The 72,089-nt window shown below is 37.9% G+C and overlaps 2 protein-coding genes across 6 annotated transcripts; both read right to left on the bottom strand.

Moving 5' to 3' along the window:
* Positions 1 to 20,792: 20,792 nt before the first annotated feature.
* On the bottom strand, positions 20,793 to 26,460 carry LOC127091764 (pentatricopeptide repeat-containing protein At5g39710). Of its 5 annotated transcripts, none has more exons than XM_051030467.1 (3): positions 23,784 to 26,460; positions 22,919 to 22,979; positions 20,793 to 21,257 (listed from the first exon to the last, which is right to left on the bottom strand). In XM_051030467.1, the coding sequence occupies exon 1, from the start codon at positions 26,203 to 26,205 to the stop codon at positions 23,950 to 23,952; it is 2,256 nt and encodes a 751-aa protein (XP_050886424.1). In that variant the 5' UTR covers positions 26,206 to 26,460; the 3' UTR covers positions 20,793 to 21,257; positions 22,919 to 22,979; positions 23,784 to 23,949. The 5 variants fall into 5 exon arrangements, with proteins under 5 accessions (XP_050886424.1, XP_050886418.1, XP_050886420.1 ...); XM_051030461.1 differs by having other exon boundaries at positions 22,942 to 22,979; XM_051030463.1 differs by having other exon boundaries at positions 22,919 to 26,460.
* Positions 26,461 to 46,505: 20,045 nt separating this feature from the next.
* LOC127092861 (uncharacterized) lies at positions 46,506 to 60,275 on the bottom strand. Its single transcript, XM_051031751.1, has 2 exons — positions 59,858 to 60,275; positions 46,506 to 48,545 (listed from the first exon to the last, which is right to left on the bottom strand). The coding sequence occupies exon 2, from the start codon at positions 48,521 to 48,523 to the stop codon at positions 46,667 to 46,669; it is 1,857 nt and encodes a 618-aa protein (XP_050887708.1). The 5' UTR covers positions 48,524 to 48,545; positions 59,858 to 60,275; the 3' UTR covers positions 46,506 to 46,666.
* Between the last annotated feature and the right edge of the window lie 11,814 nt (positions 60,276 to 72,089).

Here is a 72,089-nt window from a genome sequence, read left to right as displayed (position 1 = left end):
TTACAAGAAACACATTTGATTTTAATTATAGTATGCTCAATCAGTGTAGAAAGTAAGTAGCACATGGTTATGCCCTGACACAAAACACTCATAAGTAGAATTTCAATCACAAAGTTGACACAAACAGTTTATAATCACGGGTATATATTAGAGAGAACTATATATGTGTCTAATTTCACTTTTTATTCTTAATTTTATTTTTTATTCTTTATATCTTTTAGTTTGAAGTACAAACATGGTGGTTTTTAAAAATAAAGAATAAAATGAAAGTCAATGGAGTAGCAAAAATAACGAAAAGTCGTAATCAGGATGATCACTGGAAGGCATTAGAAGGACCTGTCTGACCTTGATGCATCATAGAAAACATATCTCGCCGAAAATCTTCAAATTGCTTTTCCAAGTATGATGTCTTCGCATTAGCTTCTTCTGCACGCGTATTAGCTCGTGCAACATTTTCACGTGCAACTGCAGCTTCAGCTCAACATCTTGATGGTTAGATTACGCTCAAAGATTTCTATTTTGTGGCATGATCTATGGAAATGGAGGTGGTTTCTCTAGGTAAGGGATTCTTTGAATTTGCCTTCACCTCCCTTGAAGATGTCAAAAAGGGTGTGCGCCTTAGTGGCTTGGAACCTCTCACCAGGCTTGTTAAAGCTATTCTCGTGGTTCAAATACTTTATTTCTAGCATTTAACAAAATAACTGTAGATGTTTTTGATTGGTTGCATTTTGTGTTAAAACACTAACTGTACTCTGATGTCTTGACTGATGTCATGACATGCTTGAGTAGTACGCTGCAGGATTAGCTAATACAGGATTTACTGAATGTCAAACTGAATGTTATGACATTCATCCCTGACAGCAGATACTGAATTATAGGCCAGTTAGTTTTTCTGGTATAGTTCAGTATTTATTACAGGCTGCTGTTTTAGGAAACCAACAACTGAGCTAGAATTAAAGATGTTTAGCATATGGCCTATGTTCTGGACGTCAAACTGAATGTTATGACATTCATTCCTGACAACATATGCTAAAGTGTAGGCTAGTTAGTTTTTCTGTTTTAGTATTTATCTCAGGCTGTTTTTCAGGAATCTAACAGTTGTGCTAAAATCCAGGAAACTAACAGAAGAGCTAAATCTAAGAGCCCTAACAAATAGCCTATTTGTTAGCACCCTAATATGTGGAATTTAGGTTAACTTGCTTAACCTTAATTTTAGGAAATTCAAGTACAAGGCCAAAGTGTTGCATTATAAAAGGATGGCAATCCTATTTTCAGCAACTCAGGGGTTTTGAAGCGTGAAGCATTTATTATATCATCATATTTCACTGTTGTATTTTATTTGTGTCTTGTATTAGATTTTACTTGTGAGCCAAGCAATTATCACCTAGATGATTGCATTGGACTAGGGTGTTCATTGAGTTGTAATTGTTGTGTCACTCTAAGCTTTTAAGCGTGAGTGCTGTGTTTCTTGATTAAAGTTGTTAAGCACAATCAAGAGTTGTTTGAAGTATAACTTCGCCATTGACTTTAAACTTATTAAAGGTTGTAATCACTGCTGTGATTGAGGGGGAGTGAGTAGGAACTCAGGTCTTAGTTTAGATTGAAATTGCATTGGGTAGGTCTTAAGTGATAGGATTAAACAGTTGGTTTAAGTCCTGAATTAATACTGCTTATAGTGGATTTCCTCCCTGGCTTGGTAGCCCCCAGACGTAGGTGTGTTTGTCACCGAACTGGGTAAACAATTGTCTGTGTCTTTTTCTGCATTGTTCATTTACCTTCTGCATACATTTCCTGTCTGCGCAAAATTGGATGTCATAACAACCAGTGTGACATCGATAGTCTGTTACTAGAATTTCAATTGGCATCAGAGCAGGCACCCTGCCTTTTAATTTCTGGGTGAGATCTAGGGACGTTACTTTCTAGTACCATGGACAAGGATGTAGGATTCTCAAATAGACCACCCATGCTGGATGGTTCTAACTATGATGACTGGAAACCTCGTATGATAGCCTTCTTGAGGTCTCTGGATAGCAAGGTCTGGAGAGCTGTCAACAAAGGATGGGAACATCCAACGAAGATAGGTAAAGATGGAATCATTATGCAAATTCCTGAAGAAGAGTGGGACAAGGAGCAAGAGGCATTAGCCCTTGGAAACTCTAAGGCCTTGAATGCATTGTTCAATGGGATAAATAAGAACATCTTCAGACTGGTGCATCACTGTGAGCTGGCTAAAGAAGTTTGGGATACTCTCAAAACAACTCATGAAGGTACCTCCAAGGTAAGGATGTCTAAACTTCAGATGCTGACTACTAAGTTTGAAAATCTGAGGATGAAAGAGGATGAGACTATTCATGACTTCCACATGAATGTTCTTGAAATTGCCAACACTTCTGGAGGCTTAGGAGAGAAAATGTCTGAAGAAAAACTTGTAATAAAGATTCTCAGATCATTGCCCAAGAGATTTGCCATGAAGGTTACTGCTATAGAAGAGGCTCAAGATATCTGCAATATGAAGGTTGATGAGCTTATTGGCTCTCTCCAAACTTTTGAAATGGGCTTGTGTGAGAATGTTGAAAAGAAAAACAAAAGCATAGCTTTCGTATCAAATACTGAAGAGGATTCGGAAGAAGGAAATATTGGAGGTGATGAAAGCATATCAGAAGCTATAGCCATGCTTGGAAGACAATTCAACAAGTTCATAAAGAAGATTGATCAAAAAGGTAGACCAAATGTCAAGAACATTTCGTCTGACATCAGTAAAAGATCAACATCTGAAGAAAAGTTCAACCAAGGCAAGGGAATCCAGTGTCATGGATGTGAAGGTTTTGGACACATTAGAGCTGAATGTCCTACGTACCTCAAGATGCAAAAGAAGGGAATATCTGTCACCTGGTCTGAAGGAGACTCTGAGAGTGAATCTGAAGGAGAATCTGCTAAACATGTCACTGCACTAACAAGTGTTTGTGCCTTTGATGATGACTCAAGTGGAGATGAACTCACATTTGATGAACTTGCTGCTTCATATAAAGAGTTATGTGTCAAAACTGCAGAAGTGTGTATACAAGGAGAAAAGCAGAAGAAACTCATCAAGGAGCTGGAAGCTGAGAAAAAGAAGCATCTGACTGTCATAGATGGTCTAAGTGGTGAGATAACCTTGCTGGCCTCTAAGCTAGATCAAATGACAAAATCCATCAAAATGCTGAATAAAGGAACTGACACTTTGGAAGAGATTCTAAAGGTGGGACAGAAATCAGGAACCATGTCTGGTTTAGGCTTGGTTAAGGAATCCTCAACTGAACTCAAAAGCTCAAAGGCTGAAGTTCAGAAAATCAAGCAGAAGTCACAACCAATGTCACAACATCGGAGAAACAGGAGGATTAACCATCAGAAGAATAAATTTCAAAGATGTAGATGTCACTACTGTGGTAGATTTGGTCACATGAAACCCTTTTGTTACGGGTTGCATGGTTATCCTAACCAGACCCCTCAAGTCAGACCTAAGCAGAAGGCATCTAAGCATAATGCCCCCATCAAGAAACAACAATGGGTTGCTAGATTAGCTCACACAACTCTAAGGGCATCTACCAGAGAAGACTGGTATTTTGATAGTGGTTGCTCAAGACATATGACTGGTATGGAGAACTTATTGGTGGATATACAACCTCATACTACCAGTTATGTGACCTTTGGTGATGGAGCTAAAGGAAAAATCAAAGGTGTTGGTAAGCTGGACAGTCCTGGAGTTCCAAAACTAAATAATGTGTTGTTAGTAAAAGGACTAACTGCTAATCTCATCAGCATAAGCCAGCTATGTGATCAAGGTTTCTATGCTCAGTTCACTAAGGAAGTATGTGTTGTGATGAATGGAGATAATCAGGAAGTTATGAGAGGATCCAGATCCAAAGATAACTGCTATCTATGGGAACCTAAAGTCTCAAACTACTCCTCAATGTGCTCCTCAGCCAAGGAAGAACAGGAGGTGAAGCTGTGGCATAGACGACTTGGACATCTTCATTTAAGAGGAATGAAAAAGATCATATCCAAGGAAGCAGTTAGAGGAATCCCAAAGCTGCTTATTGATGAAGGAAGAGTCTGTGGAGAATGCCAGGTTGGCAAGCAAACCAAGATTTCACATCCTAAGCTGGGACATCCTACAACATCCAAAACTCTGGAACTTTTGCACATGGACTTAATGGGACCTATGCAGGTTGAAAGTCTTGGTGGGAAGATATATGCTTATGTGGTTGTTGATGACCATTCCAGATACACATGGATAAGCTTCATCAGAGAAAAATCAGATGCATTTGATGTCTTCAAAGATCTGTGCATCAGACTCCAAAGGGAAAAGGATAGTTGTGTTATCAGATTAAGGAGTGACCATGGGAAGGAGTTTAAAAATTCCAAGTTTGACGATTTCTGCTCATCTGAAGGGATAAGTCATGAGTTTTCCTCACCTATTACTCCTCAGCAAAATGGAATAGTTGAAAGGAAAAACAGAACTATTCAAGAATCTGCTAGAGCTATGATTCATGTAAAGAAGCTTCCTATGCACTTTTGGGCTGAAGCTATGAATACAGCTTGCTATGTTCACAATAGAGTTACCTTGAGAAAGGGAACCTCTTCCACTCTGTATGAAATATGGAAAGGTAGAAAACCTACTTTGAAGTACTTTCATATCTTTGGAAGCAAATGTTACATTCTCACAAATCGTGAACGGAGAAGGAAAATGGACCCCAAAAGTGATGAGGGTATATTCCTGGGATAATCTACTAACAGCAGAGCTTACAGAGTTTTCAACTCCAGAACCAATGTCCTGATGGAATCCATAAATGTGATTGTGGATGATAAAGATGAAGGATTCAATGTCATATAAGATGTTGGAACATTCCTTGAGACTTCAACAGACATTCCAGTCAACACTGAAGAGGTACAGGATACTCCTCCTGAACTTGAGGTAGATGCATCCAACAAGGTGCCTTCTATCAGGATTCAGAAAGACCACCCTAAGGATCTTATCATAGGAGATCTCAATAGTGGTGTGACTACCAGATCAAGGGAGAATAGCTCAAATTCCTGTTTTGTATCCAAGGTTGAACCAAAAAATGTGAAAGAAGCCCTGACTGATGAATATTGGATCAATGCTATACAAGATGAACTGGAGCAATTTAAAAGGAATGAAGTATGGGAGTTAGTTCCACGACCTGAAGGGACTAACATCATTGGTACCAAGTGGATTTATAAGAACAAGTCTGATGAGAAAGGAGTAATCACTAGGAATAAAGCAAGACTAGTGGCACAAGGGTATACTCAAGTTGAAGGGGTTGATTTTGATGAGACTTTTGCACCTGTTGCAAGGCTTGAGTCAATAAGATTGTTGTTAGGTGTTGCTTGCATTCTGAAGTTCAAATTGTTCCAAATGGATGTGAAGAGTGCCTTTTTAAATGGCTACTTGAATGAAGAAGTCTATGTGGAACAACCTAAAGGGTTCTGTGATCCTAACCTACCAAAACATGTGTACAAGTTGAGGAAAGCTTTGTATGGGTTGAAGCATGCTCCTAGAGCTTGGTATGAGAGGTTGACTAAATTTCTGACTTCTAATGGGTACAGAAAAGGAGGGATAGATAAGACTTTGTTTGTGAAGGATGAAGATGGAAAAATCATGATTGCCCAAATATATGTGGATGATATTGTCTTTGGTGGAATGTCAGATAAAATGGTGAAATATTTTGTTAACCAAATGCAATCTGAATTTGAAATGAGTTTGGTTGGGGAATTGACTTATTTTCTTGGACTGCAAGTTAACCAAATGGAGGATTCTATGTTTCTCTCCCAAAGCAAATATGCCAAGAACATAGTTAAGAAGTTTGGTATGGATAATGCTAGTCACAAAAGAACTCTGCACCTACTCATTTAAAATTAACTAAAGATGAAGGAGGTTCTAGTGTTGATCAATGCTTGTATAGAAGCATGATAGGTAGCCTACTATATCTAACTGCCAGTAGACCTGATATTGTCTATGCAGTTGGCGTGTGTGCTAGATACCAAGCAGAACCCAAAGTGAGTCACTTAAATCAAGTCAAGAGAATTCTCAAGTATATCAATGGGACTTGTGATTATGGTATGCTATACTCCCATGGCTCTGAGCCTATCTTATTTAGGTATTGTGATGCTGATTGGGCTGGGAGTGCTGATGATAGAAAAAGCACATCAGGAGGATGTTTCTTCTTGGGAAACAATCTCATATCGTGGTTCAGCAAGAAACAGAACTGTGTATCATTGTCCACCACACAGAAGTTGAGTACATAGCAGTTGGAAGCAGTTGTTCCCAACTGGTATGGATGAAACAGATGCTGACTGAATACAATGTCTCTCAGAATGTCATGACATTGTTCTGTGACAATCTCAGTGCCATCAATATTTCAAAGAATCCTATCCAACACAGCAGGACCAAACATATTGACATTAGACATCACTTCATCAGAGATCTGGTGGAAGACAAAGTGATTACCTTGGAACATGTAGCTACTGAACTACAACTTGATGACATATTTACAAAGGCTTTGGATGCTACTCAGTTTGAAAATTTAAGGGGCAAATTAGGAATATGCCTTTCTGAGGAATTATAGCAACTAAGGATGTTAGGAATGTATTGTTTAATATTTCAAACTATTAAACAATTGAAAGTGTGCTCTGATTGGTCAACAGATCATAGCTATTTCACTTGAAACAAGTGTGTTAACAAGATGTTAGGGGGGTATCTTAACATGAGACATCCTATGTACCTGCTGGAGTTCAAGAACATGTTCATGCAGAAGTGTTTCAAGATGTCATACACAAAGTCATGGCATCTGATGTGGGTGTACCTGCTGTGAAGCAAGAATGTGTGTCTACTTGATCAAAGCTGTGAAGCAAGATCAAGAGTGTGCCTTCTTGATTGAAACTGTGAAGTAAAATCAAGATTGTGTTTTTTTTGTTGATTGGTTGTTTTGGTCTGTAATATTAAGTGTTGCTTTGGCAACATTTTTGACAAAAAGGGGGAGTAACACCTGTACCCCAGGACAACAGATTTGTTTGAAGTTGAAGGTCCTCTAAACAACAGGTTATATTGATGCTTGTTGTCTGTTTGTGCTGCTGCTATTTGAAGTCTAACTTCTATGTGTGCTGAATGTATTAGCTAATTTAATACTCTGCTTGGATGTGTGTTCTCCGCTTCTGTGAACTATGTTGTGATGCCAAGTTGTTTTAGCCAAAAATTTGCCAAATGGGGAGTTTGTAGATGTTTTTGATTGGCTGCATTTTGTGTTAAAACACTAACTGTACTTTGATGTCTTGACTGATGTCATGACATGCTTGAGTAGTATGCTGCAGGATTAGCTAATACAGGATTTACTGAATGTCAAACTGAATGTTATGACATTCATCCCTGACAGCAGATACTGAATTATAGGCCAGTTAGTTTTTCTGGTATAGTTCAGTATTTATTACAGGCTGCTGTTTTAGGAAACCAACAACTGAGCTAGAATTAAAGATGTTTAGCATATGGCCTATGTTCTGGACGTCAAACTGAATGTTATGACATTCATTCCTGACAACATATGCTAAAGTGTAGGCTAGTTAGTTTTTCTGTTTTAGTATTTATCTCAGGCTGTTTTTCAGGAATCTAACAGTTGTGCTAAAATCCAGGAAACTAACAGAAGAGCTAAATCTAAGAGCCCTAACAAATAGCCTATTTGTTAGCACCCTAATATGTGGAATTTAGGTTAACTTGCTTAACCTTAATTTTAGGAAATTCAAGTACAAGGCCAAAGTGTTGCATTATAAAAGGATGGCAATCCTATTTTCAGCAACTCAGGGGTTTTGAAGCGTGAAGCATTTATTATATCATCATATTTCACTGTTGTATTTTATTTGTGTCTTGTATTAGATTTTACTTGTGAGCCAAGCAATTATCACCTAGATGATTGCATTGGACTAGGGTGTTCATTGAGTTGTAATTGTTGTGTCACTCTAAGCTTTTAAGCGTGAGTGCTGTGTTTCTTGATTAAAGTTGTTAAGCACAATCAAGAGTTGTTTGAAGTATAACTTCGCCATTGACTTTAAACTTATTAAAGGTTGTAATCACTGCTGTGATTGAGGGGGAGTGAGTAGGAACTCAGGTCTTAGTTTAGATTGAAATTGCATTGGGTAGGTCTTAAGTGATAGGATTAAACAGTTGGTTTAAGTCCTGAATTAATACTGCTTATAGTGGATTTCCTCCCTGGCTTGGTAGCCCCCAGACGTAGGTGTGTTTGTCACCGAACTGGGTAAACAATTGTCTGTGTCTTTTTCTGCATTGTTCATTTACCTTCTGCATACATTTCCTGTCTGCGCAAAATTGGATGTCATAACAACCAGTGTGACATCGATAGTCTGTTACTAGAATTTCAATTGGCATCAGAGCAGGCACCCTGCCTTTTAATTTCTGGGTGAGATCTAGGGACGTTACTTTCTAGTACCATGGACAAGGATGTAGGATTCTCAAATAGACCACCCATGCTGGATGGTTCTAACTATGATGACTGGAAACCTCGTATGATAGCCTTCTTGAGGTCTCTGGATAGCAAGGTCTGGAGAGCTGTCAACAAAGGATGGGAACATCCAACGAAGATAGGTAAAGATGGAATCATTATGCAAATTCCTGAAGAAGAGTGGGACAAGGAGCAAGAGGCATTAGCCCTTGGAAACTCTAAGGCCTTGAATGCATTGTTCAATGGGATAAATAAGAACATCTTCAGACTGGTGCATCACTGTGAGCTGGCTAAAGAAGTTTGGGATACTCTCAAAACAACTCATGAAGGTACCTCCAAGGTAAGGATGTCTAAACTTCAGATGCTGACTACTAAGTTTGAAAATCTGAGGATGAAAGAGGATGAGACTATTCATGACTTCCACATGAATGTTCTTGAAATTGCCAACACTTCTGGAGGCTTAGGAGAGAAAATGTCTGAAGAAAAACTTGTAATAAAGATTCTCAGATCATTGCCCAAGAGATTTGCCATGAAGGTTACTGCTATAGAAGAGGCTCAAGATATCTGCAATATGAAGGTTGATGAGCTTATTGGCTCTCTCCAAACTTTTGAAATGGGCTTGTGTGAGAATGTTGAAAAGAAAAACAAAAGCATAGCTTTCGTATCAAATACTGAAGAGGATTCGGAAGAAGGAAATATTGGAGGTGATGAAAGCATATCAGAAGCTATAGCCATGCTTGGAAGACAATTCAACAAGTTCATAAAGAAGATTGATCAAAAAGGTAGACCAAATGTCAAGAACATTTCGTCTGACATCAGTAAAAGATCAACATCTGAAGAAAAGTTCAACCAAGGCAAGGGAATCCAGTGTCATGGATGTGAAGGTTTTGGACACATTAGAGCTGAATGTCCTACGTACCTCAAGATGCAAAAGAAGGGAATATCTGTCACCTGGTCTGAAGGAGACTCTGAGAGTGAATCTGAAGGAGAATCTGCTAAACATGTCACTGCACTAACAAGTGTTTGTGCCTTTGATGATGACTCAAGTGGAGATGAACTCACATTTGATGAACTTGCTGCTTCATATAAAGAGTTATGTGTCAAAACTGCAGAAGTGTGTATACAAGGAGAAAAGCAGAAGAAACTCATCAAGGAGCTGGAAGCTGAGAAAAAGAAGCATCTGACTGTCATAGATGGTCTAAGTGGTGAGATAACCTTGCTGGCCTCTAAGCTAGATCAAATGACAAAATCCATCAAAATGCTGAATAAAGGAACTGACACTTTGGAAGAGATTCTAAAGGTGGGACAGAAATCAGGAACCATGTCTGGTTTAGGCTTGGTTAAGGAATCCTCAACTGAACTCAAAAGCTCAAAGGCTGAAGTTCAGAAAATCAAGCAGAAGTCACAACCAATGTCACAACATCGGAGAAACAGGAGGATTAACCATCAGAAGAATAAATTTCAAAGATGTAGATGTCACTACTGTGGTAGATTTGGTCACATGAAACCCTTTTGTTACGGGTTGCATGGTTATCCTAACCAGACCCCTCAAGTCAGACCTAAGCAGAAGGCATCTAAGCATAATGCCCCCATCAAGAAACAACAATGGGTTGCTAGATTAGCTCACACAACTCTAAGGGCATCTACCAGAGAAGACTGGTATTTTGATAGTGGTTGCTCAAGACATATGACTGGTATGGAGAACTTATTGGTGGATATACAACCTCATACTACCAGTTATGTGACCTTTGGTGATGGAGCTAAAGGAAAAATCAAAGGTGTTGGTAAGCTGGACAGTCCTGGAGTTCCAAAACTAAATAATGTGTTGTTAGTAAAAGGACTAACTGCTAATCTCATCAGCATAAGCCAGCTATGTGATCAAGGTTTCTATGCTCAGTTCACTAAGGAAGTATGTGTTGTGATGAATGGAGATAATCAGGAAGTTATGAGAGGATCCAGATCCAAAGATAACTGCTATCTATGGGAACCTAAAGTCTCAAACTACTCCTCAATGTGCTCCTCAGCCAAGGAAGAACAGGAGGTGAAGCTGTGGCATAGACGACTTGGACATCTTCATTTAAGAGGAATGAAAAAGATCATATCCAAGGAAGCAGTTAGAGGAATCCCAAAGCTGCTTATTGATGAAGGAAGAGTCTGTGGAGAATGCCAGGTTGGCAAGCAAACCAAGATTTCACATCCTAAGCTGGGACATCCTACAACATCCAAAACTCTGGAACTTTTGCACATGGACTTAATGGGACCTATGCAGGTTGAAAGTCTTGGTGGGAAGATATATGCTTATGTGGTTGTTGATGACCATTCCAGATACACATGGATAAGCTTCATCAGAGAAAAATCAGATGCATTTGATGTCTTCAAAGATCTGTGCATCAGACTCCAAAGGGAAAAGGATAGTTGTGTTATCAGATTAAGGAGTGACCATGGGAAGGAGTTTAAAAATTCCAAGTTTGACGATTTCTGCTCATCTGAAGGGATAAGTCATGAGTTTTCCTCACCTATTACTCCTCAGCAAAATGGAATAGTTGAAAGGAAAAACAGAACTATTCAAGAATCTGCTAGAGCTATGATTCATGTAAAGAAGCTTCCTATGCACTTTTGGGCTGAAGCTATGAATACAGCTTGCTATGTTCACAATAGAGTTACCTTGAGAAAGGGAACCTCTTCCACTCTGTATGAAATATGGAAAGGTAGAAAACCTACTTTGAAGTACTTTCATATCTTTGGAAGCAAATGTTACATTCTCACAAATCGTGAACGGAGAAGGAAAATGGACCCCAAAAGTGATGAGGGTATATTCCTGGGATAATCTACTAACAGCAGAGCTTACAGAGTTTTCAACTCCAGAACCAATGTCCTGATGGAATCCATAAATGTGATTGTGGATGATAAAGATGAAGGATTCAATGTCATATAAGATGTTGGAACATTCCTTGAGACTTCAACAGACATTCCAGTCAACACTGAAGAGGTACAGGATACTCCTCCTGAACTTGAGGTAGATGCATCCAACAAGGTGCCTTCTATCAGGATTCAGAAAGACCACCCTAAGGATCTTATCATAGGAGATCTCAATAGTGGTGTGACTACCAGATCAAGGGAGAATAGCTCAAATTCCTGTTTTGTATCCAAGGTTGAACCAAAAAATGTGAAAGAAGCCCTGACTGATGAATATTGGATCAATGCTATACAAGATGAACTGGAGCAATTTAAAAGGAATGAAGTATGGGAGTTAGTTCCACGACCTGAAGGGACTAACATCATTGGTACCAAGTGGATTTATAAGAACAAGTCTGATGAGAAAGGAGTAATCACTAGGAATAAAGCAAGACTAGTGGCACAAGGGTATACTCAAGTTGAAGGGGTTGATTTTGATGAGACTTTTGCACCTGTTGCAAGGCTTGAGTCAATAAGATTGTTGTTAGGTGTTGCTTGCATTCTGAAGTTCAAATTGTTCCAAATGGATGTGAAGAGTGCCTTTTTAAATGGCTACTTGAATGAAGAAGTCTATGTGGAACAACCTAAAGGGTTCTGTGATCCTAACCTACCAAAACATGTGTACAAGTTGAGGAAAGCTTTGTATGGGTTGAAGCATGCTCCTAGAGCTTGGTATGAGAGGTTGACTAAATTTCTGACTTCTAATGGGTACAGAAAAGGAGGGATAGATAAGACTTTGTTTGTGAAGGATGAAGATGGAAAAATCATGATTGCCCAAATATATGTGGATGATATTGTCTTTGGTGGAATGTCAGATAAAATGGTGAAATATTTTGTTAACCAAATGCAATCTGAATTTGAAATGAGTTTGGTTGGGGAATTGACTTATTTTCTTGGACTGCAAGTTAACCAAATGGAGGATTCTATGTTTCTCTCCCAAAGCAAATATGCCAAGAACATAGTTAAGAAGTTTGGTATGGATAATGCTAGTCACAAAAGAACTCTGCACCTACTCATTTAAAATTAACTAAAGATGAAGGAGGTTCTAGTGTTGATCAATGCTTGTATAGAAGCATGATAGGTAGCCTACTATATCTAACTGCCAGTAGACCTGATATTGTCTATGCAGTTGGCGTGTGTGCTAGATACCAAGCAGAACCCAAAGTGAGTCACTTAAATCAAGTCAAGAGAATTCTCAAGTATATCAATGGGACTTGTGATTATGGTATGCTATACTCCCATGGCTCTGAGCCTATCTTATTTAGGTATTGTGATGCTGATTGGGCTGGGAGTGCTGATGATAGAAAAAGCACATCAGGAGGATGTTTCTTCTTGGGAAACAATCTCATATCGTGGTTCAGCAAGAAACAGAACTGTGTATCATTGTCCACCACACAGAAGTTGAGTACATAGCAGTTGGAAGCAGTTGTTCCCAACTGGTATGGATGAAACAGATGCTGACTGAATACAATGTCTCTCAGAATGTCATGACATTGTTCTGTGACAATCTCAGTGCCATCAATATTTCAAAGAATCCTATCCAACACAGCAGGACCAAACATATTGACATTAGACATCACTTCATCAGAGATCTGGTGGAAGACAAAGTGATTACCTTGGAACATGTAGCTACTGAACTACAACTTGATGACATATTTACAAAGGCTTTGGATGCTACTCAGTTTGAAAATTTAAGGGGCAAATTAGGAATATGCCTTTCTGAGGAATTATAGCAACTAAGGATGTTAGGAATGTATTGTTTAATATTTCAAACTATTAAACAATTGAAAGTGTGCTCTGATTGGTCAACAGATCATAGCTATTTCACTTGAAACAAGTGTGTTAACAAGATGTTAGGGGGGTATCTTAACATGAGACATCCTATGTACCTGCTGGAGTTCAAGAACATGTTCATGCAGAAGTGTTTCAAGATGTCATACACAAAGTCATGGCATCTGATGTGGGTGTACCTGCTGTGAAGCAAGAATGTGTGTCTACTTGATCAAAGCTGTGAAGCAAGATCAAGAGTGTGCCTTCTTGATTGAAACTGTGAAGTAAAATCAAGATTGTGTTTTTTTTGTTGATTGGTTGTTTTGGTCTGTAATATTAAGTGTTGCTTTGGCAACATTTTTGACAAAAGGGGGAGTAACACCTGTACCCCAGGACAACAGATTTGTTTGAAGTTGAAGGTCCTCTAAACAACAGGTTATATTGATGCTTGTTGTCTGTTTGTGCTGCTGCTATTTGAAGTCTAACTTCTATGTGTGCTGAATGTATTAGCTAATTTAATACTCTGCTTGGATGTGTGTTCTCCGCTTCTGTGAACTATGTTGTGATGCCAAGTTGTTTTAGCCAAAAATTTGCCAAATGGGGAGTTTGTAGATGTTTTTGATTGGCTGCATTTTGTGTTAAAACACTAACTGTACTTTGATGTCTTGACTGATGTCATGACATGCTTGAGTAGTATGCTGCAGGATTAGCTAATACAGGATTTACTGAATGTCAAACTGAATGTTATGACATTCATCCCTGACAGCAGATACTGAATTATAGGCCAGTTAGTTTTTCTGGTATAGTTCAGTATTTATTACAGGCTGCTGTTTCAAGAAACCAACAGCTGAGCTAGAATTAAAGATGTTTAGCATATGGCCTATATTCTGGACGTCAAACTAAACGTTATGACATTCTTTCCTAACAACATATGCTAAAGTGTAGGCTAGTTAGTTTTTCTGTTTCAGTATTTATCTCAGGCTACTTTTCAGGAATCTAACAGCTGTGCTAAAATCCAGGAAACTAACAGAAGAGTTAAATCTAAGAGCCCTAACAAATAGCCTATTTGTTAGCACCCTAATATGTGGAATTTAGGTTAACTTGCTTAACCTTAATTTTAGGAAATTCAAGTACAAGGCCCAAGTGCTGCATTATAAAAGGATGGCAATCCTATTTTCAGCAACTCAGGGGTTTTGAAGCGTGAAGCATTTATTATATCATCATATTTCACTGTTGTATTTTATTTGTGTCTTGTATTAGATTTTACTTGTGAGCCAAGCAATTATCACCTAGATGATTGCATTGGACTAGGGTGTTCATTGAGTTGTAATTGTTGTGTCACTCTAAGCTTTTAAGCGTGAGTGTTGTGTTTCTTGATTAAAGTTGTTAAGCACAATCAAGAGTTGTTTGAAGTATAACTTCGCCATTGACTTTAAACTTGTTAAAGGTTGTAATCACTGCTGTGATTGAGGGGGAGTGAGTAGGAACTCGGGTCTTAGTTTAGATTGAAATTGCATTGGGTAGGTCTTAAGTGATATGATTAAACAGTTGGTTTAAGTCCTGAATTAATACTGCTTATAGTGGATTTCCTCCCTGGCTTGGTAGCCCCCAGACGTAGGTGTGTTTGTCACCGAACTGGGTAAACAATTGTCTGTGTCTTTTTCTGCATTGTTCATTTACCTTCTGCATACATTTCCTGTCTGCGCAAAATTGGATGTCATAACATCCAGTGTGACATCGATAGTCTATTACTAGAATTTCAATAACACAACGCAAGTTTGGGTAAAGTTTAATGGTCTAGGGCAAGAATAATGGAATCCAAAAAAGGATTTAACCTGTCACCCCTCTTTTGTACCTGGCACCCCCACTTTATTTGGTAACTCCAAAAGTGTCACTGCTTAAAATTGGATTCAAATGTGCGTACAAAATTTCTGGTACAAACAAAATTTTTGGTAGTATATTCATAATTTCCGGTATGAACTAATACCGGAATTTTCAAATATTTTGGTACGTTCAAAATTTTACCAGTATTTTAAAAAAATACCATGTTATACTAGAAATTTTTAAAAAATGTGAAATTTTGGGTAGTTCAATATTATAAGATTTCCAACTGTTAGGATTTTGCCGACAATTTTGTACAACAATGATTGCACCGACCGTTTTGTAAGGTCCATAATAAATTCAAATTTGTAAAGATAGGGGTCATCTGTTGTTGAGAAAAACATCTCAAAATGTCTCTTCCTCAATTTTTGATTGAGGCAGAAGTGTACTTCAAAGGAGTTGCACCTCTTGTAGAGTTTCGGCTTCCGGATGGCACCACATCTCTCGCCGTCTTGACATCTAAGTTGAATGAATTGTTGCATGATACCAATAACTGAAAGGTGACAAAGATCGAGTTTCGTGAAGATTGAATTGATATTGATGGAAGAGTGAAATACAACCTTATTGAGTTGAAGATTGATGAAGATTTGTCAGTTATGTGGAGATCATTTTGTCGTGGGTAGGGATGGTGATAGGTAGGGTTTGGGCAGGGTACTATAGTAATTGTTCCCAAACCCACAGTTTAAATAAATCCACATACCCGAGCCCATACCTGTGTAGGAATTGACGTTTGTACTCGTTCATGTATCCTATAGGTACCTAAGTACCCATACTCATACCTATTTACCCGCATTTTTAATAAGAAATGATCGATCAATTATAATTTATCATCTCATTTTAATTTTTTAAAACATTTAAATTTTTTTGAGGATGTTAGTGTTGAGTTAAGAAATAAACAAATATTTATATTAAAATACGTAGAGATTTAATAGTGATGTATTTAATAAAATTGTTAAATTAACACATGTACATAATAATGAAAATAAAAATATAAAAATATATATATATCGTGCGGGTATGGGGCGGGCTGGGTACTAAGATACTCGTACCCACACTCATACCCATTTATTTTAATGGGTAATTGCTTGTGCCTATATCTGTATCCATTTTGCAGGTTTTTACCTACCTATTATGGATCAATTTTGAGGATACCCGTCGGGGATGGGTAGAATTACCATCCCTAGTTGTAGGCTAACTAAGGGGCCGATCGAGTTAGATGTGAAGATTTCAAGATCTGTCAACGACATAATTAAGATGTTGAAACGTCCAGAATCATCTGACAGTGTCTAGGTTTTCATGTTTCCTTGTTGTTTATTTATGTTAGTAGTAATGTCTTAAGTTATGTTCATCTTTGAAACATGTAATCAACATAATAGTATGTAATAAAAGGTACAATGCTAAGTAGTATGAGTCATAAAATATACAAATAATACAACTGAAAATAAAATAACTAAATAGGCCCCCCACAGACTATGTGTGTTGCCCGCGATAATCTAGTAAAAACCTCACCATCTGGGTTTACCAAACCCATGAGGTTATCTATAATAACACCAATCATCTACAGGCGTTGTTGGTCATCAACATCAAGTGGAGGTGGCGGCGGGGCACGTCATCGGCAGGTACCCCAACATTTGAAGGAATATCATCATCTGTATGTTCAACATATGGGATGATGTGAGGGTAATATACACTGAGGTACCACTCCAGGTAACCATCCTCACACTGGGAGCCATGTTGAACCCTCCCTGAGTTATCTATAATGGCACAGGCAGAGCTTATGATGTTACTTGAAACCACCTATCAATGCCCAAAGCTGAAACATACGGAACTGGTCGTGGGATTCCCTGGACATAATCATACTGTTGCAAGCACCTCTGAGGCAGGTTTCTAATGTCTAAGGTCTCCGACCGCATATAACCATAAAATAAAGAAGACTCGTCAAACTCACAGTGGACTCTGTGAGCTGTGTATGGTGTCCATATGATATCATATCAGCGCATCAAGCCTTCTCCTGTACTCCACAACACCATATAGATGTGCTTGCTTGGCCTTCCATCTCCTCGCCTGTGGGGCGCCCGCAGGGGTATGTTACACCCTCCGGTCACATATGATAGGGAAATGCTTGTATATCCATCACATATAAAAGAACACAGACACAACAAATAATAATTAAGAAATGTTATCCGTAAAAATTAAATAAAAACTAAACTACAATGATAATTTCAAGTATATTTGTAATAGACTCAAATAACCAGCAAGTTGTTTTATCTCAAAGGCAATCACAACTCCAAGTGTTGCATATAGGATGGTCAGTGCAGCACACCTCAAAGCCAATTGGTATCGTTAAGGTTATTGAACAACCGCATGTACCGAGCGTCAATATAAACATGTGACGTATCCATAAAGAGAGTACATGCTACTAGATGTAGCATGTTCACCCTAGCGGCAACCTCATACATTTGTACCTCCACAAGCTCGTGGTACCTATCCCGAAGTCAAGACATCTGAAGGTGAGCTCCCCTGTTAAAATCAAACTCCTCTAGCGCGACCTTTTAAGTGACTCCCAAATCTCGTACAACCACTATACAGACAAGCTTCTGGATAAAAACAGAAGCGACGAAGAATCTATCGGCGACAGGGAGATGGAACAATGAGGAGACATCATCAAAAGTGATAGTCATCTCCCCAAATGGAAGATGAAAAGAAGATGTCTCCTTGTGCCATCGCTCAACAAAAGCATTCAGAAGTGAAGCGTCAAGCATGGCGAGTGAGCAAAGAGAAAATGATGGGAGACCAAAATCATGTACAATTCGCCTGACCTACTCAGGCATCAGACTCCTAGGGAAGTTCTTCATCTTTGATCCGTGGGATGTCACCTTCAGCGGGAGATGGTCATGTAACAAACAAAGTTAAAAAAAAATATTAGTTAACTTTCAACACATCGTGGAACAATAATAAATAAATTAAGTTAAACATAATATATATATATATATATATATATATATTATATATATATCTATATATATATATATATATATATATATATATATATATTATATATATATATATATATATCCCTGCCATAATCGGTATGCCACATGGTCAACATACTCGGTAAGCATTGATCGATCATTAGGTTATCTCGTTAAGTCTCAATCAGTGTGCATAAATGGCTTTGTCGAAGCAGGAGTTGTAACATATGTATCACCAGTAGCAGTAGCCGCATTAGAAATGGTGATTGGATTCATGGCAGCCACCTCACCAGCAATAGGAGCATTTGCCACCTCATCAGAAATAGGGGTCGCATTTGTCTCGGCCACCTCATCAGCAACAAGTATCGCATTTGTCTCGACTTTCTCAATTGGGTCAATAACAACCTGACCTTATACCTCTTGAGCATGAACAACCTCAACATCATCTTTCGGCTACTCGTTTAATCTCACTGCTTGACGTCGAATGCTATAGGGTGGACGGAACTGCACCCGCTCAACCAACTGTTTCTGGTGTGAACCGGTTGGAACTACTCGTCCAACCCATAGTTGGGAAAACTTTGCATTAGCAGTCATAGCCCGACCATCCGCTCTATCAGTGGCCCTACATGCAATGGTGTCGTCTTTCCCCTAGTCTTCATTGCAAAATGAAAAAACACAAAAAATCAGTGAACCACCAATTTTTTTGAAATTTCCTACATATCATTGGAAATTCTGAAATTTCCGATATTATTTTGTAAATTTAACTATCGAAAATTTAAAATTCCTGGTACAATTCCAATTTTTTGAACTCTTGGAAATTCTGTAATTCTCGGTAAACATGCATGCAGAAATACCAGGATATCTGAAATTTCTGATAAAAATCTAAAGGATTGTACCAGATTTTTTAAAATTTCCAATAAAAATCTTACTTTTCATAAGATTTTTGATAGAATTGTGAAATTTCTGATATCACTTTGTAGTTTTTGAAATTTGCGCAAATTCTAAGTGAATTTTAATAAATCTTTAAACTTTTTGTAAGATTAATACACTCAATTCACTCTGTTTGTAGGGATGTCACATTAAATGGGAATGATAAATTAAATGTTCGTAAAATAAATTCAAAAAGACAATTCTCTTCAGAATTCATATACACTTGTTGCAATGCGAGGTAGTAGGAGATACAAGTTTGTCTTTTAATAAAGGAAATTAATTTACGTTCTAAATATTTATTTTTTATTGCAAAAAAAAATAGAAGAATATTAATTAATAAATAACAAATGTAATAGAAAATTCAGACAACTTGTAATTCACCTCATGTCACTCAATCTTCTTCTTCCCGTAGGAGACGTGATTCACCATCTGACGCATCACTCCCTCATCCTCCCACAGGCGGCAGGTTTCACCAGTACCACCTCATATTGTAGATGTTGTTGATCCACTCTCACCTCCTATTGTTACGCATGTTGATCCAATGTCGTCTCTGGAGGGTGGGGCTGCTGCGGATGCTAAGGCTTTTTGAGGTGGTCCAGTTGATTTGTCATTACTGCCTCTGTATCTAGACCATATTGTTAGACATATCTAGGACAAAGAGGTAGCATTAGTTGGATTCTTTATTCGACATGTGGATTGCGTCTCATTGCTCCTCATCTGCCAGAGTGTGTCATGCGGCAATTCGGGTACACTCATACCATTCCCAAACACCCTTTTGTTCCTGCTCCTCCTGCCTTGACACATATACATATATATGACATGTTTGATGATTATGAGAGTCATCTGATATCGAAGGAGGCACATGCTACCATAGCTGAGAGCCACTAGAGCTACGTCGAATGGTACATCAGATGGTTCTTCAGGGTGTTGCGTCGTACATGGTGCAGGCTGCTCTAGGAGGCCCGTCAAGACCAACTCATCAGGAGATACTAGAGGAGGAGCAGACACAACTAGATCATGTTGAGGATGACTTGCCTAGGTGTCGTCGCATAGTGGAGATTGCGTAAGAAATGCTCTAAAAAAAACTAAACTTTTTCTATTTAAAAATAAGTCTGGTATGGCATGTGCAAGCTAGGTCATAGGCCCCTATTAGTTGGTCTGACATATTCAAGGATTTAACCTGTCACCCCCTCTTTTATACCTGACACCCCCCTTTTATTTGATAATTCCAAAAATACCCTATCAAAATTAGATTCAAATGTGCAGACAAAATTTTCAATAGGTAATTCAAAATTTCCAATACAATCAAAATTTGCCACAATGTATTCATTATTTTCAACATGAATTAATATCAAAATTTCTAATAGTGACATGCATGCAAAAATATCAGAATTTCTGAAATTTCTATTAAAAATGTATAGAATTGTACCAGACTTTCTGAAATTTTCAATAAAAATCTTAACTTTTTCATAAGATTTCCCGTAGAATTATGAAATTTCCGGTATCGGTTGGCATTTTTGAAATTTGAGTAAATTCTGGATCAATTTTGATAAATGTTTGACAGGTACTAATCGCAAGTTGAGTCTCTGGAAAAACTATACACGAGATAAGTTTTTAAAATATAGTCAGGGGGTGTCGGTAAATGGGAGATGGCAGGTAAATCCCACCCCTACTACTCCTAAGATAGGTACTAATTTGCATAAAACTTACACTCATATCTATCATCAAAATACGACAAACCAAATTGTGTACCACTCACTAAATTACATGAAACAAGTGATGTGAAACAAAATAGTAGACATTGAAATCGAGTGAGTGGCATAACATACTAACACCTAACATTTATCCATAATAACTAAAAGTTGGCTACTACCACCATTGTTCTCCTTTGTTTTGATCTGTTATAAGATTCTAACTTTATAATATTCTAACATGATCCACCGTTATCCCTCATCCTCAGAACATAATACTCATCATCTTTGAGTTTCTTATGTATTTAGAGATACTCAACGGTTCACATTCGAACATCGAAACGAAAATCATCATTCTCAATGTTGATTTCATAATCTTGAGGGAACTCAAATGTTACCGAAAAGCTAAGAACGGGTTCAGCTTCTTTTTCACTATGGCAGAAGTTCATTGACGGTCAAGAAACTTCTGTTTCTCTATAAGATTCTCCTCTGCATCCAAATCCTTTTCAAGGCCTTCGGCATCCCATTTTCTGTCGGATATGTTGTGTCATCTGTAATCAAAAAGAGTAGAAATGAAAGCAAAATTTCATGTTTCTTTTCATCCTGTCTCTGATTTGAATAGTGTTTTAAAATGTAAATAATGCAAGCAAAATAAAACAGCACATCTGAATGTAAAGGAGGTCCAAGTTAATAACAATTTTGTAGCTGAAAACTATGCTTGGCAGTTCTGAGCTTTTAAATGCTATTGATGTTTTCGTTATTCAGATTATCATTTTCAGCTAGTCTAACTTTTCCTTTCAGCTTTGTTTTCACCATTAACATTACTAAAATGCTTGGTAGCTGGTACGTGCATTTCAATCTGTGGGAAATAAATTTTAATATGTCCAAGAAATAAAGAAGCAATGACGGTTTCAATAAAACAATATTCTCCCACAATAAAAAATCAATTGAGGCAATAAAGCCATTGTATCACATCCATCCATGTTTTGAAATTCAAGCATATTGATAAAACAATTGACTTGAATCCATATTGATAAAACAATTGACTTGAATCCACCTTGTTCTCTAATAAAGTTGTCTTTAGTAGTAATCTATGAAGCACAGACTCCTTGGTAGTAATCTATGAAGCGCAGACACCTTAGTAGTAATCTATGTATGAAGCACAAACCCCGACATAGACACCGAGACACGACACACTGACACTGGTAATGTCAAAAACATAGGATACTAATACCGCTACATATATGATAGTCTTTGACCTTCATTTATCCACCTACTAATTTAAAGAGTTTAAAATCTCCTATTCAAATTTAATGTCTTTAACCTTCTATTCAAATTTAATGTCTTTAACCTTTCACATATCAACATTGCTTCGATACTCTTTAATCCTTTTAAATTAAATGTGTTTTTGAGATTTTTCCAAAAAATGTATAAGGTTATGCTGTCAATAGCACCTCTATAGCTGAAATAGCATAACGGTGATAGGATTCAGAACACCTTTGGTCCGCGAGCCGTCGTGAATAATAGCGGAAGTGGCCCAAACCGCTATCGCAACTGCTATTGCATCCTCTAGGAGAATTTTCAAGATAAATTCCTCAAATTATTTTTTAAAATTGATGTCTATTTTTTAAGGGTATAAATTTCAATCTTAATCCATTGAAAGTAATGTTATGTTCAAATAATCGTTCTCTTCTTCCTACATTTAGTTTAGATTTGTTTTATTCTTCTTATTTGCTCAAGTTTTATTACTCTATACTTTAGATTCTTTAACTATTACTCTATACTTAAGTATGATGATCTCTTTAATTTTCGTGCCTAATGTGCCATATAAGTGTCGAAGACTGATTCAAAGAGATGCGAAGCAAAGAAAAAAAAACATTTTTTAGGACATTTGTTTGAGTTTTCTGACATGTGTCAGTCATACATATGTCGAACACTGACACATGTCAGGCACTGTGACACACTTATTCTTAAAGTTGTTTGTGCTTCATAGGTAGTAATATCCTTAAATCATAAGTACTTTATTTCCAGAATAATTTGCTCAGTAGAAACAGAACAAAAAAAGAGTCGAAAGCATCAGACAAAATGCTATGATAGGGAAAAAAACAGTTAAACTTGTTGCAACAGAATCTGCATTGAGAATACTAACTCCAAAGGATAACAGATAATATATCACAAATAAACCATTTGTCCACATAGTCAGTCACCAAACCTGAGTCTTCATCCAGAAATTACCTCAGAGTTGCAAGCAAAACGCCCCATTTCCGTGTGCACTTCATATTGTAAAATAACAAAGAAACATTAGAGGGGAAAAAAGTGAGATCAACCTAAATTTTTAATATGACCTTTACCACGACTTGTTGACAACAATAATAACATTCCCCTGTCTGTCTGAAGCTCCCTCTAGTAGGTTATGAACCACACAAAAAATGATAAGACACAATAGGAAGCATTAAATTTTTGTAGCTTTGAGAGCATTTTTTGATCAAACTAGCAAACTATAGAAGTCATGTGCCATAAATGGTGGATTAAGCCCAGATACTTTCTCAAGTTCAGCATTTAAAAAATTATCAAAATTCATACATAATTCAATACAACCTGAAAGTAGATTAGAAACTACAGAAGAACATTGATTTTCTGTTTTGGTCAATAAGATCAAATTATATCAAACATTTTGATCCAATCATATTGTCTCAATTGAAAATACAAAACCAATAAAACCTAAGACAATGACCATAATCAAAGAAACATTGTCTCTCTATGATAAGCAAGTTACTTCATACTCAATGATTTATAACAATCCAAACAAAAACAAGGTCATATTTAGTTTAGTGGAGCATCATTTGAGGTAATGGAATCAGAACTAGAGTGAAATGGAATCATTGGTCCATCTGATAAAATTTGATTTGATTCAGAGCAAAATAACTTTTCCACGGCATCCCTATGGTTAGTGTAATAAATTAAAACAGTAGAATAAATTAAAATTTCAAAAAGATTACCCAATTAAGAAATACCTAGAAAGTAAATTGTGTTAGTAATTCATACAAGATAGAGATAGATAAGGAAGTTGTATTAACCTGGTCAAGGTGATATTTGACAATTGCGGATAAATTACTCTCGTATCAAGGAGGAATTACATTTCCCCGCTGCAAGTCTCCAAGAACAATAGTACTGGATGTTTGCAGGAAATGTCGGTCCAAAATGTAGGTAATTCATTACAACACACAACATAAGAAACTACTACTATGCACTTGCTGAAGCACATGAATAATCTCCACCATCAGGTAACAAGCCATCATTGGCCATTCCCGTTAGCATGGTTAAAACAGCATCCATGTTACCTTCTTTAAAGTTAATTTCAACAAGTGCTTTAGGTAGCTCGGCATCATTGACCGTACAGCTGCTCAATGTATTTTGCATTACCGAACTCAGCTCATCATTCATCCCATCTTTTGATAGAGCTTTAATGAGAGAAATTACAGTCACCATATGAGAAACAAAACCACAGCGCACCATCTCTGCATACATATTATATGCCTTACGAGCATTACCACGTCTACAATGTCCGTGTATCATCAAATTATAGACAGCTCCATCAGGCTTAAAATCCCTCTGATGCATTGTCTCAAAAACCCGATCTGCTTCATCCATTAAACCCTTCATGCAGAATCCTTTGACAAGACCTACCACACTCTTAAATTCATTATTACTGCAGTTTTCTATCAGAGTATTGTACGTTACATCATTTGGTACAGACTCATCGTAGAACAACTTCAGAAGAAGCTTCTTAGCTTCTCTTGTCCTAGCTTTCTTATTAAGTCCGTTAATAAGTACACTATAAGTAACAACATCAGGCAAAAAACCATTCTGCATCATTTCATCATGCAAATCAAGAGCCTTACTCAATTCACCTTCAACACAATAACCATTCATCAAACTAGTATAAGTAACCTCATCAGGCGATAAACCTCGCCCCAACATCTCTCGGAAAAGATCAAAAGCTTCTGATTGTTTCCTTTGTTGACATAAACCTTGTATGAGCGACGAATACGTCACAGCATCAGGCAATATGCCCTTCTCAATCATCTCCACCTTCATTTGAAAAGCTTTTCCCAGCTCCCCATTTCGGCAAAACAAAGATATAACAGTACTATAACTAACGACGTCAGGAAACAAACCCTTATCAACCATACCCTTCAAAACTTCAACAGCTTCCTCAGCCCTCCCTAAGAAACAAAATCCATTTACAATTGCATTATAAGTAACAACCGAAGGCGAAAATCCACTATCAATCATTTCACTCAAAACCTTATAAGCTTCACTCATTAACCCTTGCCTACAAAACCCATCAACTAAAGTTGTAAAAGTTCTTTCATTAGGACTAAGTCCCCTAACACGCATATGATCCAAAAGCTCCATCGCTCGACTCAAATTCTTAACCTTACACATACCATTAATCAAAGTAGTATAAGTAACAACATTAGGCGACAAACCCTTACCAGCCATCTCATGAAGAAGAACAAGCGCCTGATGAAAATTCCCATCTTTACAAAACCCATTCACAAGCGTGTTATAAGTAATACAATCAGGACTCAGGCCGTTCAAATTCATCTCCTCAATCACTTCCATCGTCTCATTCATCCTCCCTTGACTACACAATCCATTAATAACAGCATTGTAAGAAATCAAATTAGGCTCAACCCGTTTGTTGGCCATAATTTTCAACAAACCAAATGCTTCCTCGAGATTATTCTCTTTACAATACGCAGTTATCATGGTGTTATAAGTCACCACATTCGGGAAACAGCCTTTCGTCTCCATCTCACGAATGAGACAGAGACCAGAATCCAAATTCCCCGCGGAAACCATTCCGCGGATCATTACATTGTAAGTATATATATTCGGCGACACATTGTTACGAATCATGTCATTGAAGACACGGTTAGCTTGCTGAATTGACAACCGGTCGGACCCATTCCGGAGTATTGAATCGAGGATTGAGTTATAAGATAACACTCCCGGGGAGAAACCGTGGCGGTTAGCGAGGTGGAGAGTGTGAATAGCGTTTTCGATTAGGTTAATTTGGGAATATGATTTGATTAGTAAATCGAAAACGGCGGAAGATGAGTTACATGAGTGGTAGGTTTGTTTAAGGAGATTGAAAACGATGGAAGTGGTGTGGTTTGAGGATGTGATGAGGTTTAGAGCTAGGGTTTGAGCGGTTTTGAAGAGGTTGAAGCGAGTGAGGATGTGGAGGGTTAGGGTTTGGCAATGGGGAGTGAAGAAAGGGTGGGGTTTGGAGTTAACCCAGTTGAGGAAATTGAGGATTAGAGGTTTGTTGTTTTGGGAAGTGAGGAGAAGGTAGGTGGCTGCTTGGGGAGTGAAGTGAGGTGAGAGTGATGGGAGGTTTTGTGGGTGGCGTTTTAGGTATGTGATTGCTTTGTTAGCCATGATGGTGTCTTTGGGTGAAACTGAGAGGTTCAGATTGGGGGGTTTCATTTCTGAGTGATGCCACCGTGCCGTTGATCGTAATTAGTTTAACTTGGTCAGTCACCGCCGTGCCGGTGGTCGGAGTTAGTTTAACTTGGCCAGTCACCGCCGCGATACTTACCCAGGGATGCAGTTGCTAGTACCGGTGCTTTGCATCCTAATGATCAGAGTCAACTAGGATCTGACGTGGTCAAGGTGTTGAGAGAGATAAGAGTTTTTTTTTTTTTAAATTATATTACTTATCCATGAATTTTGTTTTTGTTTTTTATATAAGCAAGATGAATGTATTAACGCGAGCACGGAGACTAATACAAAAAGAGGAAGATAAATTAAAGGTTTAATGTTTTTTTTTTGTCTTTTAATTTAATTTATTGTTTTATTTGGGTTTTTTTATTAAAAAAATGTTATAAAGTAATGTATTAAGAATTATTTAGAGGGTGTCTGAATGAAATATTTTAATGAAAAAAATAAATTCTTTTTTTGAGAGAATTTGAATTAATTTGATTAAAATTAATTGTTTGGATAAAAATATGAAGAGTTATTAAGATAGTGTAAATTTATTGAGTATTTTATTATGTTAAATTTAAAAAATTTAAAATAACATTAAAAATTAAAAAATATTAAATTACTATATAATACGAATATTAAATTTTTTATTATTAATTTTTTAAATTTGTAAGGTGATTCTTATATTTTATGAAAATTTTAAATTTACTCTTAAAATTTCAAAAAAAGTTGCAAATAATTCCCAAATAATTTTCAAAATTTATAAATTGGTCCCTTCAAATTTCAAAAAAATTATAAATTGGTCCTTATTTTTTATATTTTAAATTTGATTCAAAATTTTAAAATTTATGAAAATGACCCCTAAAATTTAGTAATGAATCATTTTGATACCCCGTCCAAACAAAAGAATTTAAAAGTGAATGATTTTCAATTGAATCATTTAAATTTCTTAGAATTTTAAATTTCTCTAGAAATTCTCAATTACTTCATCCAAACACACTTTTAGTTACTTGAAATGGTCTCCGTCGTTAATTTTTCTAAAAAAAAACGTTAACTTTTGCTTTGCTTTAGAGGTAAAATCTGACCTTACTTTTGTTTTTCTCTTTGTTTTTTAAGTGTATCTAAAATTTGAAATTTTAACAAAATGAAAAGAAAAAAAAAACCTTAAGTTAGTCGTCACTAGGGGTGTAAGTGAATTAGAAAAAACCAATTAAACTGACAATTTAAACTAAATCAAACCGAAAAAAACCAATTGTTTTTTGTTCAGATCAAAAATTGAACCAAACCAATTAAATCGAGATGATTTGATTTGGTTCTCAATTTAAATTTTTAGAAGCCGTCAAACCGATGAACTGAACAATTAATTATAAATACATGTTTAATCTTTTATTTAGCTTATTATTAAGTTCAAACTTTGTATATGTCCAACACTTCTTCATCTATTTTTACACTTCCTTTTTTTGAACAAAGTATGTAACCAAAACCAAACTTCAAACATAAAAAATAAAAATCATAAGCCAATAAAAGTTTGATCTCACTAAGTTGCTACTTTGGCTGCCCACAACCGTTGTTTCTCTCGCCACCGTCATTCTTATAGATTATGGTTGTCTTATTCGTGTTCAAGTTCTCTTCGTTAGTTTTCATATTTTTTTTACTTTTTATGTCAATGTTTCGTATGGATTAAGAACAACTTGTAAGTTGTTTGAAAAGTAGAGCATGAAATATATTATATGAAATGTATTATTTAAAAAATAAAAAATAAAAGCATAAAATACACTGAAAACATGATAGCAAATAATACAAATGTTTAAAAAAAATTGTAAATCGATCAACCAAACCAAACTTGATATACCCCACTCAGTGGAGGCCCCTTTAGGATTACTGATGTCTTACGAGTATTCGTGATTGACATTACTTTTTTCGACCTGGGAGCCCGAGAAGCTAAGGACCTTAGAACCCTTAAACCATCTTGGCCTTTTATGACGTAGTGTGGTGGCTATTCAGGTGTAGACTTGAATTAGTTTTTACGCGATACTACACTCAGAAGAGTTTCTCTTGAGAATATTATTGGTTGGCGAGTAGTCGTTTAAGCCGGTAATATCCAAAAGATGGAATTATGACTCTGGAAACTTTTTAGAACCTTGTTCTATAGGTGATTATGTTGGTGTAAGCCCTAGAGGTCAATACTTTTGGTACTTGTATCGGATTATTTATTAATAATAAAAGGCTTTTTCTTTATTATGTTTGTTTAATAAAGTCCCTAGAATAGCTAATCCGTTTAATGTATCAAGTGTGACTTAATCATGAGATCACATTAAACATAAGGACACTATTCTTAAAGTATCAGTAGTCGAGCTTTATTGTGAAGTGGGATAACATTAAAGCATTAAGACTATTATGTATATAGACTGATGATCACATCTCATGGATCATGGATAAGGAGTTATCAAGTCTTAAACATAGGTATGAATATTAAGAGTAATATTTATACTGGATTGACCCGCTATGAGAATACTATATAGAATGTTATGCAAAGTGTCATAAGTTATTCTCATGGTGATAATGGTGCATACCACCCTTTGACCTGAAAATACTATGGACCCTAGATGTAGAGTTGAGTGCCTTATTGTTGATCAAACATTGTCCCTAACTGGATGACCATAAAGACAGTTAATGGGTACTCCACGAAGCATGCTGAGGGACATGAGTGACCTAGATGGAATTTGCCCATCCTGCGTAACAGGATAAATGTCTATGGGCCCAATATTAAACTGGACAAGGATGACACGGTCTATGCCTTGTGTTCAATATAGACATAAGGGCAAAAGGGTAATTATACACATAAGTATTATCACAAAAGGATTTGTCAGATCACATGACATTTTCGTATCTTGGGTAGCAGTAATGTGTTGCTAGATACCACTCACTGTTTATTATGTTAAATACGTGATTTAATATAATTGTCAATGCCGTGAAAACCTACAGGGTCACATACAAAAGGAAGGATTGATGAGAGATAGAGTAACTAAGGAACACCGTAAGGTACGATGCACTTAAGTGAATTGTAGAACATCGTAAGGTAGGATGTACTTAAGTAGAATACGAAATATGGTAAGGTACCACGCGCTTAAGTGATTTTGACATATTATAAGGTATGGGCCACATACACTTAAGTGGGCTTTTTAACTTGCTGCCCACACAAGTGGTTCTATAAATAGAACCATTATGCAGAAGCATTTGTGCAGTTGTAATTTCGTTTCTCTCTCTCTATCTCTCTCTCTCTCTCTCTCTCTCTCTCTCTCTCTCTCTCTCTCTCTCTCTCACACACACACACACACACACACACACACACACACTCAAAGCCTTCATAGCAGCTAGCACTGAGATTGAAGGAATTCGTTCGTGTGGACTGAGTAGAGGCGTTGTCACCATTCAACGTTCGTGATCGCTCCGTAGATCTGCATCAAAGGTTTAAATCGCCACAAGAGGTAACGATTCTATCACTGATCATGCTCATTTGTAAGGATTACTAAAGGAGAAAATTTTAAATTCCGTTGCGTTTTGGATCGCCCTTCTCCTTCATATTATACCCTTAGTACATACATTGTGGGTTGGTACTTACCTTTGGCTCCATGCTCGTGACTCCAAACCTTTGGACCTTATTTGTGTGCATTGTGTGATCTTGTTTGTGGTTGTTGCATCATGAACTCATTGCATTCATGAGCATTTTTATCAGTTTTCAAGGAACTTAGAGATTCTCTTTGCAAACATCGCAGATTTTTTTTTGACCATGGATATTGGAAGAAGGAATACTCACAAATACAGTTTCAGATGTCTTGATCTTAAGGAATTGAGAAAGGTAACAACTTTTATGGATGATCCTAATGATTTCAGAGATTGTTTTGGAAGAATTTTGTCTATTTTATTTATTGATGTTGAAGATGGTCTTCTTTGTACTCTGGTTTAGTTCTATGATCCCGTCTACCGGTGTTTCAGTTTCCTTGATTATCAGTTGTTGCCTACTATGGAGGAGTATGCTTGTCTTTTGGGTATACCAGTTTCTGATGGGATTCCTTTTTGTGGTTTGGAAGGGATTCTGGAGTCTCAAGTTATTTATGAAGCTACTCACCTGAAGAAATCTGACGTAGATGTTAATCTCACTGTCAAAGGAGGTATCATATGGTTGACTTTAAAATTTCTGATTGAGAAAGCCTTTTCTTTTGCTAATGTTGATAGCATTGTGGCCTTTGAAGCTATTCTTTACTTACTCATCTATGGTTTGGTCTTGTTTCCCAACATTGACAATTTTGTTGATGTTAATGCTATTAGGATCTTTTTGGTTGGGAATCATGTTCCAATTTTGCTTGGTGACACCCATTTCTCCATTCACCATAGGACTTCTAAGGGAAACAAAACTATTGTCTGTTGTGCACCTTTATTATACAAGTGGTTTATTTTGCATTTGCGATACTCTCCTATCTTCAAAGAAAACAAGGGTTGTTTAAGGTGGTCTCAAAGACTTATGTCTCTCACGAATGATGACATCACTTGGTATTCTTCTGTTTATGACAATGTCAATATTATTATTAGTTGTGGGGAGTTCTCTAATGTGCCTTTTCTTGGTACACAAGGAGGAATCAACTATAATCCGACTTTGGCAAGACGTCAACTTGGGTTCGCTATGAAGGACAAATCTAATACCACTTTGTTAGAGGGTTTATTTTTCTAAGATGGGAAATACACTCAAGGATTGAAGGCTAGGATGGTGCATGCTTGGCACAATATTCATAGGAAAGGAAAAAGTGAGCTTGGATTGAAGAATTGTTTAACTTTGGAACCTTACACTAGTTGGGTGAAAAGGAGAGAAAAATAATTCAAGATGCCTTATGCTTATGATAGACTTATTTATTTAGTAGTGGCCAAACCATCCACTATTCGTATTAAAGGCATAAAGGAGTTGCAAGAAGTTTTGGATAGAATGAAGTAAGATAAGGATGCTTGGGAAGACAAGTTTCACGCTTCAAACTTCGAGAAGATAGAATTGCAGAAGTATTTGAGAGAAAAAGATGACTTGATAGAGTTGCTTGAGCAACGTGATATGAAGAGGTCAAGGAACCAAGAGGATTTATTTTCCTCTAACATTTCATCATCTACTCATCTTCCTACTTCCGATATTTGGAAAGGCATTGTAGATCAGCTCGTGATGGAGAAGGATGCCATGCAGAGCAACTATGAAAGAGAGATTAAAAGACTTAGCAAGAAGTATCAGCTTGGAGTTGGGTCATCATTGAATATGATTCCATATACCTAACTTCTTTCCTCTTACGTTTTAGGATTGTTGAGATTGTATTTCAGATTATAATCCTTCCCATTATTAATAAAATGAGATTTTCAGTATGTGTTATTTCCTTTATAATGTTTGCAGTTTTCTTTATATCTTGAAGTTCCTTAAAAAGTTTGCATTTGCATTTGCATATTAAGCATCATGTTACATCTTGGTATTGCTTTGTGTAAGATTTCTAGGTGTCTTACTTCTTCCTTTTCTTGGTCTTCATTCAGACAAGTTGTCTCACCAGTACAACACTCGTGCTAATCAATAGAAGAAGATGGATTGTTTACAGCAAGAGAATCATGAACTCTGCAAGGAAGTGACTACTTTAAGGGATAGTTTCGAAAGGCTCACTACTATGATGGAAGCTCTGGTGGCTGCTCAGAATCAGCCTCCTCCTCCTCATACTCCACTTTAGAGGATTGTGATTTCTGAAATCACTTCTACACCCATTTTTGTGGCTCTGGTCAGTGCTCCGCAACACCAAATGCCTCCTGGTTTCCCTTGGGGTATGCCTCCTCACTTTGTTCCAGAAGGATATCAACCAGTTGTTGAAGTTCATGTTGCTCAACCTGTTATGTTTGTATTACCTCCCGTGGTCCATGCTACTCCTTATGTGTGTTTTTCATGCTGATCAGAGTGAAAGCCTTGGTGTCTATGAAAGGATGGATGAATTTCAAGATCAGTTTCAAGAAATGCAGAAGAAATTAAAGCTCTGAGGGAAAATACTTGTTTGGGAAGAACGCTCATGATCTCTGCTTAGTTCAAACAAGTATTTTCCCTCAGAGCTTTAATTTCTTCTGCATTGCTTGAAACTGATCTTGAAATATGTGAGGAACAATTGGTGAAAGCGAGTGATTCATCTGGTAGTTCCAAGAGATATGGGAATGTTTTATCCCAGAAGAAGGAACATAATGCTAATGCTATTTCATAAGAAAAGCATAGGATATCTCCAAGAAGCAATCAACGTCATCAGCATGTGGCGTCAGTTACACCGATTATTAATCCCGCTCTAGTTGCTCAAGTAGCACCAAATTATCAACCATATTTTCAACAACGTACCCATCAACAGAATCAATAGAGTCGTGTCCAGAGACAAGTTAAATTTGATCCAATTTTGATGTCCTATGCAAAATTATTTCCTACTTTGATACAAAAGAATTTAGTACAGATGGGGACTCCACCGGCTATTCCAAAGGAGCTTCCATGGTGGTATAAATTTGATCATCATTGTGCATTCTGTCAAGGTGCACCCGATCATGATATTAAAAATTATTTTTCTTTAAAAGCTGAGGTGAGAAGACTAGTTCAAAGCGGTATTTTGTCTTTTGAAGACTTTGGTCATATTGTACAAGCCAATATGTTGCCTAAACATGGTGGTGCAGCTGTGAATATAGTTGAGTGATGTCCTAGAAAGTACCGTGTTTTTTATGTCAATCTGATTAGAAGATCCTTGGTAGAGATGCATGCAACTTTGTGCAAGTTGAGTCATTATGAGCACGATCATGTGTCTTGCTATATCTGTTCAAGAAACCCTCGAGGGTCTGATATGGTGAAGAGAGATTTATAAGAGATTCTAGATGAAAACCTTATTCAAAATACAAGAGATATGGATGAAGATGAGCATGGTGTGAATGCCATAATTCCCCATTTAAATATCCCCGAACCAGTCGTGATTGCCTACAATGGTCAAAAGTCTGTCGTTTCTCCTTTAGTTATTCGTCTGGCAGGTCCTACACCCTATGAGTCTGATAAAGTTGTTCCTTACAAATATAATGCTACAACGTTGGAAGATAGAAAGGAAATCTTTATCCCTTCCCTTTCTTCTGTTGTGAATATTGCTGATGTAAGCGGTGTTACCCGAAGTGGTCAAGTATATGCTTCTGTGCCCCCTAAAAGAATTGAAGATGCTTCGGTGGGTGAAGCTACGCAAATTATACCTGAGCGCATCGCACACTCAAAGATACAACAGAGTCGCCATCGAACTTTAGTTATCCCCTAAGGGAAGGGAAAACATCGATAAAACCAGGGGAAAGAGAAATGGGTAAGGAAGTCGGTTATGCAAGAGGAAGGTATTAACACCCCAAACATCCATGGTACTCCATGGGAACCGTTTTGAATGTTCTTTGCAAGAATAAGTGTTATTATCTAAAGATTACTTGCAAAAGGGGAAACAAGGGTTAATAGATAATAATGGGAAAAGGTGAGAAATAGATAAATATGCTCGCCAAGGATTTGGGCCTTCGTGCCTACGTATCCTCATTCGTGCAATGAGGAAATCAGAGCTCCGTAGTTCGTGGAACTAGGACTGATGGGTTAGTTGTTTTTAATGGATAGTATTAACGTCCGCGCTCTATTGTCGATTGACTTGTATGCTCGAGCATGGGAGCTTTAAGCGTCTGTCTGTTTGCGGTAGAATGGATGAACTCGGATCGCACTCTAGCAGTTAAACATTGCTTGCTCGCACATGGAGGCTTCAACGTTGTTCACGGTAGAACGGAAGTAACACGTCCTTTCTGAAAAGGTTTTAAACTGAAAAGAAGCCCAGAGGCAAAACTGAGTTTGATGAGGTGAGTTTGATTTTATTATGACATGAGAGTCATGATTCGAATCATACTAAAGTCTATGAATGAAGGTGAATACAGTGAGCAAATAGGTCATTCGTCCTACACCCAAAGATATTCAGAATGGGGGTAGGAATTTTCCAGTCTCATTCCTTCTCCATTGCTTAAGGCTTGTTTCGTACAATCCTAATTGTAGGGTTACTTGTTTTTGAGTTTATTTATGTAAGACCCCAATTTTGACCCTAAGATCCCTCATGCAATTTCATCATATGCCTTAGCATTAGGATCATACCTTGGCATCCTCCTTACCCCTCTTTCATTGGGTTTGTTGTGGGAGAGATCACCAAGCACTATGCAATTGTATCATACTTGTATATTATCATTTTACTAACCAAAATACAAAAATATGTCTTTGCATTGCCTAACTCCCTTTGTAGGTAGGGCATGATCTCCATTGATCTATCAAGTTCATATCTAGGGTTTGAGACTCTCATGACAAAGAGCACAACCATTGAATTGATCCAATAATGGTTATAAGCATCATATATGAGTTCCATTGATTCCTACATGTTATATTATCAAGTGTTCTTTAAGAGTTCGGAAGTGATTTGCCTTGGAAACCCTAGTTTGACTGGGTATCTTGAGTAACTTCTCCAACAAGCTATCTTACCAATTGATCAAATTTATCAAAGGACACTTCAAAATTCATCATCTTATGCATATATGATATACCATGAGCCAAGAAAGTCCAAAGAATTAAAGGTTAGCAAGTTGGTTGATGGTGGTTGGCCAGATGAATTCATCTGATCAAAACTGGGTCTCCCTAGACCCTATCTCCTACAATTTTCACCATATGAAAATTATTCAAAGAGAAAAGTTACTCTAAATAACATTCGAAACAACTTTCATGTTGAGACCTAGAGCTAGTTTTGCTTGGAAAATCATCTTCTATGTTGAAACAGTATAGGTCATTTTGTCTAAACCCTAATTTGAAAGTCAACTTCCCAAGGCCATAACTTGCTCAATTTTTATGAGATAAAAGATTTCCAAGTTGCAAAATCAAATTCAAGATGTCTACTTCAACTTTGATTTTTAGAGTGAGAGCTAATTCATATGGGAAACTAAACTCATGTGATGAACAAAAACAAAAAAATACAGATCCAGATCACATTCTTCTTTCATGTAAACCAAAATGTAGCAAATATCAAAACATGGAAAGTTTAAAGGAGAAAAAAATTGATACCGTGCTCTATTTCCGGCAATATCTAACGATTTTATGGCGGCGTGAATGCGTGTTATCGAAGTGCTTTATTAAATGGTCCAACTACTTCCTCGCCGACAAAGAGACCGAGAGCGGAAGCTACAAGATGGTTGATGAGTTAGCTCAGAGAGAGGAAAAAGATAGGTTGGTTATGTTATGATGGTTTTTTATGGTGGAAAGAAAAATTGTTGTTGATATGAAGTGGTTGCTATAATGGTTGTGGTGTTGTAGTGGATCGACCTAACTTTTCAGAGATTGTTGTTCTATTTTTGTGTGTAGAAGTTGTTTTTTAGAGAGGGATATTGTGCATGTCGTGAAGGACAAGAAAAAGAGTACCGTTTTCATCATGGATGTGTGGCTAGTGTTGATTGAAGGGAGAGGAAATTTTTTGATATTTCTCTCCATGCTAGCTGGCAAACAAACACGACCTTAATGGGCTCAAATTTGGCCACATGTGATACTTGGCTTTATTCTATTGGAGAGAGAAAGAGAGACCTTTTCTTAATCTTTATTTAACAAAATTAAATAAAATAGTGAAACTTCAAAAATTAATTTAAAATGAATGACATAAACAAAATTCAAATTAAAAACACGACTAATTCTAAATAAATGTTCCAATTATTTTGGCTAAAAAATAGAAATAAGCAGATTAAAAATGAATAAAAATCGAGCGCAAAAATACTCGATAAATTAAACTGACTGCATTAAAATGATCAGCACGAAATATACTTGTTAAAAAAATACAGCGTTTTTTTTAATTTTGAAATAAATTTTGACCGATTGAAAGGCTCAGGCGGGTCAAAAGGTGATCGGAAACTTAGCCGAAAAATAAATCGAGCATACCAGATTAAACTACGTGAAACATAGATTAATAAAACTGGTATTTGCAAGCTTGATTTGGAAATTTTTCGTCTACTGATTTGATGGTTCTCTGTCAATTAATTCAACCGGTTTGGCTGAATATTCGAAAAATTATTTCGACTGATATTCTAGGCACTATGCGGTATGGAATGCATGTTATGTTAGGTAAATATGCAATAGCTATGATGGATGTATTAATTTAGTGTTTCAGGGTCAAAATCGGGGTGTGACAGTTGCCCCTATTTAAGTATCTTCAACCAGAAAATATGAAGTAGGACACTCTTTATATGATCATAGTGGAAGATAATTAAATACTAAGAAGACCTGGATTTTGATCCTGAAATGCAAATGATGTAACATGATATGATATGCATGGATACAAGACTCTCTTTTTTTTGTAATTTTTATCTGCTAGGGATATGGTGAACCCTTAACAGGAGATGTTATGCCACACAAACATTCTGTGGGGAATACTGATGGCCCATAGAGAAATAGACAAATATGATAAAACAACTCGTTGGGGATAATAATCCTGCTGGAGAGTCAGACACACACTGGGGAGTACTCAAAGTGAAAGTTGATAAACGAAACTTAGAATACAAGAGATTTCATCAGTAAGTTCACACATGACTTACTAACAACTTGAATATATTATTATTTTTGTAGAAAATTCCCACAACAGGTTCATACATGACCCGATAACACTGGAATAATCAAAGAGAAAGGTTCTTCAAAACAGGTTCAGACATGACATGGTAATACTGGAATAAAGGCTCAACAACAGGTTCATACATGACCTGATAATGCTGGGGAATATCAAGAAGTTCTGACAGCAGGTTCAAACACGACCTAACAACATTAGAAAAATCCAAAAAGAGTATATCAACAGGTTCATACATGACATGATGACAATTTGAAAATTCTTGACAAATATGGAGACTTCTCACAAGAAAAACATCCGATAAATTTTTTTGGAAAATACTGTCACTGAAAAAGTCAAAACGATAACTTTCTAGGAAGCACCAAGGCCAAAAGGACAGAAAACTCTTTATAGGTGCCAACAACAAATGGACTTATACCATAAACATATATCACAACCAACCTCCAACGGATTAGTGACAGTTACACCTAAACTTCAAGGGTGCTGGTGATGACCAGACTTAAAGATACCATTTACAGATGGATTTGACAGATGCTGGTGACAACCAGACTTTAAAAGGATACCAGTTACAACTGGATTTGACAGATATTGGTGACAACCATACTTTAAAATAATACCAGTTACAACTGGATTTGACAGATGCTGGTGACAACCAGACTTTAAAAGGATACCAGTTACAACTGGATTTCAAGGGTTCTGGTGACGACCAGACTTAAGGATACCATTTACAGATGGATTTGACAGATGTTGATGACAACCAGACTTTAAAATGATACCAGTTACAACTGGATTTGACAATTTGTGCGCCAGTTACAACTGGACTTAAAACAGATAATGCCAATAACAATTGGACTTAACACAAATGCTGGTTACAACCAGACTTATCATACCATTGACAAATGGATTTATCAAAGTGTCAGTTACGATTGTGCTTGAGGTACCAATTACTATTGGATTTGAGACAAGATGCTGGTAACAACCAGACTTTAAAGAGATATCAGTTACAACTGGATTCTATCATGTGAGCGCCAGTTACAACTGGACTTAACAGGTAATGCCAATAATGATTGGAATTGTAAACAATGTTGGTTACAACCAAACTTTTAAAAGAAACCAGTGACAACTGGATTTAGAAGCAGGACGCCAGTTACAACTGGACTTAACAAAAGATGTTGGTGATAACCAGATTTAAAGAGATACCAAATACAACTAGATTTGGTCAGAGACACTGGTAACAACCAGACTTAACAAACGACGCCAATAACAACTGGGCTTAGAGGTCAATGGATACGGTCAACAACGAGACCTGAGATTATGAAAATGAGCACGAAGTGTACTTCAGGCCAGGCATGATTTTGATTTTGCTTATATGCATGATGTATGAATGACCACGATACACAAATGCTGACAATATGCAGACTGGAGATTTAAATGGCTTTATGGGTGATACTGAATCCTCAACACCAATCAAATCAACCAAGGGAGTGATGATAGATGCATCAAAAGGGGACCTATCAAGCCGAACAGTTACAACTGGCCCAGTAATCCTTTCGGAGAAAGATGAGTTATGCTCTCTAGAGATATATGTAGATTATTCCAGGAAAGGTCTTGCGACTTGAAACTTACGAGGAAATACGAAGGATTTCCTTTTAATATTTTCCCAGGTCAAAATAAAATTGTGTTTCTCAATATGTTGAAAAATTCTTTTTAAGTTCAAAATTTCATTATTAACAAATAAATGGCATTTTGCATAACAAAGAAAATCAGAGAAAAATAACAAATGATAGAATTTGATATGCAAACTTGTATTTATTCAAGAATAGTAGCACACAAATGGTGTAGCTCCATGGAATGTTACAAATTTGAAAATGGCAATAGGCAAAGCTTTACATTGAATCGCAATGACTACTACTATCCCTAATAACAATGACTCCATAAGACCTTGCTTCTAAAGAGAGCAGTCAGATTGATCTTCCACCTTTAGCTCTTTTGTGTTGATCAGTGACAATTGATGCATTTTATGCCTTTTGTCCCTAACTTTTGCCTGGATCGCCCTTTCGGGTTTTCAATCCACCGGGACGCTCTTTTTTTCCTAAGTCGCCCTTTCGGGTTTTCAACTTAGTGAGCTATTATTTTTATCATCCCTAACTTTTGCCTAGACCGCCCTTTCGGGTTTTCAGTCCACCGGGATACCCATTTTTGCCTAAGTCGCCCTTTCAGGTTTTCGACTTAGCGGGTTTTTGTTAGGCATAATATCTTTTGACTGCATCAGAGTTCACAGGGTGAATGAGCTCTTCGCCATCCATAGTTGTGAGAAATAGAGAACCTCTAGAGTATGCTCTTTTTACAACGTATGACCCTTCATAGTTGGGAGTCCACTTCCCACGTGAATCTTTGTGTACTGGCAATATCTTCTTGAGCACGAGATCCCCTTCCTTAAACTCTCGAGGATGGACCTTTTTGTCGAACGCTTTCTTGATTCTTTGCTGGTACAATTGTCCATGGTACAGAGCGGCCATACGCTTCTCATCAATGAGGTTAAGTTGATCATAACTATTCTTGATCCATTCAACTTCGTCTAGCTTGGCCTTCATCAATATTCTCATTGAAGGTATCTCTACTTCGACTGGGAGAACTGCTTCCATCCTATAGACCAAGGAGAATGGGGTTTCCCTTGTTGAAGTGTGGACTGAGGTCCGGTATCCATGCAAAGCAAAGGGTAGTATCTCGTGCCAATCCTTATAAGTTTTCACCATCTTTTGCAGGATCTTCTTGATATTTTTGTTGGAGGCTTCAACAACACCGTTCATCTTCGGACGATATGGATAAGAATTATGGTGGTCAATCTTGAAACTCTCACATAGTTCTGTCATTGTCTTGTTGTTCAAGTTTGAGTCGTTGTCGGTAATGATCTTGCTAGGGATTCCATAGCGGCAGATAATCTCCTTCTTGATAAAGCGAGCAACCACATGTCTCGTCACATTGGTGTAAGAAGAAGCCTTCACCCATTTAGTAAAGTAATCGATGGCCACCAGGATGAAACGATGACCATTGGAAGCCTTAGGCTCTATAACACCAATCATGTCGATGTCCCACATTGAGAAGGGCCAAGGCGATGTCAAAACATTCAGCAACGTTGGCGGTACATGCACTTTGTCAGCATAAATCTGACATTTATGACATCTCCTAGCATAGTTGAAACAGTCAGACTCTATGGTTAACCAGTAATAACCAGCTCTCAAAATCTTCTTGGCCATGGCATGTCCATTGGCATGGGTCCCGAAGGATCCCTCATGAATCTCCTTGATCAACATGTCTACTTCGTGTCTATCCATGCATCTGAGCATAACCATGTCATGGTTTCTCTTGTAAAGCACATCATTGCTCAAAAAGAATTTGGATGATAACCTCCTCAGAGTTTTCTTATCCAACAATGTAGCATCTTCTGGATACTCTTGACTTAAAAGATATCGCTTGATATCATGAAACCAAGGTTTACCATCAGTTTCTTCTTCAATCAATTGATAGTAGGTAGGCTCATCTCTTCACTCGATTCAAATAAGTGGGGCTTCATTATGGAATCTGACTTGGTACATTGATGCTAATGTTGCCAAAGCGTCAGCCACTTGATTTTCTACTCTTGGGATGTGATGTAAAGTGATATCATCAAAGTATTCTATCATGTTTACAACATGAGCACGATACGGGATCAGCTTCGTATCACGAGTTTCCCATTCTCCTTTGACCTAATAGATCACCAAGGCTGAATCTCCATACACCTCAAGGATCTTGATTTGGAGATTAATTGCGGCTTCAAGGCCAAGGATACAAGCTTTATACTCTGCAACATTATTCGTACAATCAAAGCATAACCTTGTTGTGGAAGGGGTAAAGCCGCCATTTGGATTCATTAAAACAGCTCCCACACCATAACCACTGTAATTGGAGGAACCATCGAACGCGAGCTTCCATTGAGATCCTGGTTCTGGTCCTTCATCTGGGCCTGGGATTTCATAATCCTTTATCACCATGATATCCTCATCGGGGAAATCAAACTTCAACGGATGATAGTCTTCAACTGGTTGATGAGCAAGATACTCTGCTAAAACACTTCCCTTGATTGCTTTCTGGGTTACGTACTAGATGTCGTACTCTGACAAGAGCATATGCCAACGAGCAAGTCTTCCAGTCAAGGAAGGTTTCTCAAAGATGTACTTTATCGGGTCCATCTTTGAGATCAACAAAGTAGTATGGCAAATCATGTACTACCTCAAACGACGAGCGGCCCATGCTAGCACGCAACAAGTTTTCTCCAAAAGCGAATATCGACTTTCACAATCAGTAAACTTTTTGCTCATATAGTAAATAACATGTTCTTTCCGACCAGTTTCGTCATGTTTCCCTAGCACGCATCCCATTGACCCTTCAAGTACAGTCAGATACATGATTAATGGCTTTCCTAGGACAGATGGAATCAAAATAGGAGGCTCTTGCAAGTATTGACGAATCTTCTCAAAAGCACTTTGACAATCAGAATTCCATTCAACAACTTGATCTTTTCGAAGCAATTTGAAGATAGGCTCACACGTGGCCGTCATATGTGAGATAAACCTTGAGATGTAATTCAAACGTCCAAGGAAACCTCTAACTTCTCGCTCGGTGCATGGAGCACGCATTTCTTGTATAGCTCGGACCTTGTCAGGGTCCACCTCAATTCCTCGTTGTCTAACGATGAAACCAAGCAACTTCCCTGAACGGACACCAAATGTGCATTTTGCAGGGTTTAATCGTAATCTAAACTTTCTGATGCATTCAAACAGCTTCTTCAGATGACTCATATGATCTTCTTCATTCTGAGATTTAGCGATCATGTCGTCAACATAGACCTCTATCTCTGTGTGCATCATATCATGGAAAAGAGTGACCATAGCTCTTTGGTAAGTTGCCCCGACATTTTTGAGACCGAAAGGCATCACCTTGTAGCAAAACGTGCCCCAAGGGGTAATAAAAGTGGTCTTCTCCATGTCATCTGGAGCCATCTTAATTTGATTGTATCCAGAAAATCCATCCATAAAGGAGAATACAGTGAAACTTGCAGTGTTGTCTACCAAAGTATCAATGTGTGGTAGAGGGAAATCGTCTTTTGGACTAGCTTTGTTCAGGTCCCTATAGTAAACACACATCCTCACCTTTCCATCCTTTTTAGGCACATGTACAATATTAGCTACCCATTGTGGGTACTTCGCCACTACGAGGAAACCAACATCAAATTGTCCTTTGACTTCTTCACGAATCTTCAGAGCCATATTCGGTCTTGTTCTTCGGAGTTTTTGTTTTACTGGCGGGCAGTCTGGCTGAAGTGGCAGCTTGTGTTCAACGATGTCGGTGTCCAGACCTGGCATATCCTGGTATGACCATGCAAATACATCCACATATTCTTGTAGTAGCTCGACCAAACTCTCTTTGACGCTTGCTTCAAGTGTAGTGTCGACCTTGACTTCTTTCTTTTCTTCCTCTATGCCAAGGTTGATTGTTTCCACCGGTTCTTCATGTGGCTGAAGAGCTTTAGACTCGTGCTCAAGCAACCTTGCCAATTCGTCGGGGATGTAACAATCTTCTTCACCCTCTTCTTCCGTTTAGTAGTTAGGGGAGTCAAAGTTATGAGAGGGAGTAGAGTCATTGGATTCAACGGGGTTATCATTTATTCTGCATGTTTGAATGATTGTTTTTTTTAGAAAAGTAAAAATAAAAGATGCATAAATGAAAAGTTTTTTTTGTTTTTGAAAAGATTGTCATTTTCTTAAGAGAAAGCAAATAAATGAATAATAAGAATTTAACAAAATGTCTTTCATTCACTGATAATGATTATTTGAAAATGAAAAGGGGCCCTACAACATGATCCATTAGCCTTGGGTAGAGCTAAGGATTTGAAAGGAAAAAACAATAATTATTACTTTGACAAGGAAATATTTTGGGGATCTCAACCGCCTTCCAGTTGTTCAAAGTTGTCTCACACCGGTAAACCAAACATGGCTCATCTTCGTCTTTGGTGTTGTCTTCAATTGCATTAACCTGATCTCCAAGGATGAATCCTGTGCTGAGAAATACTTCCTGGATGCTTCGAGTGTTGTCCTTTGCAGGGACTCGGGCTCCTTTTGCAGCGGAAGGCACGTATCCCAGACCAAAGCAATCATGTTTCTCACGAATATCAATAAGCTGACCCCAACCTTCAGGGTTTCCTCCTTCAATGCTAGACTTTACGCTTTTCAAAGAAGCGAAAGATGAACAAGCTTTCCCAACAGGGTCCTTCATCTCCACAAAAGTGGCGTTGGCTATTTCCAGAGCTTGGAAAGAAGTTTCCAAAGCGTCCTCATCAGCCTCAATATATCTGAAGGATCAAAGGTGACTAACCATAAAGTCCTCCTCCCCAGAAATAATGATCAATTGATTGTCCACCACAAACTTCATTTTCTGATGTAAAGTGGAGGTGACTGCCCCTGCAGCATGAATCTAATGACGCCCCAATAAGCAGCTATACGCTGGATTAATATCCATGACTTGGAAATTAATCGAGAATACATGAGGACCAATCAATATGGGCAGTTCAACCTCTCCAATCACGGTTCTCCTGGAACCATCAAAAGCTTTCACTATCAAGGCACTAGGCTTCATAGCTGGTCCTTGATATGATAACTTGGCGAGTGTTCTCTTTGGCATAACATTCAAAGAAGATCTGGTATCAACCAAAACTCTTGCCAAAGCATCATCTTTGCATTTTACTGAGATATGGAGAGCACGACTGTGATTTTGTCCATCTTCCGGTAATTCTTCTCCACTAAAGCTTAAAGTATTGCAATCTGTGATGTTCGTAACCACCCCATCAAACTGGTCTACTGTTATGCTTTGTGTTACATGAGCTTGGGCAAGCACCTTCAACAAAGCCTCCCTATGGGCTTGGGAGTTCAATAGCAGAGACAAAATAGAAATTTTAGATGGTGTCTGATGCAACTGGTCCACAACCTTGTAATCACTTCTCTTTATCAACTTCAAGAACTCAACAATATCTTAAGATTGGACCACTTCAGGTTCTTTAACGGGAGCTGCAACTTTAGATTCCTTGATCGGGCCTTGAGGAGTCACATTGAATTCAGGCGTATAGATTCGACCACTACGGGTCATTCTACTCATTCCTATAATATTGGTGACGTCCTCACTCACAGCTTATGTCACTTCAATGTCTGCACTTCCTTCAACTACCCTGTCTACAACGGTAATCTCATATTTCCAAGGCACGGCCTTGGTGCTCTCATATGGAAAAGGCGTGGGCATACATATCTCAACAGGCGACAGATGACTACTCGTAGGAACCACTCCACCACTGTAGTATGGGATTTCAACTGGTTCAGGTAAATTGAAGCAAGGTTCAATTACCAACACATCTTCATTCTTTGTAACGCTGGATATCTGAAGCACTCCTTTATTCATCAAGTCTTGAATGTTATCTCGTACCACTTGACACCCCCTTGGATATGTGGCACACTCTTCACAATTTTCATGACTAACATTAATCAGACCAGCTTCCACCAACCGGGCATGGAATGCTGCCAAAGGAGTCTTAACATCATCCACCTTCTCAACCATAACACCAACAAAGGCATATTCAATGGCATTCACCGTAGGGTCTCCATGGGGAGGAAGAGGATTGTTCTTCACGTTCGGTCCCATATCCTTAAAAGATAGGATCTTACTTTCAATCAGTTCATGAACCCTATGCTTCAGAGCGTAACAACCCTCTAGGTCAAGCCCGGGGGCACCTTTATGAAAAGGATAATATGCATTAGGGTTGTACCATGGAGGCAGACGATCAGGTGGAGGTCTCATAGGTCTGGGAACCACCAAACCCTTTTGCAACAAAGAGGGATAAAGCTCAGTGTATGACATTGGAATTGGATTGAAGGTCGCCCTATCCCCTTACCTCATATTCTAATTCTGAGCATTTTTCCTTGGAACTTGAGCTCTCGGATGTTGATAGACAGGAGCTGCTGGTGCTTGTTAATAAACTGGAGGAACCGCAACACATTGTTGAACTGGAACTGGTCGATAAACTGGAGGCGCTTGATAAAACTGAGCAGGTTGTTGATTGAAGGTGGGCGTCACAGCGGCTATGTACGGTTGTGGGGCATACTGAATGGGATACATAGGCTGCTGATATGGGAAGGGTTGTTGAACATACTGTTATGGTGAATATTATTGTTGTCTCCTTCTTGGAGGGGCTCTTCCTTGGCCAATAGACACAACATTGGTTTCACCTTCCTTCTTTCTGGGAAACCCTCCAGATAACTTCTTTGGATTAACACTTGAAGTTCTAGCCATAGCTGCAAGTTTACCATTTCTCAAGCTATACTCAACACGAGCTCCTATAGCAACAAGCTCGGAGAATCCCAAAGAAGAACTTCCAACCATATTCTCATAGAATTAGGGTTGGACAGTGTCGATGAACAGTTCAACCAGTTCCTTTTCGGAAAGAGGTGGTTCAACTTGAGAAGCCAGTTCCCTCCATCTCTGAGCATATTCCTTAAAGGATTCTTTGTCATGCTGGAACATACTTTGCAGGTGTCTTCTATCGGGCGCCATGTCCGTGTTGTATTTATAGTGTTTTATGAACACGTCTGACAGGTCTTGGATACATATGATCCTACTTTGATCCAGACTCAAATACCACTTGGAAGGAGCCTCACTCAAGCTATCTTGAAAATAGTGGATCATCAGCTTGTCGTCTTCCACTTGAGCAGCCATTTTACGGTAATACATGATGAGATAGCTCTTTGGGAAAGTATGCCCCTTGTATTTGTCAAAATCTGGAGTTTCGAATTTGGCCGAAATCACCAACCCCAGATACAAGGCACATTTCTTTGGTCTCCTTCTAATGCTCGGAACTTCTTCTCAAGAAGTTGCATGTTCTCCTTCACTTCTCTGAAATCTTCAAATCTTACTTCATCACCACTAACGGTTGAGTCGACAGTCTGATACATGTGATGTTGATCTTCAAAGTGTGGAACGTGCCTAGCATAAGCAGCTGGTGGAGCAACAGTGTGGATGACTGGGCGTGCATCGGTGTAAACCGGTAATGACACAACTTGTTGGACAAATTGCCCCATGTCATGCACTACTTCCGCTCAAGGGATGAATTCGTAAGGTAGCCCATATGGAGGAAGGGTTGAAGGTAACGACCTATGAAGTTGGACTTCAACTGCTGGACTCCTGATCTCTGAAATCACGGTCGCTTGCGGAGTCTCGAATCTGAAGGTTAAATCTTGTAGCATCTCTCTCATCTGGGACATGCCTCCCTTGATCTCGTCTAATTCAGCTCTAACTCGGGAGCTCTCTTGCTCTTGTTCATCCATCCTTTGTCTTGCTCGGGCGCGAGTATTGTACGGGTGTTGGAGATTCAGCGTGAAACTGGAGGAAGAAAGCACGGAGTGAGACTCTATTTTGAAAATGTATGAATGCATGTATGGATGCATCTTGTTTGCAAAACTCTTGGTTAGTTTCAGTCATTCATTTCAGAAATGCCACAATATTTGTTTGCAAATATTTAAAGTAATAAGGCAATAAATCACAATAAAATGAATCCCAAAAGCGGTTTTTCATTAGTTTAAAATAAAGTTCAAATACAAACAAAGTGCATATGGCTTATGGGGTTTCCGAACCGTAGCAAGATCGGTAGTCATCCCTTCCAACATCGCCTTACAAAATTTGATGAAATTAAAAACTTGATGCGGGGTGCTCTATGGACACATGCACCAATCAACTTCTTGCAATTTCTCAGGCAACTCTTGTATGACGGAATTTGCAAATCTGGACAGCCTCAAAAATTTTCCCTTCCACTCAGTGTAAAGTCCTTGGAGGTCTTGAATGATGCGCAAGTCTTCAACCTTGGTCACCTCTATGTCCCTATAGAGGTTTCTCCAATATCTGTACTCACTCAACAACATCAGATAGAAAGCATCCTGATCCACACCTTCAAGTACCTGGATCCTAGCATTGGCTTGTTCCAACTGATAGTTCAACCGTGTGCAAACTCTTTCTGACTCTTCAGTCCTCAGCTTCTCATGTTCCACATCATCCTTGTATTTCTGAATGGTATTCTGAAGTTCATGAGTACGAATCTCAGAAATCAGTTGTGCTTCCCTTTTCATTTCAAGAGTCAACCCCAGAGTTTTGTTGAGTTTTTGGATCCGGAGTACAGCTTTATCCAACTCCTCCTCCTTCGTCTTGAACACAGATTTAGTACTATAGAGCGCTTGTCCGAACTTTTCTTTCCTTGCCTCAGACTCCCTATCCCTTTTGTTGGAAATTTCGAGCTTTTTGTCCTTCTTCTGTTGACCATCTTTCAAATTCCCATTCTCTACCGAGACTCGGCCGAGTTTAATACTCAAGTCAGAATTCTCCAACTCCAGCTCCTTAATACGGGCATTAAGCTTCTCCACATCTTCAGGTAATATGGGTTCTGGCTTAGGAACCAACGGATAGATAGAAGGATCAAATGGAAAAGGGAGTTTAACCATCTGAACCCTCTCTCTCACCCAACAAGTATAAGGCTCTCGAGCGATGACATTTCTCTTACCCAATTCCTTACCCTTTTTGATAACTGCTTGCCATGACCTCTTGATCTTCTTCACCGTGGGGTGATCTGCTTCAGCACTGTGTAAGATGAAAGGCTCTAAAGCTTCAGCTTTTGGAGGGTCATTCATAGGGTAACCATGCTGCCTCAAAGATAACACGGGGTTGTAGTTGATGCAACTCTTGGTTCCTATCAAAGGTACATTAGGGAAGTCTCCAATGCTGATAATAACATCCTCGGTTTCCAAATTCCTGATATACCACTTAACATGATTAGAGGTGAGAGAAGCTAACTTCAGGGAGGGCTTGAGTTCCTTCGAGACAAAAGGGCCTTCTTCGGGCATATGAGATCTAAACCTGACATGCAACAGCTGCGCACAACATAAAATGGTTCCTCCCTTCTTCTCATGACGATCATGGAGAGCATAATGAAGGTCTGCTAGGAGGAACGATACAGGGTTACCAGAGAGGAAGGTTCTCACCGCCAGGTGGTCCACAAAATGGTCAATATTTGGGAAGAGAACTATCCCATATACCAACACAGCTAACACAACATAAAAAGCTTCCCAATTCCCCTCCTTTTCCATCTTCTTAGCTTGATCTTCCAAGAACTTCCTAGAAAAAACATTGAAAGCTCCCTTCACATCCCAATTGTCCATGACTTCAGAAACATTCAGACCCAAAGCTAAAGCTATTCTCTTGGGAGGAATACCTTCATCAAACTTCGAAAATGGATTATGATCCTTCAAATTCCGGCCTACAATCCTCTCAAACTTTTCCAAGGTGAGAGCCAATTGGAAATCATATAATGTGAAACAATGTAGAGGTGGATCATAAAATTGAGCAATAGTCACCGCAATCATCATGTCCATCTTCTCATTTAAGATGTCCAGAATTCTTCCATAGTCTTGCACAAAGCTATTGAGTTTGATTGGTGTTACTTTGACACTCAACTTCTGCAGGCTGGCAAGGTCCACGTTCTTGTATTTGAACTGAAAAGTGCTTCTTCTCTCAGGATTCATTTTGCTAACAAGTCTTGGATTCCTGAAACAATGTGAAACAAACTAAGAGTTTTGCTTTTTATGCGTATGCAATGAATGGATGGATGCAATGTATTTTTTTGGTACAGGTTCAAAGGTCCGGGGTATGGATAAATCTGATTTCTTTCCAAAATGGGGTTCTCACCGGGTATGATCTAGGGTTTTCTTACAAAGGACCCCCAGAGTCACTGATTCACAAGAATGTTTGACGCTTATGGAAAATGCTTTCCGGTTATCAACTCCATCAAGGGAATCTATTCTGGGTGAGGTTCTCGTACCGACTCTTACGAAGTATTCACCTCGGGAGTCCATACTACGCAACCATCGACTTTGGTTATAGACAGAGTACTCAAAGTCATGGATTCAAAAGAATGTTTGACGCTTACGGAAAATACTTTCTGATCCTCAACTCCATCTAGAGAATCTATTCTAAGCGAGGTTCTCATACCGATTCTTACGAAGTATTCACTTCGGGAATCCATACTATGCAACCATCATTCCTAGTTGGCCAAAGGTTCAATGTTCTAAAAGGTCCTTAGAGTCATGGACCCCTTTGAAATATTGAAGCTTACGAAGTATTCATCTTGGGCGACAATATTTGTAAAAGGATCTACTCTAATTGAGGTTCTCATACCGACTCTTATGAAGTATTCACCTCGGGAGTCCGTATTACTCAACCATCGTCCTATCTTATGTTTTTTTTCACTCTAGACTCGGGTATAGAGTCTTTCCCACATGGTTCACAATCAGAATATCCAAATACCAACATCACAATGGAACCAATATACAACAAATATATCAATATAACAATAAATATAACATAAGAAAAACAGAGAAAGCCACACAAGTAAACAAACAAAGGCACACATACGTCCTAACTAGGCTTGACTCACTTAGGGAAACATCAGTATTCCCTAGCAGAGTCGCCATCTGTCGTACCTCAGAAAAATGATGAGAACACGACCTAGCGAAGCGCAATCGCATGCTCGTAATGATGGACTGAACAGAGTCGCCACCGAACTTTATTTATTCCTAAAAAGGAAAGGGGAAATATCGATAAAACCCAAGAAAGAACGACAATGATTATGGTCGTTGCAACCAAATCAGGGTTCGGGAGCCGATTACGCAAGGGGAGGGTATTAACACCCCTCACGTCCGTTGTACTCAACAGGAACCGTTAGGTTAGTTGTGCGCGTTAGTGTTAGTTTGAAATGTTAGGATTCTCAAGTTATTAGGAGGGAAAGAAGAATATGATCCAAAGAAAGAAGGAGATGTTTTTTGGATTTTTGCAACGAAGGGGACTAAACCTAAGTTTTTCTATTAATGGGTCTGACAAGTTTTACAAATCATGCTCCTATGTATATCAATAGAGAACTCAAGGCTTACGTAGTTCTGGGTAGAAAAAACGTTTCTTTGTTGGTCGATTTTAGCGAAAGCTACTTTGTGTCAATCGATGAAAACATTGTTGGGCTACCCAAAACAAGTGGAGAAGGGGACGTTCGCATCACAACCGAATGGATTTACAAATCAACATTCGTGGGCAACGTCGCAAGCTTACTCACACGTTCAAGTGAACAAAACATTGCTTTACATTGTCTTGAAACAAAATAACTTCCGTTTGAGAAAGGGTTTAAAGGATCGATCGCACGACGGCGAGAAAAGAGTTTGATTGGTTTGAATGTGTTTTGAGTAATGGCGAGAACTTGGATGGGCAAGATATCTATCTCGAATCCTAGTCTCAGGAGTGCGTGGTATCCACCACGTTCCATTTCCATCTTATTTGCGAAAAGGTTTGATATATTTATGTGTTTTTGAGATTTGATTGAGAAAAGATTTTGACAAAACCGTGTTGACAATTTTGGATGATGACGAGAGCTAAGATAGGCGAGATATCCATCTCGAATCATAGTCTCAAGAGTGCATGGTATCCACCATGTTCTATTTCCATCTTTATTGAAAAGTGTTAAATAGAAATTAAGTATTTTTGAGTTTTTATTGTGAAAATGGCTTGACGTTGGATCAAACATTTGATGAGCGGTTGAGAAAGATTTGAATGACATGGTTCGAAAGAAGTGGAATAGATAGAAATGGATGAATAGAAATGGATGGATTTATTTATTGAGAAAAATACTCGACATTGGATCGAGTCATTATTTTTTGATCTTTTTGAAAAGAAATTGATTTTATTCTTGTGTTAGTAATTAACTAAACAATCAAGCAATAAAGAAACAAAAACAGTAAAATTATTACATATCATGGGAGTGGGGGTACATTTTGTCGAATAGGGATTCAAGATAATGAAACAAATAAATCGGGCCCAATCACGGACAAGCAATGCATGAGTGTAGGTGCAAAAGAACCGTCTCATTGTAAGAAGGCCCAAGAGTAAGCCAAGTGAAGAAAATATCAAACATAAACCAAATTTATAACTCATTCGAACATTAAATTGAAAGAAGTAAAAACGGGACTTGCACGGATTAAAATCGGGATGCGAGGATGCGAATCAAAGTCACATAACGCAAAGATGTGCAAGGCGAATGAAGATTGAGGAACAAACAAAATCTAGGTAATATGCTCAAAGTCGGTTTGCGCATATTGACAACAATCAAAATATCATATGCGATTAATCAAAACGCGGCGAAATACTATCAATATATCGATGAAATAATCATGGAATAACAACATGGAAATTGTTGAATCCATAGATTAAAACTCGATGTTTAATCAATAAAAATAAATTAAAGGCAATCATTAAAATCAACAAATATCGGAAAAGTGAGAATAAAATATATAAAAATTAAAAATAGGTAGAAATAATGAACTAAATAGAAAGTGAGTTACGCAAGGGTTGAATCGACAACCTAGCAGGAAGCGCCGAATAATGGTCAAGTAACCAATAAACCCATTTATATAAAAGCAAAGAAAAAAATGTAAAAATTAAATATACAATAAACCCAAAAATATTGTATACAAGTATCGAACCTATGGGCATATTAGAACTGCTAAAAATCTCTACCACTTAGCCATGGTTAGTTAGTTGCCAAACTAACACAACCACCGATATATATATAAAACACCAACGTTGGAATCATTAAAATCAACAAAAAAAAACAGTAGCAGCTTATTAATTTTTTTATTTTAGCATAAAATTATCTAACTAATGGACTTAACATATTGAAATCGACCGAATAAATTATTAAATAATCTACTTAGTAATTAAAAAGAAAATAAATAGTTAAACAAACAAACAAATGCTTAGTTATTAATCTAAATAAACTAATAAAGCAAACAAAAATAGAAAACAAAACCAAACTTTAAAAAAAAAGTGGTGTACAAAGGAAGGGGTAGAGGTGCAAAAACTAAATTAATTTGTGTTATCTCGGGAATTTGGACAAATTAATTCTCGGGGTAGAGGTGCAAAATACATGAATGTTGCAGATCTTTTCAAGACAATGAATTTGGACATAAATTTTGCATCATTTGGATTTTTTATGAGAAAGTTATGGGCAGTTGAAGTTGGACTTCTGAGTTTTTCAACTGTTATCTGACCTATAATGTTTTGTATTATTGCATGTGTTTCTGTTAGAGTTATGAAATTTTGTCCAACATAACAATTGAAGTAGACATGTTAAATATTCCAATGCACTTGGTCCCACCTCAAAATAATTAAAAATGAATGAGTTAGGTCCTTGCGAACTTGACCCAAAATTAGGGTTTCTGTCAAAATGACCTATAATGTTCTGAAATGAATGATGAGCTTCCAAGTTTCAAATGGATTTATGATGAACATGAAAGTTGTTCATATGACGACTCTTCTTAAAACTTGAATGGAGGCGCCAATTGGATTGGCTAGGGCAGGTGCCCTAGGCAATCCAGCTGCCATAGCCAATCCAATTGGCGCCTATGTGTAGGTTTTTAGAGGAGTCGCCAATTCATTTGGCGACTCCCTCATAAAATGCCTTTTTTGTCTTATAAATAGATGTGTTGTGTGACCAATTGTTCCACAGCTCATATAATCATTTGACTATCATGTTTGGTGTTCGTCGCCGTTATGGTAAGGTGATTTATGCAAGAGACAAACCTCAAATGCTGATGCTGTTTTGGAACATCACCACGTTCGATCAATTGAAGAGGGAGCTGGTTCGATGGTTAGACGGGAAAATACCAGAAGGGGAAAAAATCAGAAGTATTGAGAGACTTGACAGTATCTTTGGTTGGGTGCGAATGAAGACTGATAAGGATGCTAGGGAAATGATGTTCGGTCGAGACGACATTAATTTGATTGTTGTAATCAGTTAGAATCATTTATGTTTTCATATGTTTTGTACTGATATTTGTTATGAAAGTCGTTGTAACAAGAACTTAATGATATATAATGATTAATTGTTATAGAAATACAATTTTACAAAAAGCTTAAGATCTAGATGATGCTCCTTGATTGGGACAGTTGTTTTTGTTGTGTCCTGGTTGACGACAAATACTACACAATCTTATCATTTTATCTGTGGAATCCATCTCTGTTCTGATGCGTGTGCTGTTTGGCCTTCCTTTCTTCTTTCTATGCATCTCTTCATTGTGCCAAACAATATCTCCTTCATATGGAGGCCATAATCCTACATTGGTAGTACTGAGAAGCTTTGACTATATACATTCATGATGGTGCTGGCCTTGTACACATCAGATAAATGGTTGTAAGCGTCTTGACGAGTATAAGGGCATGCTGCAATGACATGGGAGCAAGGTATGCGGAAGGCCTGAAATTTTCCACAATCGCACCAACTTCTGTGTAGTCTAACAGCGTAGGCTAAATTTGGCCTCCTCTCGTTGTTGCCCATTATTTCCTGGACGCTGAAATTTTGTCTATGACGGTCAAAGACTCTTACAGCGTGTGTCGTAGCTTTGATGCTCTCCTCTTTCATGACCTTCATGCAACACTCACTGAATACTTGTCCAGACATTAACACTGCACTCCATCTTTCACCTCTCGTTGCGAACATAGAAGCCAACCTATAATAGGTTGATCTTACCAAGGCGGTTATTGGCAGATTTCGAATTCCTTTGAAAACTCCGTTCATGCATTCGACATTGTTTGTTGTCATGTGGCCCCATCGACAACCACCGTCAAATGCTCTTGTCCACTGCTCTACTAGGATGTTATTTATCCATCTCCCCGCGTCTTCATTAGACAGTCTAATTTAATCAGGATAATATTGAAATGACGGTTGAGTTAAAGCATACCCATCATTCACCACCTTCTTGCGAAGATTCCTATCTTTTATAGCACGCATGAAGTTTTGTGCAATGTGTCTGATACAGTAGACATGTGTAGAAGGAGGATCATGCCATCCGTTGTCATGGTTGTCGTAGGCACTCTCAATGGCAGCATGTCTATCAGAAATCAAACATAGATTGGCTTCTGGAGCCACATGCGTTCTGAGATGTCGAAGAAAGAAACCTCATCCACCAGCCGTTTCACCTTCAACAAGAGCAAAGGCAATGGGAAAGACATTGTTGTTACCGTCTTGTGCAACCGCCATGAGCAAAGTACCCTTGTATTTTCCGTATAACCAAGTGCCATCAATTTGCAAGAGAGGTTTGCAGAAAGCGAAACCTTTGATGCACGAGTCAAATGCCCAAAAGAGACGGTGAAATATTCTATTACCTGTAGCACAGGTTCCGTCTGGCATCATTGCTGGCACTGTCTCCATAATTGCCACAGTTCCTGGGACATATGTTTTTAGTGCCCATAAAAACCGTGGCAATTCCTTGAATGAATCCTCCCAGTTGCCGAAAACCTGTTCAACAGCCTTTGTCCTCGCAATCCATGCTTTCTTGTAAGATAGAGTATAATTATATGTTGTTCGGATATGGGATATAATTATACTCACCTTCACTGATGGGTCTTTATTTACCAATGGCAGAATGTCTTGACATATCAAAGATGTGCTCAGTTTACGGTGATCTTGTTCAACGTTAGTTGCAACACAACTGTGCGGTGGGTCTATTGAAACGATCTCCCAGGAGTCATTTTTCTTCTTGTAAGACGCAGCCAAACGAAACTTACAAAGCATGTTACGACATTCGATAACATACCTTCTAGAATCAGTGCGTTTCACTGTAAAGTCAGCAAAGTTGTTCATGTGGAATTTTTTGATTGCCAATACACATTCTTCTTTGGTACGAAACATGTGTCCCACCTTTAATTCGCCTACAGGTCTCGGATACGGATTATAGAAGACACTGTCGGATGTTTCATCGTCGTTAAGATCCATATTTGTCATATGTTGAGGCGGATTATAGACATGACTAGGAGGTATTGGTGGTGGTTGATCATCATCTTCATCGTCGTTGTTCAACATATGATCAACCTGTATCTCGGGCTCCTCTTCTTCTTCATCAACAACGTCGACTTCTACTTCTGCCTCTGGGTTGAGTTCATCTGACCATTGTGCATCATCTGCATCATCTTCACCAACTTCATCCTGATCGGTTAGTTGAGACTGTTGAGACGGTATACATGGTTGTAGAGTTATGTACAACTCTGTACAATTGTTGCCTGAATGTTCATGACTAAGAAACATGTTTTCAACGTCTTCATCGTCTCGTACCTTTAGGGGAAAAAACTTGCATTGACCATTCTCAAAAAATATTGGATTCTGGTATGTGATCTTTGACACAATACCTGATCCTATGAAAGATTGTATTCTTTTTTTCAAATGCAAAAAGGTTGCATTTCTCTTGATCGTGATGCTAATTGTATCAGTGTTTCTAAAACAAAAACCATGAAGCTCAGACTCAAAAGTTTCACCGTTGCAGTGAACGTTGACACTGTATAATGATGAAGATGACATTTTGGAGATGAAAACTATTTTGCAAGTGCAGATGAATGTGAATGAAGTGTCTTGGATGTTGATAGTAAGACACTTAAATAAATGGTATCAGTTCTGAGATGGTATCTCACATGCTAGCTAGTTCTGAGATAATGTGTCAAGCATGCAAGCCAGTTTTGAGATGATGTGTCTGTCATGCAAGACAGTGTGAGTTGATGTGTCAAGCATGCTACCTAGTCATGAGATGATGTGTCTGTCATGCAAGACAGTGTGAGTTGATGTGTCAAGCATGCTAGCAAGTCATGAGATGATGTGTCTGTCAGGCAAGCTATCAACAAGTGACTCTTCAACATGCAGGAGACCAAACAGCCACGTGTCTGACATGTAAGCTAGGTCTTAGATGATGTGTCAGTCATGCAAGATAGTCTGAGATGATGTGTCAACCATGCAAGCTATCAAGAAGCTAGTCATCATCATGCAGGAGACAAGACAGACACGTGTCGGACATGTAACATAGTCAGAGATGATGTGTCAATCATGCAAGCCATCCACAAGTGAGTTATTCAGCATGCAGGAGACAAGAATGCCACGTGTCAGACATGCAGATGGTGTCGCCAATTGGTTTGGCGCCTACACTTAAGGCTTGTACATGGTCGCCAATTCAAGTGGCGACCCCATGGAGTCAGTCCTCGAAACCAAGCATTCAGAACTAGCCTTGCATGCATGTACCTATGGTGTCGCCAATTTGAATGGCGCCCCCTCTTTAGGATTGTACATGGTCGCCAAATGAGGTGGAGACACCATGCAAACACAAATTTTTATGCTCTCATCCATTTGCCTATAAATACATCCACTCCTTCAACAATTCTTCCACACCAACATTCTCACTACTTCATCTACAATACTTCTTTTACAATTTCATCTTCAACAACATCTTCCAATTTCATATACACCAACTCCCCAACAATATGTCTTTACTCACAATGGGCGAAGCACACAGAGGAACAGTTGCAAACATCGCAACATACGTAAGTTTTTTCTTATACTAATTTTTTATGTTTCATCTCCACCAACCCCATTTTATTTTGAAATACCAACTTAGTCAAGTGTTATATTATTTCTATTATAGGATGTATCAAGGTTTCGAACTCGAGTCCACGAATTTGTCCCAATGGACCCGATGATTCAACCTTATGTTGAACTCGCTGGTTTTGGTCAGATTAGCAAGATTATGTCTTGGTCTATAGATAACAAGTTCATTCTAGCCTTATGCGAAAGATGGAGGCCAGAGACACACACATTTTGGTTTCCAACCGGTGAGTGTACCTTGACGTTGGAAGACGTCTACATGCTTTTAGGACTACGAATTGAAGGCAAAGCTGTTAATGGTAAGACCAACTATGCAAATTCAATTTGCATGGAGCTTTTAGAAACTGATTTGTTAGATGATAATGCTAGAGGTCAAGGTATACTACTCTCACACCTAAAGTCATATTATAATAGTTTATATTTAGATGAGCATTCTACCGAAGATGCTCGAATAATAAAAACTAGGTGTTACATTATGTTGTTACTAGGATCCTTTTTATTTCCCGAAGGTAGTGGTTCTAGCATGTATATTATGTACTTACCTCTACTTAGACATGTAGATAGAATAGGTAGTTACAGTTAGGGATCCGCATGTCTAGCCTATCTCTATAGTTCGTTGTGCAAAAACTCCCACAAAGACACATCTACGTTTTCTAGATGTGCTGTTTTGCTACAAGCATGGGGATGGTCAAGACTACCGTCTCTAGCACCGGTCAATAACAACCCTTTCACTTTTCCATATGCAAAAAAGTAAGTTGTTTAAATTGCTATATCTTTACTTACTTCCTTACAGTTTAGTACCTATAACTAATTTATTTTAACTTTTTGGTGTAGATGGTCGGCACGTGGTATGAGTTACAGCAGATGTCCGAGACACTGTATTACTCAGTATCGTAACCTGTTGGATCACCTTCAACCGACAGACGTAAGCAAAATAACTTCATTAATTCGTCATATTATGTTGACTTTTTCTACATTCATTTAAATCCTATCTTCTTTAACATTTCAGTTCATTTGGCGTCCATACCTTAATCTGGATCATGAGCATGAGGTCAACCCTGAAGACGCAGCCGTATGGACAACATGCACACCGATAATACGGTTCACAACAGTGGAGATGCACAACACCGATCGTGTGAAGCTGCAGTTCGGTATGGTCCAGAATATCCCAGATCCCCCAGCTAGCCTAGGAGAATGGCATATGCGTAAAGTGAACGACCAATGGAACTTCAACCCTTGGCAAACCTTCGCAAGATCGGAGTGTCGCAAGTGGAAGCACCGTCATGACCATGTCTTAACTGATGCAGTCATACCAAATGAGGTAAAACCAAGTCGTACTTATATGGCTTGGTACAGATCGGTTGGATTTCAATTCATCGCCGGTGATATGTACCTCTACAACCCACGCCAGACAAGTTACACACAAGAAGGATCAACATCTAACCCCCAACAACATTCTCAGCCCGGTTACTCACAACCACCTATCCGTCAAACTTTCCGTTCCACAAACACACAAACATACAACCAAAACATGCCATTCACCCAACCCCAATATCAAGAACATCCCCCATACCACCACCAACAAATGGACCATCAACCTCAGACCGAACATCGCTTCGCACCCACACCATCACCCTACCAAAGTCGCCTTAGCCAAAACACTAACCGCCCCTCCTCCTACCGTAGCCAAGAACCCCAAACATCACAATACCAAAACATCCCACAACCATATCTCTTCCAAACACCCCAAAAACCTTTCCAACCTTTCCTAGACCCATCATTCACACCCATGTCTCCCTTCAACCGTCCCGGTCGCCCATCCATGAGTCAACCACACCCCAACTTCTCTAGCATGGGTCATGAGCTCAGCTACGCCGGTACACCATCATTGAATACTGAAGACTATGCTGAGTTGGCTGAATACCTCAACGGATCTTCTCCTGTAGGAGGTAATGACGCTCCTGGACCATCAGATGAACAAACACCGATGCAGAATCGTCAACATGGGTTAGGGCCAAGGGTTAGGGTAGCTAGGGGATGTGGGACCGGAGGTCGGTTAGGTGATCCCGGTCATCACCATTAGGATTCTTTGTGTAAACTCCAAATTTTATTAATATCAATTCGTATTATATCAAATTTATCTTTGTGTAAACTCCAAACATTAGGTTTCTTTGTCTAAACTCCATTTTGGTAAAATTCACATACACATGTTTTGACTGAAACCCTAATTTAGGGTCAACTACCCAACTACCTAACTCACTCATTTTTTATGATTTTGAGGTGGGACAAAGTGCATTGGAAAGTTTGAGATGTCTACTTAAATTGTTATGTTGGACAAAATTTCATAATTCTAAAATAAACACATATGATAATACAAAACATTATAGGCCACATAACAATTGAAATGTCAAAGAGTCCAAGTTCAGGTGCCCATACCTTTCTAAAACAAAATGCAAATGATGCAAAATTTTAGTCCAAATTCATTATCTTGAAAAGATCTACGACTTTTATGTTGAAGGTTTTGTCATTTGAGGCTTTTATCATTCAAACAGAAGGGCTTGAAGTTGGTCTCTTTTGGCAAAATTCACATACACATGTTTTGACAGAAACCCTAATTTTGGGTCAAGTTAGCAAGGACCTAACTCACTCATTTTTAATTATTTTGAGGTGGGACCAAGTGCATTGGAAAATTTAAGATGTATACTTCAGTTGTTATGTTGGACAAAATTTCATAACTCTAACAGAAACACATGCAATAATACAAAATATTATAGGTCAGATAATAGTTGAAAAACTCAGAAGTCCAACTTTAACTGCCCATAACTTTCTCATACAAAATCCAAATGATTCAAAATTTATGTCCAAATTCATTGTCTTGAAAAGATCTACAACTTTCATGTTTGAGGTGTTTCCATTTGAGGCTTGTTTAAGGGAGTCGCCAATTGAATTGGCGCCTCCTCTTAAAAATTACACATAGGCGCCAATTGGATTGGTTAGGGCACCTGCCCTAGCCAATCCAATTGGCGCCTCCTTGCAATTTTTAAGAGGAGTCGCCAATTCAATTGGCGCCTCCTCCTAAAAGTGGGGTAGATTGGGAAATTTTCTGAAAACTGGGGTATTTTGGGATTTTTTTTCAAAAAACTGGGTTATCTCGGTAAAAAAAGCCACACAAAACTCTCTCACTCATGATTTGAAAGATGCCCAAAAAACTATGCTTTCTTTATCTTTTATTATGTTATTTTTTAAAACCAAAACAAACAAAATCATATGGGAAACTAAACTCATGTTATGAACAAAAACAAAAAAATACAGATTCAAATCACATTCTTCTTTCATGTAAACCAAGATGTAGCAAATATCAAAACATGGAAAGTTAAAAGGGGAAAAAAAGTGATACCGTGCTCTATTTCCGGCAAGATCTAACGATTTTGTGGCGGCGTGAATTCGTGCTGTCGAAATGCTTTATTAAATTGTCCAACTACTTCCTCGCCGACAAAGAGACCGAGAGCGGAAGCTACAAGATGGTTGATGAGTGAGCTGAGAGAGAGGAAAAAGATGGGTTGGTTATGATATGATGGTTTTTTATGGTGGAAAGAAAAATTGTTGTTGATATAAAATGGTTGCTATAATGGTTGTGGTGTTGCAGTGAATCGATCTAACTTTTTAGAGACTATTGTTCTATTTTTGTGTGTAGGAGTTGTTTTTTAGAGAGGGATATTATGGATGTCGTGAAGGACAAAAAGAAATGAGTACCGTTTTCATCATGGATGTGTGGCTAGTGTTGATTGGAGGGAGAGGAAAAAATTTGATATTTCTCTCCATGCTAGCTGGCAAATAAACACGACCTTAATGGGCTCAAATTTGGCAACATGTGATACTTGGCTTTATTCTATTGGAAAGAGAGAGAGAGATAGACCTTTTCTTATTTTTTTTATCTTTATTTAACAAAATTAAATAAAATAGTGAAACTTCAAAAATTAATTTAAAATGAATGACACAAATAAAATTCAAATTAAAAACACAACTAACTCTAAATAAATGTTCCAATTATTTTGGCTAAAAAATAGAAATAAGCAGATTAAAAATGAATAAAAATTGAGCAAAAAAATACTCGAAAAATTAAACTGACTACATTAAAATGATCAACACGAAATATATTTATTGAAAAAATACAGCGTTTCTTTTAATTTTGAAATAAATTTTGACCGGTTGAAAGACTCAGGCGGGTCAAAAGGTGACCGAAAACTTAGGCGAAAAATGAATCGAGCATACTAGATTAAACTACGCGAAACGTAGATTAATAAAATTGGTATTTGCAAGCTTGATTTGGAAATTTTTTGTCTACTGATTTGATGAGTCTCTGTCAATTAATTCAACCGGTTTGGCTGCATATCCGAAAAATTATTTCAACTGATATTCTAGGCACTATGCGGTATGGAATGCATGTTATGTTAGGTAAATATGCAATAGTTATGATGGATGTATTAATTTAGTGTTTCAGGGTCAAAATCGAGGTGTGACACTACCCAGTAACCGGTGTTGTAAATCCTGCTTTTTGTCCCCTTCACAGAGTTAATCCTTGATATGTTCATCTTAACCGGTGACGGGCTTTCTCTTTGTTGGTCTTCTACCCAGTAACCGGTAGTTGTAAACCCTACTTTCTCCCGTAGAGTCTATCCTTGATATATTCACTTTAACCAGTGACAGATTCTCTCTCTTGGTAGTCTATCCAGTAACCGATAGATGTAATTCCTATTTTCTCCCCTCTTAGAGTCTTTCCTTGATATGTTCATCCTAACCGGTGATGAATTTTCTCTTTGATTGGTCTTCTATCCAGCATTCGATAGATGTAATTCCTACTTTTTGTTCAGTTGGTTTTCCTTGATATGTTCATCTTAACCGATGACAGGTATCCTCCTTGACACTTCTCAGGCAAGTCTATCCTTGATATGTTCATCCTAACCGATGAAGGATTTTATATGTTCATCCTAACCGATGACGGATATTCTCACCTTTGGTCTTCTGCCTAGTAACTGGTAGTTGTAAATCCTATTTCTGCAGTTTTCCCCAGCAAGGCTATTCTTACCCAGTAACCGGTAATGAATACTCCATCATGTGGGTTCCCAGCGAGTCATCCTTGATATGTTCATCCTAACCGATGACGAATGTTCTCTCTAACAGATCTTTATTATTTCCTTACCCAGTAACAGGTAGTAGATAATAAATTTCTACTCCTCCTGTGTTGAAGTTTATTTCTTCCTCAGTCGAGTTGAGTGCGTATTCCCTTAGTGAAATTGCTTTTCCTGCATGATGCAAGTACTTCAGTTTTATCCTAACTTACTTGTATCCCCTGCAAATGTTGTTGTTTCCCTGGCTGAGTCTTTCCCTATTTGTATGGAATTCCTCGAGTCCCCCAGTAGTTTTAAGTCGTAGCCTGACCTACGCATAACACCTTTTTCCCCTCTAGAGTCTCTGTCTCCCCAGTGAGTTTTCCTTACGGAATATATTATACTCACGTGGACTTTTGGTATCTCTGATTTCTTTTCCTTTGTGGCAATATTTCCCCACAGAGCATTAACTTTTGCATTCATACCACCTTAGGGACCAAAATTTGTTTCTAAGTTGTTATTTAAGCCCATTCTACTGAGTCGACATGAAGATTTTAACCTTTGCCTCCTCAGTTAAAATGTCCATAAATAGGGGCAGTTGTAAGACCCCAATTTTGACCCTAAGATCCCTCATGCAATTTCATCATATGCATTGGGATCATACCTTGGCATTCTCCTTACCCCTCTTTCATTGGGTTTGTTTTGGAAGAGATCACCAAGCAATTTGATTGTATCATACTTGTATATTATCATTTTACTAACCAAAATACCAAAATATGTCTTTGTATTTGCCTAACTCTTTTGTAGGTAGGGCATGATCTCCATTGATTCATCAAGTTCATATCTAGGGTTTGAGACCCTCATGACAAAGAGCACAACCATGAATTGATCCAAGAATGGTTATGAGCATCATATATAAGTTCCATTGATTCCTACATGTTATATGGATCAAGTTTTCTTCAAGCGTTTGAGGGTGATTTGCCTTGGAAACCCTAGTTTGACTGGGTATCTTGAGTAAATTCTGCACCAAGCTATCTCACCAATTGATCAAATTTCTCAAGGGGCACTTCAAAATTCATCATCTTATGCATATATGATCTACCATTATCCAAGAAAGTCCAAAGAATTGAAGGTTAGCAAGTTGGTCGATGTTGGTTGGCCAGTTGAATTCATCTGATCAAAACTGGGTCTCCCTAGACTCTATCTCCTACAATTTTCACCATATGAAAATTATTCCAAGAGAAATTTTACTCTAAATGACATTCCAAACAACTTTAATGTTGATACCTAGAGCTAGTTTTGATTGGAAAATCATCTTCTATGTTGAAACATTATAGGTCATTTTGTATAAACCCTAATTTCAAAGTCAACTTCCGAAGGCCATAACTTGCTCATTTTGTATGATATGAAAGATTTCCAAGTTTCACAATCTAATTCAAGATGTCTACTTCAAATTTTATGTTTGGAGTGAGAGCTAATTCATCTTTTTTGAGCATGTGATATGAGGTTACATTATAGGTCACTTTTGACCTATACCATGGAACAAGTGATTTTTCCAAACTTCAAAAATGCATAACTCTATCATTCCAAATCCAAATGACATGAAATTGATGACCATTTTGAAGGTTTTTAAAAATATACAACTTGGATGAAGACACTTTTCTCATTTGAATCTCACTTAAAAAGTTAAGCCAGGTGGAATATTGAGATATATGGCTTGACACTTAGAAAAAATTTCAACATGTTGAAATTTCCAAACTTCCACCTCAAAATTCTCCATGTTCCAAGCTCCAAATGAAAAAGTGTTGAACATCAAACTTGTTCCCCTTGATCCAAGATTTTCAAAGAATCCAACTCATGTATTTTGGATGAGGTTTGCAAGGTATGCGCATGGCTTTAACAGAGCTGCATCTTTGGCAAGAATCAAGCTTCAAAACTTCAGTTTACTTTGCCTTGCCAATCAAGCTTCCATTCAGAATTCATTTGGATTGATTTTGGACCCTTTTGCATTGCATCATGTGTATGCACATGCCCATGCACTCGTGCCATTAACATTGCTAAATTTGGACAAAATTTGAAGTGTGCAAATATCATTTATTCATGCTATAAATACATGCTCACTGTGCTTATTTGAATCACACATGGCGCGCCAGCTATTCCCCCCATTGAAACCTTCTCATTCCAAAGGAAAACCTGATAAATTTCAACTTGAAATTTGAGTTTGAATCTCAACTGTTGGAGATTCAAGAACTCCAGGATCCAAAGCCTTGAAACCTCTCTAATCACTTCCTGCTAGCTTCTCAAGTGTGATAAGATCGTGTTTGGAGCAAGCAATATCAAGAATTACATAGCATTGAAGGTAATTTTCAGAAAACTTCATCTCTTCGATTCTCTCTGAATTCCACTCAATTCTCTTGGATCTTTGGTTGTCTGGAGTCCTACCAATGTAGGCAAGAAGATTGAGTTGCTTAGAGGTTAAATCGAAGCAACTCAGTTGACACACCTCAAAATTCAACTCCTCATATCTTTTTATATATTTGGAGTTGGATGAAATTGAGGTCAGATTCGTGCTCTACGCCATTTTTTCTTTCAGATCATGTCCTCCTTTTTTATTATGGTGATGGTTGAAGGTGGACCAGTCCGGTGAGGTCCACCGGAGAAGAAGACCAGAGCTACATCTCGGGCCGTGTGTTGGCACGTCTCCAACCATAGGATCCATTTAAAATGATCTAATCTCACGCATTGGTTCTGATTACCATTCCTGTGGCGCATTGAATCAAGTCCACGATGGAAAGCGCGCTGAGGACCACTTGATCTGCCACCTCAATTAATGAGGGAGATCAAGTGGTCCACGCTTTTTTGTTATTTTCTGATTTTCTTTTATTCCTTTTATTTTCATTAATTCATTATAATTTTAATATTGATCCAAAAAATATGAGAGTTTCACCAAAAAATTTAAATAATTTCCTCTTTCATATTCTGAATTAAAATTATTTTTTGGATCATTATTAATATTTTTCATGATTTAATTGATTTTGCATTTGTTTTTAATTGTTTAAAAATACTTTTAAGTCTTTAAAAATTCTAAAATCTTTTCTCTAAGGTCCTTTGACCTTGTTTGACCTATGATAAATCTCATGACCATTTATTTGGTGTTTTGATGAGGTTTTAGGAATTTGATAAACCATATTTAATTTAAATGCCTTATTTTAGTATTTTTAATTTGAATAAATGCCAAATAATTTTGTTGACGAATTGTGATGACTTGTTTGAGTTTGACTCCTGTTGTTGGGCCTTGGTCAAGGTTGATTTGATTTTGTCAAGTTAATATCATTGGATTTAGGGGATTGATGGAATGTACATTCTATCTCCCAAAATGAATGGATGATATTAATTTGGTAAAAGTCCTCCTTTGACCAATTTAAGTTTTGATCCATTCCCCTCTCTCTTCATCTCATTCCCCTTATTTATGCATTCATCTCATTTGACCTATGATATCTCAAAGTCCTAAAGCTAGTTGATTGAAAAATTATCATGAGTATGGATGAGATTATGCCATCTCTTTTGCATATTCTTTTTGTGTGTGGTATGTTTCATGAGCATAGTCCATTATACTATGTCTCTAACATGCATTAACACCAAAATTCTATTGCCCGACCTCAAATAGTTGTGACTTCTACATAAGTCCAATTACGATTGCTTAACATAACGCTAAATTTGTGACATAAAAAGCATATCATTCTAGTTAGTGAGATTGTAAGTCTCCCCTCTTTCATGGTATTGTGTGGAAACTTGGCCTTTTTTCCTTCCTTTGGAAGATGTCTTGGCTCAAGGATCCATGCTTGTGATAAGTGGGTTGAGTATTCTCCAAAGAATGTCTAAAAAATGAAAAGCAAAAGCAAAACAATACTAACTTCTAACCTATTAACAACTAATTTTTAATTTCAAGCCATTTACTTTAATGTTATTTAATTCTAGCCTTTATTCATTTGCCATTGTCTATATCATTCTAATTATTTATGTTAATGCAATTTTCACTTTGTCCACTTGGACCATATTGTGTGATATATCTTGTTTGTATATACTTTGCTTGTTTGTGTGGTATTTGACCATTAATATACATAATAACAACAAAAAGCCCTAAAAAACTTTTGTGTGGACTGTTGGCTTGATCTTGGACAAATGGACTTAGAACTTAGGCAACATTCCTATGCTAAAGGACTTGGCCAATGCTAACTTATTGAGAAACCAAGTGCTTGCAATTTGAAACTTCATCTGATACATCATTCAAGATCTCTTTGAGTTCATCTGCAACATGATCATTGTGAAGCTGTTATTGTGAACCTGTGACTTGTGGAATTCATCTGCTACATGGGCTAATTTTGAGGAAGATCATGGAATGGTTAAAGCTTGGATGTGGATATCTTTATTTGATTCCTTTTCTCTTCAAGATAATATAATTGTGCATTTGTGTGTTGCTTGATTCTAAATGTCCAAGGGAATTCTGGGTTTCTATTGACATTCTTGTCTATTGGATTGCTACCCATTTGGTCATATCTTTTCAACTCTCAACTTTTAATTTTGTGCATAGGATTAGTCTCTTCATCTTCTCCCCATTTCTTTAATTTCAAAATCTCTCCCTCCCTTTTTCAAAATCTTATTTGACTGAACTTATTTTGTTCTAAAATTTGACCACTTTGCAAAAAGATAGAAACTTTGGCCTTATGCCATTGCATTTTCAAACTTCTTTTTTTTAAAATCAAACTTGTAAATAAACTTAACTATAGTTGACTTAAAATTTCAAAAATCCAAAAAGAACTAACTCATTCAAACCATTTTTAAGCCTTTGTGCCTTTTAAACTTAATTTTTGCTAAAAGCAATGCATCCATTTTGAAATTTGTATCACGAACTACGAGGTTTTGATCCCTCATTTTTATGTTGGTACGTAGGCACAAGACCGAAGGTCTTGTCAAACACAAAAATATAATTAATGAATTCATTTCTCATCCCCCCATTCTATTTTGTTTGTAAACATCATTTTGTACCAAATACATATGCACACAAAAAGGGCTCCCTAGGAGTACCTAGGACACTTTGGGTGCTAACACCTTTCCTCTGTGTAACCAACCCCCTTACCTGTAATCTCTGACATTTTATTAGTTTTGATTTGAAAACTTCTTACTTTTGGGTTTTGTTTGTACTTTTTCCCTTTTCCCTTGGAAACAATAAAGCGCGGTGGCGACTCTTGTTATTTAATCTCTAGCTTATCCATAGCTTGATGATCATAAATTTACCGCTACAGGCGTTTACCGCGTTAAAGTAGTAAACTCATTTTTTAAGGAAATAAACTCTTAGCTCAATTGAAAAGTGATTTTGATTTGAAATTTTGACTTAAAAGGGTTCCAGGCTTTCGCTCGGATAACCGGATCCTAAATCTATAAACTTGTCCAAAAATAGTTTTACAATCGCCTTCTAATAATATCAAAATCCCCTAATTAATTAATAAAGCATTTTCTCTGTTTTTATCAATTAAAAACTAACCAACTTTTATCTAAAGTGTCAGACGACTTTCGATCTTACCCGACATAATCATAGTTATTACGTAAATAGAAACGTGGTCCTATTTACATAATGGCCGATCAATTTAAGTTTAGAAAAATTGTTTAAAATCAAAATCATCCCCTAAAGTATTTCTACAGAAACAACATATGGAGTATCGTCGAAACGACGATCCTCACATCCCAACACAATAAATTTAGCTGGACATGACTATGGTAAGCATTACGTATAATTGATTTGCATAATAAGTCATTTAGGGATTAAAAACATGATAAGTGTGTGATAAGTTTCCAAAAGAACGAAAGTGTCACTCTTAAGTTTGATTCAAAGACAAATCTTTTTGAGGTAAAAGAATTTAATACAAGTAAATCGTGCGATAAAGTAAACAAAGTAAAGCAGAGCAATAATGTAAATAAATTTAAAGCGGGACAGGAAAATAAAGAATGTAAAGCGGTGCGGGAATTTAAATAAAGTAAAGACAATGCGATATATAATAAATTGCAAATAGTGCGATAACCTCTCAATGTGACAAATTATCTCTTTTAATACTGAGTTTATGCCTAATGCTGAAACTAAGACCGGATGATCAAAACTAAGAATTTAAGAGCTATTTATAGTGTAACAATGCCTTGGGGTCCAAGCAGCCCATTCAAAATTTGTGTGAGAGAATTTCTCTGGTCATGGGAGAGTGCTCCAACTGCCTTGACCGAAAGCTTCCTTAAGGCAGATGGCGCCCGCCATCCCCTACATGGAGCCTGCCATGTGTGTAAAGAGGGAGATCACAACGTTCTAACTGTTGGGACGTGGTTAACATATGAAGATGGCTCCCACCATATATACTTGGTGCCCGCCATGTGGGAAAAGAGTGGGAGACGTGGTCTTGTGACCGTTGAGACGTGGTCAAACCATGACACCTCATGGCGCCCTCCTTGGCCAACGCTACGTGGGACGCCATGTGTGCATTTTTCACTTAAAATCCTCAATTTTTGCTCTTTTCGTGTCGTTTCTTCGCTGGAGGCTTATTAGGGCACTGTTACTTGAAAATGAAACAAAACACAAGCATAATACAAGAAATTGTTAAATAAAATACAATAAACAAGTGCAATCCGAGCCAAATACGCAGTGTGTTTTAGTGTTATCACCACCGAAATGAAACGATGTCCGTTCAAAGCTTTGGGCTAAATCATGACAATCATATCAATTCCCCACATGGAGAAGGGACATGCAGAGGAAATTACATTCAAAAGTGTCGGAGGAACATGTATCTTATCCATATAAATTTGACATTTGTGGCATTTCTTCACCGACTTGCAACATTTAGATTCCATTGTCAGCCAATAGTACTTGCTCTCAACATCTTTTCCATTGGAATGAGTGCCAAAGGAACCTTCATGGATTTCTGTCATCAATAAGTCTGCTTCATGTCTATCCACGCATCTGAGCAGAACCATATCAAAATTCCTCTTATAAAGCACATCGCCATTTAGGTAGAAGTTGCCAGCTAATCTTCTCAAAGGCTTTTTATATTTCAACGATTCCCTAGGAGGGTAAATCTGACTTTTGAGGAAACATTTATTATCACAATACCATGGCTTATCATCTCTGACTTCTTCAACAACAAACACATGAGCTGGCCTATCAAGACGCATCACAGTCAGATTGGGAACTTCATTCCAAAACCTCACCACAATCATGGAAGCCAACGTCGCAAGAGCATCTACCATCCGATTTTCATCTCGAGAAATATGATAAAACTCAACCTTTCTAAAGAAAGTTGATATCATCCTCACATAATCTCTATACGGTATCAAACCGGGTTGATTTGTCTCCCATTCACCTTTGATCTGATTCGCAACCAAAGTCGAGTCTCCGTAGACGTCATGATATTTAATTCTGATCTCGATGGCCTCTTTAAGCCCCATAATGAAAGCTTCATATTTATCCATATTGTTCGTACACTTAAAGGTCAATCTAGCTGTAAACGGAAAATGAGTGCCTTGAGGAGTAATAATCACTTCCCCAATGCCATTACCATACGAATTAACAACTCCATTAAATACCACTCCCCAACAGGAACCATGTTTTGGCCCTTCTTCAAGCAATGGTTCATCACAATCTTTCATCTTCAAATACAAAATCTCTTCGTCAGGAAAATCATACTGCACTAACTGATAATCATCAATAGGTTGGTGAGCCAAATGGTCAACCAAGACACTACCTTTAATAGCTTTTTGAGCTCAGTATTCAATATCATACTCAGATAACAACATCTGTCAACGAGAAATCCTCCCAGTTAAAGCAGGATTTTCAAAAATGTGCTTGATTAGATCCATCTTGGATATCAACCAAGTAGTATGATTCAACATATACTGGCGCATATGCTTAACAACCCAAGCCAAAGCACATCATGTCTTCTCAAGCATAGAATATCGAGTCTCACAATCGGTGAACTTCTTACTGAGGTAGTACGTTTCATATTCTTTCTTCCCAGATTCATCTTGCTAACCAAGAACATAACCCATACTATCTTCAAGCACAGTCAAATACATGATCAATGGTCTTCCTTCAACAGGCGGAGACAGATTCAGAGGCTCAAGCAGATACTTTTTGATACTGTCAAAAGCTTTCTGGAAATCCTCGGTCCAATCACAAGACTGATCTTTCCGAAGGAGCTTGAATATAGGCGCACATATGGCAGTCATATGCGATATAAATCTTCAAATTTTATTCAAGCGGGCAAGAAAACTTTTGACTTGCTTCTCAATTTTGGGTGCAAGCATCTCTTGTATTTCTTTGATCTTGGTGGGATCAACTTCAATACCCTTATCGCTGATAATAAAGCCCAACAACTTACCAAAGCGAACACCAAAAGTAAACTTATTGGGATTCAAGTGGAGTTTATACTTCCTCAAACGCTGGAATAACTTCAACAAATGCTCAACATGTTCTTCTTCAGTCTTTGATTTAGCAATCATATCATCAACATAGACTTCAATCTCTTTATACATCATATCATGGAAAAGGGTGGTCATAGCTCTCTGGTACATCGCACCGACATTCTTTAAACCGAAAGGCATCACTTGATAATAGAATAATCCCCAAGGTGTAATGAATGTGGTTTTCTCCCTTACGTATATGAGAAGGATTTTTCTTAAATAATAAAATAAATTACTTTGAATGGTGCATAACAACAAGAACGTCTACAATAACCCAATTGTTCCAAGTCTGTTCGCGTGTCACAAAGTTGGCACAACCTTTACCTTCATCATCGTCTTCAGTAATTGCAACTGAGTGTTGTTCATCCCCATGAATGAACCCTCCATTATGGAAAACTTGTTGCATAGCCTTGACACTGCTATTGAACGACCCTTGCTGAAATCCCAAACCAACTCTATTCTTGTTCTCGATAACCTTTATAACATGACCCCACTTGTCGGTGCCACCAGCCTGAACGACCTCTTTTGCATCTTTTAGAGAAGATATGGAGGTCCCAATCTTATGAATCTCATCAGCAATAGATAAAGATTGGAACGGCGTTCCAATTTCTTCTTCAACTTCCACGTAGGTGAAGGACGACATATGGCTCACTAAGAGCTCTTTCTCCCCACCACCAACAACAAGCTTTCCGCTCTTAACAAATTTCAGCTTCTGATGCAGCGTCGACGTGACGACACCAGCCTCGTGGATCCATGGTCTTCCATACAAACGGCTGTACGCCGGGTGAATATCCATTACCTGGAAAGTAATTTGAAAGTCACTCAGACCTATCTTAACTGGAAGGTCCACCTCTCCAATGACAGTTTTTCGGGAACCATCAAACGCTTTTACCACCACTCCACTGTACCTCATAGGGGCGCCTTGATAAGACAATCTTGCTAAAGTTGACTTGGGTAACACATTCAATGATGAACCAATATCAACCAATACATTGGACAGAGTGTCCTCTTTGCAGTTCATTGAAATGTGGAGTGCCAAGTTGTGATTTATACCTTCCTCAGGAAGTTCTTCATCACAAAAGTACAAGTTATTACATGAAGTGATGTTGGCAACAATATGATCAAACTGATCCATTATAACATCATGCTCTACATAGGCTTGCTCCAACACTTTATGCAAAGCCTCTCTATTCGCTTCAGAGATCATTAATAACAATAACACATAAATATTTGATGGCGTATGGAGCAACTGCTCCACAATGTTGAACTCTCTCCTTTTGATTAAACAAAGTACCTCATCATCATCATTAATCTTCAACCCGCTAGATTCACCAGACTAACAAGTTGGAACACTAACAGGGTCAATTGAAGGAACATCTGCCTTCTTACCAACAAATACGTCCTCCACAACCTTCGTGGATACTGAACCAAATACACGACTACTATGGGTCACCTTCATAACATCTGCAATGCTTACCACTAAATTTGCAGTAGGAAGAGGAACCTCTTGCCCATTCTCAGTCATAGTAGAATTGCACTTATAATGCATAACTCTATCGGATGAATACGAGACTGGGCCTACTAACCTTATTACCAACGATTATACCGATCTATTATTGTCAATCTTGCTGCTGTCATACTGAATAGCTACCCTCTCGGGGGTCTTGAACACTGGTATAATAACATTCACCTCATTGTCCAAATATCGTGAATTAATCCTTCATCCATCAACTTCAGAATATCCCTCTGGACAATCACACATCCTCAAGGGTTGACACTGCAGATCACACAACCATCATGGTCATGTTCATAATCACTGATTAAGCATTGAGTTCTATGTATTTCCACCAAAGACCGACGAATATCACGAATATTAAAAACCCTGAAATTCCCAGGACAACCATCTACCATATTCACCAAAGCATTTCCATGAGCGGGCAACGGATTTGCTTTGACATTGGGTGCTCGGTCCTCAAAGGACACCATACCATTCTTGATCAACTTCTGAACTTCATGCTTCAAAGG

The sequence above is a fragment of the Lathyrus oleraceus genome, chromosome 6 (genome assembly GCF_024323335.1).
Source record: "Lathyrus oleraceus cultivar Zhongwan6 chromosome 6, CAAS_Psat_ZW6_1.0, whole genome shotgun sequence".
NCBI lineage: Eukaryota > Viridiplantae > Streptophyta > Magnoliopsida > Fabales > Fabaceae > Lathyrus > Lathyrus oleraceus.
Note: the sequence above shows the minus strand (reverse complement) of the source record. Positions and strands in the feature narration are given on the sequence as shown.

Coding starts and splice junctions, on each gene's coding strand:
- LOC127091764 (XM_051030463.1), bottom strand. CDS start 26,205: ATGAAACCCCCCAATCTGAACCTCTCAGTTTCACCCAAAGACACCATC.
- LOC127092861 (XM_051031751.1), bottom strand. CDS start 48,523: ATGAATCCTGAGAGAAGAAGCACTTTTCAGTTCAAATACAAGAACGTG.